At 50.9% G+C, this 61,295-nt stretch overlaps 6 protein-coding genes across 9 annotated transcripts; 4 read left to right on the forward strand and 2 right to left on the reverse strand.

The window, feature by feature from the left end:
• The first annotated feature begins 9,440 nt into the window (after positions 1-9,440).
• LOC131216606 (patched domain-containing protein 3) lies at positions 9,441-32,733 on the forward strand. Its single transcript, XM_058211139.1, has 8 exons — positions 9,441-9,571; positions 10,454-10,599; positions 13,128-13,345; positions 13,416-13,777; positions 13,849-14,012; positions 19,932-20,270; positions 30,481-31,007; positions 31,072-32,733. Exons 1-8 carry the CDS (start codon positions 9,441-9,443, stop codon positions 32,731-32,733), a joined length of 3,549 nt encoding a protein of 1,182 aa, XP_058067122.1.
• Positions 32,734-34,213: 1,480 nt separating this feature from the next.
• On the reverse strand, positions 34,214-40,483 carry LOC131215246 (telomere-associated protein RIF1). The gene is made up of 4 exons (XM_058209632.1): positions 39,654-40,483; positions 39,235-39,589; positions 38,988-39,166; positions 34,214-38,876 (listed from the first exon to the last, which is right to left on the reverse strand). The coding sequence occupies exons 1-4, from the start codon at positions 40,481-40,483 to the stop codon at positions 34,289-34,291; spliced, it is 5,952 nt and encodes a 1,983-aa protein (XP_058065615.1). The 3' UTR covers positions 34,214-34,288.
• A 987-nt stretch (positions 40,484-41,470) lies between these two features.
• LOC131212167 (ATP-dependent RNA helicase DDX42) lies at positions 41,471-44,291 on the forward strand. 2 transcript variants are annotated; one of them, XM_058205941.1, is made up of 4 exons: positions 41,471-41,857; positions 41,924-42,009; positions 42,139-42,307; positions 42,389-44,291. In XM_058205941.1, the coding sequence occupies exons 1-4, from the start codon at positions 41,550-41,552 to the stop codon at positions 44,238-44,240; spliced, it is 2,415 nt and encodes an 804-aa protein (XP_058061924.1). In that variant the 5' UTR covers positions 41,471-41,549; the 3' UTR covers positions 44,241-44,291. The 2 variants fall into 2 exon arrangements, with proteins under 2 accessions (XP_058061924.1, XP_058061916.1); XM_058205933.1 differs by having other exon boundaries at positions 41,924-42,005; positions 42,126-42,307.
• Positions 44,292-44,628: 337 nt separating this feature from the next.
• Positions 44,629-46,223, forward strand: LOC131216374 (histone PARylation factor 1-like). Its single transcript, XM_058210850.1, has 3 exons — positions 44,629-45,459; positions 45,522-46,017; positions 46,093-46,223. Exons 1-3 carry the CDS (start codon positions 44,660-44,662, stop codon positions 46,147-46,149), a joined length of 1,353 nt encoding a protein of 450 aa, XP_058066833.1. The 5' UTR covers positions 44,629-44,659; the 3' UTR covers positions 46,150-46,223.
• Positions 46,224-46,501: 278 nt separating this feature from the next.
• LOC131216268 (COP9 signalosome complex subunit 9) lies at positions 46,502-47,130 on the forward strand. Its single transcript, XM_058210718.1, has 3 exons — positions 46,502-46,803; positions 46,863-46,935; positions 47,016-47,130. The coding sequence occupies exons 1-3, from the start codon at positions 46,735-46,737 to the stop codon at positions 47,057-47,059; spliced, it is 186 nt and encodes a 61-aa protein (XP_058066701.1). The 5' UTR covers positions 46,502-46,734; the 3' UTR covers positions 47,060-47,130.
• A 270-nt stretch (positions 47,131-47,400) lies between these two features.
• Positions 47,401-59,811, reverse strand: LOC131206465 (transcription factor Dp). Of its 3 annotated transcripts, none has more exons than XM_058199025.1 (9): positions 59,347-59,811; positions 54,658-54,908; positions 51,738-51,810; positions 51,562-51,635; positions 50,449-51,428; positions 50,276-50,358; positions 50,111-50,194; positions 49,827-50,032; positions 47,401-48,687 (listed from the first exon to the last, which is right to left on the reverse strand). In XM_058199025.1, exons 1-8 carry the CDS (start codon positions 59,399-59,401, stop codon positions 49,860-49,862), a joined length of 1,773 nt encoding a protein of 590 aa, XP_058055008.1. In that variant the 5' UTR covers positions 59,402-59,811; the 3' UTR covers positions 47,401-48,687; positions 49,827-49,859. The 3 variants fall into 3 exon arrangements, with proteins under 3 accessions (XP_058055008.1, XP_058055007.1, XP_058055005.1); XM_058199024.1 differs by lacking the exon at positions 47,401-48,687 and adding an exon at positions 48,710-49,704; XM_058199022.1 differs by lacking the exon at positions 47,401-48,687 and having other exon boundaries at positions 48,710-50,032.
• Between the last annotated feature and the right edge of the window lie 1,484 nt (positions 59,812-61,295).

A 61,295-nucleotide genomic window follows, 5' to 3' on the forward strand; every position in this document is an offset into this window, starting at 1 on the left:
CATCCGTTTCGATTCCCAGAATCACGACGCAGCGTTTGATTCCATTTTGAATCTGTTCACAATCAAAAGACTTCAATTCCCAATCAAGCGACGAACCTTGCATTACGTCACTTGTCGGCTATCGGAATGTTCCGTATCAGTTCCGATTCCACGTTCGCTGCGTGTGCGTCTCCCCACAGGAAGTTACAATCCGATTCTAACCGATTTCCGAACGCAGCTAAACCTTGCCGACATCATCGAATTGACCACTTTCGCCTTGCAATCCGATCATAGGCGCAGTAAGTGGAGAATAATTACACGACGGTGTGCAGCGTTCTCGGGTGCCGGGTTCTTCCGCGTCATCACGATTCGACACATTTCCTGACCTACTAACGAGATGCCACGGGGCCTCATCACCACCAGGCTCGGGTGCTCAGCGACCTTGTCGCCATCGCGCTGCTTTCGCGGCCGTGCACACCAAACATTGCGGTGACATTGCGTATCTAATGAAACGTCTTGGGCCGTTGCGTAAGGCTTACAAAGCAGTTTCCTGACCGGCCATGCTACTTTGTAAGATTTTTTGGCCAACTTCCAAAGCGATCGACTCGCTAGTATTCTAGCGGGCCGTTTCGCCCTTTAATAACCTCGGAAAAATTCCAAAGCATAAACAACGCGCCAACAGTCGAGATCGAGGCCTTCCAGCGCGAAAAACGGAGTCGATGAGCTCGGACACCACTCGAATCGGAGGCGCGTTACGTCGGCTGGCAGTAGTAGCGGTACTTAACATACAAACACAAAAACCAGCAGCAGCATCACCGGCGAACGGTACCGGTCCTGGTATGGTGCTGGTAGAGGCGCACAACTTCTTAGGCGCGCGAAACCCAGCCTCTCGGGGTCTCGCTCCCGCACTCTAATTGAGACCGAGACCGAGTGTGTTATCTAATCATGTGCATAGATTTAATTATTTCACGAAACTCTGAAAAATTTGTTTTCTACCGAACCGGCCCCCACCGAGCCTGTCAGCCGGAGCCGGTTATCTAATGGTTCGCGAGCGCCGGACTCGGCTAACTAGCTAAACGGGGCCATGTCGACACACCGATCTCCGAAGCACCGTGAAACGTTTCGCTGGTCCAGGATCGGGATTCGAGCGGGTGACTGGAGCAGGAAATCAGCTTATGGCTCCCGGGAGCGGTGTGGCTCGCCCGAGACTAACTGGCCGTTAAATTTGGCAGACAGTAAGCCGCGGATCGCGAATTCGTCGGAAGATACCCGAGTTCGGTTTGGGTCTCGCTTGCGTTGAGTGGTGAGCCCGACACCGAACTGGAGATTCCCGGGCTCTGATCTAACCGAGATTACGCTACAACCCCCCGTGGGGTAACTTTGATCTTCGCTGACCCACTCGATCCGAACCGTACAATCAATGATACCTTTAAATGTTATTAAACAACAAACTATTAATGACTCTCTAGCGCGCTGGAATCCATCGGAATGTTGGGGAGCGCTGTAATGGCATCTAATCGTGGGGGCGCGAACTGGGCGCAAGACATTACACGAAATTATACACCTCGCTCGAGCTCTCACTTCCGTAGCTCGGAGACTCGGATCGGTTTGTGGCTCCGTCGGACGTTGCGCATGCGTGTTTGGAACGTTTGACCGGAAATCGAAGCTAAGCGAAAGTTTTGGTCGTAGGCGCGGTCCGGCCTTTGGGTCAGCCGCCAAGCAGATTATGATGATAGCGTGTGCGATCCCGAAGGTGGTCATTAATGTGTATTTTCTCCACCACGTTGCTTCACACCATGCTACGAATCGATAGCGAAAATTGCAATCCCCGGAGATTAGCCGGGTGGGTCCGATTTGTTCCGAGTTTCTCTTGTGTGCCTCGGGAGTGAAGCATTCCTCTCGCTGTTGAGTAATTCACGGACAGTGAATATTAAGATGTTACCGTCCGCAAGTGAGCGATAAAGCGGCTCGTTCCTGGATCCCCTGGGCAAGTAAAAGTATACGATCAATTAGCCGTGGAGGATCGCCGTCATATTTTTCGCCATATTTTGGACCATTTCACATCCAGTTAAGGCACCGAACTAGGGAGCTCACCACAGCGTATCGCACAACGGTTTGCCGGACTGCAACATGGCAGGTGAATGCACCGCAACGGGAGCTGCAATCCAGCAATCTTCTCCCGGCTTGGGAATCTCCCGGTTCCAAGTGGCCATTTCGTGGTTGCTACCACCAGCCAGCTCCACTAGGCTGGCTGGCAGTTATACAACCAACGCTAACCAGTTAATCAAGTGGCCACGGGGCCACCGTTTTTTGAGCCTGAGCAGCGCCATAAAACCGACACCTGCGCAGGTGTGTGGGCCGACTTACGAACCTGCGTCTTACGGTAGCGATTAGGAGTTGGTGATTAGGAGAAAGGTTACTCGCAGAGCAGCAACATTCAATTAGCAGCCCAGCGAGTGTGTGCGATCGATTCAAATTGGGTCGAGCCACGGCACGTTTGGTCGCTGATGCGGCGTAATTAACCGATCGGTCCCGGTGTACCGTTCGGGTCCGCTCCCGTTCCGGCGACTTACCGGATCGTGCCCAATTGGAAATACTTTCGTTTGATTGCAGCCACGTTTCCGTTTCTCTACTTTCCCGGTTCCCGGGTTCGATAATTCCACCATCCAGCAGTGAATAATGTTGTGCTCCTCCTGTTCGCTGATGTTGGTTATGTAAACAACGTTGACCCTGGGTGCGCCCGGGAAGGTCTCGGTGGCAGTAAAAGTAGTTTATGATGTCGACGCCCGATAAGGATAAAAACGGATGTTAACATTACTATTAGTTGCCTGGTAAAATACGATACGCCTTATTAGCCGGCGGTCGATAAGAAATGGGCGCGTGTGGGGGGGGGGGGGCACGGTGAAAGCAGCAAGTTCAAGGGAAGCATAACCGAAGCGAATAGTTTGTTGAATTAGCGGCAGCGGGCCGCGGGCCAACAATCGCGTTCCCATCCTTTCGAGATCGGTATCAGCGAGCGTGACCCCAGCGTGGTTCCGCTGAATGACAACAATTTGCTCCAAATATTCCCGGATGGGGGGAACAGAGGGTCGGTGTGGCTACTGGCGTGGCTACCGGAGCTGAGCTTTCTTTTCCACTCCGAGCCAGCACCGTAACCGAAGGCAATGGCCACTGGGGGGGCCCGAAAAGGGCTGCAAGGTCAATGTGATACGAAATCATGTAAATGGCGTGCTGGCGTTAAATTTATTAATTAATGCTCCGTCACTGGAATTGGTTCACCAAAAAGAAAATGGTGGGTTTCCTGAAACAATTTGGAGCGCGATTTCTGACCTCCTGAAAGCCATGTGCAAGCATCTTTTGCAAGAAAAGTAGTCAAACACAAGCGTAACGACTCCTTTTTCGGGCGTTAACGCTTTTCGGTTGGATGTCATTAAAAAGTACTTACTCGCCCGATGATGTGGAGGCTTAAGACACCGAGATCCGTCACGGACCTTCGAAACCGGACCGATAGCACATCAATCAATGGTAATGGGCTCGCTCGCTGACATTGCTCGCATACCGCGTCGGCGGGCTTCCTAATGAACTCGTCCCATCCCGGGAAAGGTTCAATGTGCTTCTAATGAATTTATGAATATTATTCTGGACTGGCCCGGATCGAGACGGATCGGTTTTCGGGATGGAAAAATTAATTATGGGATCGTCTGACGTAAACGACACTGACGAGCGTATTGTTTTTATTCCCCCATTCGAAAGGTTGTTAACCTTTTCATCAAGGCATCGTGCGAGCATATTTTAATCTAGAATGTGGAACGTTAAAAAATGGAATTTTCAACCAAATGATCGTCCACTATGGTGATCGGTGATCGGTGAAATGTGGATGAGTGATGATTTGGTCTGCTGCCGTTCTAACAGCGAAGAAGTGCCTTTCTCTTCCACGGCACCCTAACGTTCCCGGTCGGCTTGCCGGGGGAAATTACGGTTCTTCGGACCCTTTTCCAAGACGATCATCGATCACACCCAATGGAGGCCGATCGAGTGTGAGAAGTCCATCGACTCCCCAAATCGTGCCCATTTTACCATAATCAATGATAATGAGTGGTAATTGTTCGGCAGGCTCAATCGACTGCAAAGAAGTCACGAACTGACGGGCGACGGCCCTACAGGGTGCCCACCGCGACCCTTCTCTCTATTGAACTGCACGTGGCCTGGCCGTGGCGTAACAGGGCGTAAAATATCGCAGCCAACGCCAGAGAAAGGCATCAGGCTCCTGTGAAGCTGAACCATACATTACTAGCCGGTGTATTGGGTAGATGTGGCACACTCCAGCGGACGCTATCACTGCGCCGGCCCACTCGATGGTGGAAATAGGTCGACCTTCTTTCGCCGGGGCCTGTCGAGTCACGAGCCGGTAGTTTTCGAAGATAAGGTGTAGAGAAAACAGCAGGTGAACTACTCCTGCGGCCACCGATACCGGTTGCTTCCGAGGGAGCTGGAGACGCCAGCCGGAGTTTCTTCACACCGCGTGAATGTTTATTCATCGCCGACCAGTTTCCCACCCAACCTCAACTGGCTGCCGCTGCTGGTGCCAGTGCTGGTGACGACGACGACGAGCCCTATCGTCACGCTAACAATGACGCATTGGCTGCGAGATCGGCCACCAGACCTCAACCCGGCGGCAACCCGGCCCTTAGTGGCGGTAGTTAAGAAGCTCCCGCAGAATAGATCCATCACCGACGGCCCAGACCCCGCGGTCAGGTCTCTATCTGCAAACAATGCCACTTTTCTCAGGTTTATTTGTACACGGCGCGTATCGCGTTTCAACATGAAATTAACATGAAAAGTTTTCCTTAGAACTGCCCCAGCCCCAGCGGTTGGCAAACTAATCACCGGCCAAAACGCACCCGTAAATGAGATAACCGCCGACCGGCCGCCATTAATCGGCCGAGTCGTAAAATGCGAACGATCCACGAGGTCTTAAAATTATTATGTGCTAAATGTTGGGCGAAACTCGCGCGTTAGGGATAAGAATCTTGTGAGAGGGAATTGATAGAAACAGCTTTCATGTAGCTTGAATTTGGTAGAATCTGAATAGTTATAAGCTGGCACAATTAGACAGGAACCTACAGGATTCTTATGGCACAGCTTTTTTTTTTGTAAAGAGTTTTAGTACATGTAGAGCCTAGAATACAACGTTTCTTTTTGTACAGAATGCAATCGTTAATTGTTGAAATGGAGGTTACATATTACTCGAATATCTTCTGTGACAGGTTTGGAGATGGATTTTGATGGATTTCCGGAGATTGGTTCCGAAGTTCACGAAACTCCAAATCGTTTGGTACATGCCTGGAGCAGAAAAGAGCACGAACAATCTTTTATCTTTTATCCTTACCGATGATCCAAATGTAACCAAATGATCCCTTTGCTTTTAATGTTGTTTTACTAATCACTTGGTTAGTTAATGATAACTAAGAAGTAGTAAGGCGGTCTAACATTTCTCCTAATTTGTCCAGGGTGTTCCATCACAATCCACTTATTTAAATGTCGAATAACTTCGCTATTTGTCAATTGATTTTGACAAATGAACAAGATTTATTTGGGATACAGAATGCTGTTTATTGACATTTACCCAAAATACAATATCGATCAAATTACTGCCCCCATTACACACAAAAAAAGCAGCTGTTTTTGGGTTTGGGTTGGGTTTTTTACTGTATTTCACAATATTTCGGGCGTAATAGCAGCAAATTCCCCTGGTCAGTCAGAGCTTTCAGTTCTTCAATGGTCTTCGGTTGGTTGGCATGAACCTTAGTCTTCAAATAGCCCAACAGAAAGAAGTCAGAAGAAAGCTCGCACAGTTTTCACAGTTGAACGATTATTTTCAATGTAGATCGCTACAATTTCAGCTCACTGTTTTACCATAAATTGATCCATGCTTAAATTGGCATAGACTGAAATTTCAGAATCTGACTAATTTGATAAAATTGGTTGACAAATAGCGAAGTTATTAATCATTTAAATAGTTCGATCGTGATGGAAAACCCTGTATGTATTTTTCAGATTGTCCGTAGTAACATATTACAAAACGCATTAAAAATTACTACTTTCGTTATTATGTTCATAGACTAAAACATAACGAAACGAAAAGAGTTTTGAACTGATTGTTAAATGCTTTTAACACGTTATGGCCAATGTTCAGTTTTTTGACGATGAGAATTTTTTACTGAGAAATTGAGCAACGGCAATGTGTGAAGTTTTCCATGTTTTATTTCAGGTTAATGTTGCCCCACCAAATTTGTGAAAAAAAGTGTTAGCCTAAAATGTTATGTCCTTATTTATGGTCGCTTGACGGCACTGCTATTAGATATAATATTCACTGCACCAAATGCATGCGACTGGTGTGGCTCCAAATAGAGCATATTTAGTACAATACATTAACAAGCCCCATTATTGAGCAGTCTTATGTGTCTTTCGGCCGTTGGTGGTGCCCACTTTAACGACTGCTTTTACTTTCTCGCTCATAAATCACATAACCAGCACCGAAGGCCAATGATCTCTCGGAACGAAATGATTGAAGTAAAAAGAAGTTGAAGTTGGGAATGTAAAAAACACACATTTGCCCTAGACAAAAATCTGTACGTCGGTGGCTGAAAAGCCCGGCTGCTTCGGACTCGGATCGCTCTGGTACCGGTGTCGGGTTAGTAAGCATCAATTAGGACCACGCCAATTCGGTGCGTTGAAGAAGTTGAGAGTGCATACATCTTTCGTCTTTCCATTTGCAAACTCCCCATTATCAAGCGCACACCTGGAGTGATATGATAACACAAGAAACGACCCACAATGGGCGCCCACATACACATCAATTACACCGCGGGTGGCGTTTGTTTGTTCACCACCATCCCGGGGCGCTCCCCTCGAAAAAGGGCAACATCCGGCATTCCGGAGGCAAACACATGCTGCAGATGATTTGCTGTCCATCGAACTCCTGCGGCCAGCCAGGGGGTAAAGTATCAATCTTTATTGGCCACTCTCTCATTGGGGGGTGGCACTGGTTCCGTTGAAATCAAACATTAGCGCCGGCATTGCTTCGATGTTACTCAACAAAATGGATCTAACAGCAAGAAAAGGTAACATAACTAAGTTACGCAAGCCGCGCGCAGCACTGATGTGTGGTGATTTGCTTGGCGCAAGATGTTTGAACTTTCTAATGCAATGATAATCGGGCCGGGGCCCCAAAAGTGGCCCGGAGATGCGTGATAATGACGCGAAAAAACAAATAATTAAAAGCGCAAATCGCAATCAAATAACAACCTTTTTCCGACGAAGCGCTCTAATTGACCGGGGGAGAAAACACCACCCCGCATGTGACGGGTGAAGCGCAGCATAAATCATTGTGCCGGCCGTTAACCTTTCAGTGTCCACCGGCCGGCTCTCTCCCTGTCTCTGTCGCTGTTGCACTTTGCACCAACCGGCGTCGGGTGAATTTTCGCATCGAAAACCGGCTATCGATTTCCGATAGAAAGTGAATCGGATATGCTGATCGGCGTTTCCCGGATAGGTGGCAGCCAGGTATGTTGCTCCTATGGACACCACCTGCTGCTGGGTGGAAATAGGGTCGACGGCGAGCTTTCTCAGGCCCCCCTCCCGGGTTAACCGCAAAGGGTGACATGAGGTGAATTTAATCGCTACGTCGCGCGCGCGCGTAATTAAAGTATCTAACCACACGTGGTTTGCTCACATGACATTTAGCTTTCCCCCGTGGTGGTCAGATTATCTTCGGGGTCTCAATGTGGGTCAATGTCGATCTCAATCTGCTCGGCTTTATGCAATGCGCACCTTCGGCGTACGTGCGTTTTATGTGCGCGGTGCCGCAAACGTGGGCTTTTTCGGGGGCAACGTGGTTCAGGAGACACCCAATTGACGTCAAACATGAAGATTTTACGGGCTTTATTAAAATGGCAGTATGGCCATAGGAACATCCTCACTGCACAATGCAATGGTCGTGCGTGTTGCGAAATGTGTGAAGGTTAGTTACGCTTTAATTTTAGCTTTCTCTAAAAGGAATCAAATGTTTCGAGCAATGCGAAACAACATTCTCTGAGACGTGTTTTGATAGGCGATCCTAAACGCGGAAATTATTGAAAAATATAGAAAAAGAATTGAAATGGCAAACCAGAGTTTGGTAGTCCTTTAGTGTTCACTTTAGCGTTTGGCGGGTGGCTCTAGAATTATGTTTTTGATAGAAACAATAAACTTTTTTTTTGGCACCAAATGCACTCTAGAAAGCACGAAAAAAAATAAACGCTAAAGCATAATGTACTGAGTTGTTCAAAAAATTTGCGATACAATAACAAAGGGTGCTGCTACTAGCCTAAATTAATTTTGTTATGCTGGTACACTCTTCATACGAACGTAGTTAAAGTTTCATTTCAATCTGTCAATTCGTTTTTTTTTTCAAGCCTAAATGGCTGGTTATCGACGTGTCACGCCTCTTTTGCAATGGGAAAAATCAAATATCGTGGATTGATTGAATTTTTATTTTAAGGTTTAAGGTTTTTTAATGGTTAAAGGAAGGTTTAAAAGCAAAGTAAATTTATGAACGAATGTTGAAAGAGTATAATGACTCTTCGTCTTCAATTAGTACAGTGGTGTTCAATTCAATTCAATCACATCAAGGACGTCCAAAAACGGCAACAACACCTTAAATCGTAGAAAAATCGTGCGTGGATAGCGTTTTTCATCAAATGATAAGCTCACAACAGCTGGGGAATTCAAATCATAAAATAGGGAGCCGCTGGCCGTCAACTTCGAATAACTTCACTCAACGCTGGCATACTGGCGCGTTTGCCAAGGAGAAATGCAGTCATTAAATTCACATACATGACATGTGTAACGATTCTTCTTTGCAAACCCTGCCGACCCGACCGGCGCCACGGGTTGAACGGTAACGGGCGTTCCCCGACATGATCGCATTCAAATCAGCTTACGCCGCGGCCGTGTTGGTTCGCAGACGCACCCCGGTTTCGCTTTCGTTCGCGGAGAGTCAAAGAACTTTAACATAATCTGTTTACATGCAACGCGAGAGAGGAGAAAAGAAATGGAAAGTGTTTCGATTTGGTTCATTTACGTTCGGGTTCAGTATTTGATCGCCCTGGCTCCGTCTCTCTCTCTCGTTCTTTCTCACTCGGTTCCATTTGCCCTCTGTTTGCACGGGAAAATCCTGGCCACTTTCGCATAGTTAATGCTCGTCGTCCAGCTCGCGTCCGACACGCGAACCACGGTTGTTGCGGGATCGCCCCATTAGCCACTGGGGCCAGCAGGATTCGTGCCGAAGCCCGAGATGATGATTGATGAGTCCAATTAAATATGTTCACTCATTTACGGGCCCCATTTGCGTACCGTCGCCGCCATTTTCACCGCCGTTAGTTTCACGCCGTCCGCTTTTTCTTCCCTCTTTTTTCCAGATGACTTGCGGTATCTCGTGTGTGGACAATGCGTTAAACAAATCCTTCTACAAGCTCGGGTTCTTCATCGCCAAGCATCCGGGCTACTTTCTGATCGTGCCAGTCCTGCTGGCTCTGCTCTGCATGACCGGGTAAGTACGCCACCCGGGGCGGGGTAGGAATGCATCGGCGCGAAACAGGTCCCGGCAGGATTAGCATGGGGCGGGCACTCCTGCGCTGCACTCCGACGACGACTCCGGGTTTATTAATTAACCAATCAGAGCTGCTGCCACGGTGGTGGCCGAGTAGGTGACCAGAAGCCCACGCTGAAGCGACGGTGCCAGTTGCCGTGCGTAGTAGAGAGTAACCGACCCGGGGCTACCACGGGGGAAAGCGAGGCCTTTCTTTGCCCGGTGCGTAGGAACGGGGAAAATTTAATCAACGCTGAAGAGGTTCGTGGTCCGGTGTGACGGCGAATTTTCGGAGAAACTACTAAACAGCACCCGGTGTAACCATAAATATTTGGCCCACTTTCGATTTGATTTATCGTTTTTTGTCTGGCCGGCACTTCCAGGCCAGGTTCGTTTACGAGAAGCACAGACTATTCATCGTTTTCAATTGGTTGTAATTTTGGTAGAAATTTCCATTTAATAACCTCGCGTACTTCGTTTCCATAAAATGCAACGTTTTAGGTAGCCTTAGATCGGGAACCTTTTGACCGCAGGATTGTCGCGGGAAGCCACGTCACATCAAATAATTGCTTAACCTTTTCGGGCGAACTTTAATCCACCGGCGTAGAAGCGTTTTATTACTGCCGTGTGGCATTTGCCAATCGCGGGACGCGTTCTTACGGAGCGACCACAAACTTTACGATCGTTCATTAATCTGTGACATCTGCGTTTAAATTTAGCACCGCACGGGTGATTTTATGACCATTCGGAGCCCTGGCGGCCCTATTCCTGGAATTCCTGGGCCGGTCTGGCTATGGTGTGTTTCTAATGGTGTCGCTTCGCTCTCTCTCTCTCTCTTTACAGCTACCAACAGATCAAGTACGAAATCGATCCCGAGTATCTGTTCTCACCGATCAGCGGCGAGGGCAAAGCGGAACGTGCCATCGTCGAGAACTACTTCAAGGTCAACTATACGCACCGTTTCAACGTCGGCAGAATCACCAGACCGGGTAAGTTCGGATCATCGGTAGGGCCCCAGCTCTTGGGCCTTGGGCTTGGCCGATCACAAAGTGCCACTTTGTGATCTGGCAGACAAAGCAAATGACTCGGACGCTGGCTGCAGTACCGCCCTGCGTAACCGGATCGGGTGCACCAGTTTTCTTCATCACGCGCTGGGCCAACGATAGAACGGGCGCATGAGTAGGGCGCCTGCGACCCCTGCCGTAGCCTGTTGACTTGACTTTCTATTCCATTCACCGCGAGTGGCTTCAAAAACCGGCTTCATGTACCTCGGCCTGGGCAATTACAGCTGCTCCGAAAGCTTGCCGGGGCACACTGGCAACCGGACAGCTGTGTATTAACATAAACTGGCATTTTTCCTCACTCGACTCATTCGATGCGCGAGAAAATGCCCGCGATAGAGCCGTACGGTCGTACGGTCAAGGACACAAAGCACCCAGAACGACTGGCTGTTGGGTTCTTAGTGCCAGATAAACGATAACGATCCACGAACTGTCCGTCGGTCCGTCGTAGCTCGTGTTTCTGTGTACTTGAAGCAAAGGTTCGTCGCCTGGATGTTGATGTCTTTTGTTTTCATTATTCGGGTGTTCGGCTTCTATCGATAGCAAACGACCCAAAAGCGCAGTTCGCATGCAAGTATGCGTGTGGTACACACAACTATGGCCACTTTAATTCAGCAAACACACATGTGGATTCTCTAGGTTAACCGAGGGTACTAGTGTCCCGCCACCACCACGAACGCCGTAGCACGCGCAACCTTCACACACTCTGGGTGCCGGCCAACAACGACAACAACATTCAATCACGACCATACGCAACGCACACCCATAGCCGTTTATAGGCAGCGGCCAGGAATTGTTATCGGAAACTGTTGGCTATCGGCGATAACTAGCATCGCTACTTGCGGCGACTAAATTCGCACGCTCCCAATGAGCTTTCCGCATATGATGCACGTGCCACTCGGTGGCTGCCCCCTTTGAGCCATTGTTTAGTAGCCACCCATTTTTTTTTTCGGGCTCTGCGAAGAGTATTTTCGTACGATCGACCCCCAGGCAAGCGGCACGTGCGCGCCCTCGCGAGTGACGTAAATTGGAAAGGTGTAAAACATGATCGATCCCAACGATAGACGCCTCGTGGTAATTGAGGAATTATCGTTATCGCTATAAAAAAAATGCGGCAGATGAGATATCCTGCGGATCGAGCGGTCACCGCCACCGCACTGCGTTGGAGCGTGGCATTCCGCTTAAATCGGAGCGCATCGCATTGTTCGCGCCGCCAACGGTATTTAATTGCCTTCGGAGTGTACGGTAGCGCCGGTGCCGGGTAATCGATCACGTGTCCGGGGGCCGCATCTCCACGGGTGCTCGCATAATCGATCGGCCGTTTGATCGATAAACGTAACACCGATCGCGGCTCGCGCTGAAGCATGCATTTCTATCCCGCTTTCGACATTCGTTTGTCCAATTTGCGCTCAAATTGATTCAATTTCTATTTGTTCTGCGAGCGAAAGTGTTGCGGAGCATAAGGCGCTGTTGATCGTAAGCAATTTTTATAATCACTTGTTTTAACTTAAATATTGAAGAACGGAACCACAAGAGAGGATAAACATATGACGAATGATTCGGTAATAGATTAAGATCATTATGTAACTCATTGGGAGGAACAGCAGGTGTATTCTATATTCTAATATTCCCTGTTGGAAACAAAAGACATCAACGCCCGGCGTAAAGCAACGAACCCGACATTTGATACGATTTCGGTATCAAAGACGTCAGTTTGCACTTTTAACATTTGAATTGCTGATAATAGGCCTCAATCCGCTCTAACAGATAGTGGAACAGATCATTAAGTGCTGCAAATGGCGTCAAAAGATTCCTTACCACGGTCGGCCTAGTTTCCTGTGGCCCGCTCAAGAGCATACGCACCAAGTACTTCAGGGCAATTAAGCACCGGTGACCTTCAATAACGGTTCACCTTCCGTATGGTTCTTTTTATTAACCGGCTGCACTGCTTCCTAATTAAAACCTAGCCCGGCTCGATGATTGCACTCGGAGTTCCGTTATAGATCACAGATAATGGCACTTGGCAGACCCCGTGTCAATTAAGAAATGAAAAGAATTGACCATGGCGACGGGTCCATGGTGCATTCTAATATCCCTGTCCCTTGTGCGTGCGATGATGCAGCATTTCTGTTAAGCAATCACACCATTGACCTCATCTATTTTTAGTTCAGCTTTCAATCAACGGTTCACGAACCGCGAAAACCTCATTATCCTTGCCACTATGGCCGCCCGAAAACTACATTCCAAGCCACCAAAGCGATGGATTTTTGGCCAACCGCTCGATCTCGATCGCATCCTTGAGCGGAGTGCGAGTGAACGGGACCAGGCCCCCGTGCGAAACTGTGAACGCGTAAACGGGCGCGTAAAATTGACCAAACCTTGCCTTAACCTTACCTAACCCAAAACATAATCGAAGTTCCGAGCTCACGGTACGCGTTTCGGTCTCTCACACGCAGGACGCTTCGGTCGGGTGATTGTGGTCTCGAAGGACGAACACAACAAGAACCTCCTGCGACGCGATGTGTGGCAGGAGCTGCGCCTGCTGGACGGCATCATCCAGAACGCAACGGCCCATTTCGAGGGCGAAACGTTCACGTACCGCGAGGCGTGCGCCCGGTGGGAGAACGAGTGCTTCGCGAACGATATTCTCAACCTGGATAAGATCATCGACGAGGTACGATCCCCCTTCCCGCACACGCAGATTTACACGCAATTAACCCACCGCTCCTCTGCTCCTCCTGTAGGTTGAGGCCGGCGAACTGAATCTCACCTTCCCGGTAATGTTTAACCCGGTAACGTGGGATGCGCACGTGTTTCCCGTGTTCTTCGGCGGCACGCAGGTGTCGGAGGACAACATCATCATCTCGGTGCCGTCGCTCCATCTGGTGTACTTCGTGACGGCGGACTCGAAGCGCCAGGATGGTCGCGGGGCCGCCTGGGAGGAAGCGTTCCTCGACGCGGTCGGCTACGCCGAGGACAACGGGCTGTTCCAGTACATCTCCGTCGCACGGTTCGCCTCGCGCACCCTCGACCACGAGCTGGAGCGCAACACGCGGACCGTCGTGCCGTACTTTGGCTCCACCTTCCTGCTGATGATCCTGTTTAGGTACGTTAGGCACGATTAGCAGACGCGGCAGCCTGATACTAACGCCGTTCCTTCCTTTCCCCACCCAACAGCGTGGTGACGTGCATGATGGGCGACGTGGTCCGCTCGAAGCCCTGGCTCGGCCTGATGGGCAACGTGTCGGCCGTGATGGCGACATGCGCCGCCTTCGGACTCGCCATGTACCTGGGGATCGAGTTCATCGGAATCAACCTGGCGGCACCGTTTCTAATGATTGGTAAGTGTCCGTGTTACCTCACCTACTCTAATTGCGCTCGGGCGTCACGGCGTGTGCGTGTTGATCGCTGTCCTCCGCACACACTCGACAGCGGAGGATTGGGACGATCGTAGATCATCGGCGAAAGATCTGGCAGCGAGCGTACGCAATACGCTGGCTCCACAGGCTACATAGGCTCGCGTTGAGGAATCTCCGGGCGCACGAAAACAGACCTAGAGACTCATGAACAGGGTCACCGGTTGGTGGACTTCTTCGCCGCGATTGCACGATTATGGTGATACGACCATGGCCAGCGCCTCACCCCGGACCGCACCGGTCTTGGGGACCCTCGCCAAACAATGCACGAACAATGTATCTTTACGACACTCGGGTTCGTCGCTTGCTGCCGAGTGCAGTTCTTCGATTGTGTCGCTGACGATGGTGCGGCCACCGTGCGTTTGTGGCTAGAATATTAATTGCCGCCTTAGCCGCAGGTTCAGGGCAGCGGCATCGGCGGTCAACATTCCCGAATGAGGATGGCACCGCCCGGAGACTTAGTCACCGGTGCTGCCGCTTCCTGCCGCGGGTGTTGATGGTTTAATTGAGTGAAGGTAATTGTTCGATGGCCCCCACGGATCGCGCCCGCTGACCGAACAAAGTACTTCCTCTTTTCTCGCTCTCTTTCTGTCTCCCTCTTTGTTGTGTCGGTAAACAGGAAAGTTTAAAAATAAATCTCCGGTGCGTTGCTTAAACAGGAATTTTCACCTCAACTTAACGCGGCAGTTCAACGACTGGCAGCCGACTCGAAATGATATCATTAGGCTCGCCGGTGGTGTTGGGTAACGATCGCGTCTCATAACGATCACATTTTCACACTCGATCTGCAAACTGCATATCAATCATTCGGAGCTCCTCACGGAAGTGCCTCGGAAGTGCTCGCTCGGGTTCACGAACCTCTCCGGGTGTCCGGGAAATGGAGAAAATTGGATAAATATTTCATTTGGTCGCTTTTTTTGCGATGCCTTCCGAAACAGCATTATCATACGGTAGAAGCATATGACACAACACGCACGTGGCGTGCAAGTCTCCGAGGGTGGCCCCCGTTCGGGGACGGTCAAGACAATACGTAGGCCCCGGCCCCAGAAGAGTGAGCCGATCGGTAGTGGTAGTGAAATGAACCGAAGTGAAGCAAATCATCATGCGCGAATTAGCCGACCCGAGCGAGAAGCATAAGTTGCATAACGCAATAGTTGCGAGTTGCGAGTTGGGAAAGCAAAATCTCTGTGTATGTGCACAGCATATTTCCAAACATTGGCCGCCGTTTGCTTGCGCCAAACGGCGCCCCAAACGGTAAGTGCACCACCGAGAGGGAGCGAAAATGTACACGATGCGAGGGAAAAGCAATAGAAAGATGTCGATCGAGCAAGAGCAGTCATGCGAGCGGGCATGCAATATTGGGTGGCGGGCGGTCGGTTCAACAATCAACATGACCGCTGCACTCAATTGCCGGCAATTTACGGTGCCCGAGCGGCCACCGGTGGGCGGTGGACCAACAACAATCGTGCAATCGGACCAATAGATCACACATAGCTGAATGGGCTGGGCTGAACGGCAGAAAGAAAGTCGCTAGAAAATGGACATTGACGCACCGCTGTGCGCGACCCCGGAATTGAGAGCGTCTTGGATCGCATAATGCCGATCTCTCTCTCTCTCTCTCTCTCTCCCGGGTTCGAAACAATTCGATTTTATTTTGTTGTTTCGATGTCACAACACTGACATCGACCGATCGTGTCATCGGCACAGTAAAACTGTGATTCGTTCGGGGTGCGTAATGCCCGGCTGCGATCCAGACCCGGCCCCGGACCGAAGAAGTTTTCTGCAACTCTGTTTTGTTGTGGCGGCGGTTTGATTGGCCATCGGGGTCGGTGAATGATGCCGAAAATTACGATCGTCGGCCATCATCGCGTCGCTCGCGTGATTTATGTCCAGTTAAGGCCAGTTGGTCGCGCGCATAGTTCTTCTTGCGCGGTTCGAGGGTATTTGGGTCACGGAATACGAAAGCAGCATTATCGCGCACCCTAGATACGTACTGTTGGTCAGCCTGATTTTCACTTCCTGGCTTAGGTAAACAAGTTTAGAACGTCTAACAGACTAACAGGTGACGATAAACGCACTTTAATTTGTTTTAAAATAATTAAAAAATATAGGCGCAGATCTTGCAGCATTCGCAGCATAGCATAGTATGTTGGCTCTAATGCAAGTTTTATTTTTAAAATTCCACTTTTGGGCGAAACAAGGTTATTTCTCGAACAAGCCGGCATACGTTACGGCCGCTATTCTCTTTCGAACGACGGCCATCTATTTTGCCGTGACAACCTTCAGTTATTATAGCTTTCTCGCCCGATTGTTTGATTTGCTTCCGAATTATTGAAATGTCGCCTGTAGGTCCAACTTTAAGGTTGCCTAAAGAGTAATCCATTATTTTTTGGAAAGATGTCTTTTGTGATCGATATTTCGAGAAGCATCGATCGTAACGTTTCAAGTTTAGACTAATTTTAAAGCTGATACTTCAGCGCTTTTACTATTTTTGTTTGTTCCTTTCGTTTGTGAGTTAAAGAGTGTTAACAATGGAAATCTAAAAAGGAGACAATTCGGTACATTATACAGTTTTTCTTTGAAAAAGGCCAAAATTCAAGCTAGGCCGCTGAAATTGTGCACGGTGTATGTGGTGTCAATAGTGTAACAGCTAGTTACGTGCAATTTTATTTTCGTCAAACCAGTTCTGTTATTTTTTTCTGTTAATAATGCACCTCTGACAGGCAGACTCGTCGTCGAAAAGATCGATAAAACCACAGAAATAATCAAAGTTGATCGGAATGTTAGTAATCAGAGCATAGACCAGGAGTTAGAGATTAACCATCAAACAACTTAAGATGTTTCCATTTCTCGTTAACAATCAACGTTAACAAAAGAAGTGGAGGATTGAATTTCCATCTACGCATTTTGGCCAATCGGAATAAAATCGAACCATTTCTTCAACGGATTGTGCCTGGGGATAAGAAATGGTACACATAAGATAATACTGTCTGAAGACGATCGTGGTCTAAGCTTGGGGACTTTTTTGTGCGTTCCAAACCTCATGAGTGATGAAAAATTGAGTTCAAGAGAAGATTGTGAAAATAGATTGCTAGAGTTTTTCGCCAATAACGACCAACACTTGGCAATAAATTATACAACAAGACGGTGCATATTTAATGCAAATCGGACCTTCAGAAACATCTTAAATAATGTTTTGAAGTTCACGCTCTTTGAGATGGAATGCTCAATGTGATCATGTTATTCGAAGAGACAATTGATTCCTCAAAATCAGTATTTGGGGAACCCGTACTCCGGTACGTCAGATACTCGAATTTGCGAGCATCGAAAGAAGGTTTTTCTCAAGGTCGCATTCACGGTTCCGTCCTCGAATAGTTTTACCCGTGCGGTCTACTATCAAAGATCACCTTGTCAGCTTGATCATCATCACCGGTGAGCGGTTGTTTGTGTCTCGTTTGGTCCGTGCGCAAACAATAAAGAAACTACATAAAAGAGAGCCGGGGAGTTTCCAAAATCGGGACGTGCCCTAGTTCCAAGTGTCGTAATCACCTCGATCGCTAAAATTTAAATGCACATCACACCCTGCGCACACACAAGGAACGTCTTCAGGCCAGGCGGACAACCTTCAGTGGGTAGTAAACGCCATCAATACCCACACAGCGCCGTCGTAAGACCTGGTCCGCTACACACGCATACTCCTGCTGGGTCTGTTTATCGATAACGCCGCCACGGTTTGAAGGTTACTGTTAACTCCACCATCCGCGGAACGATTAACTGCATCCCATAAGGTTGCCCTGAATTGGCGCAGCCGGCCGCCATCATGGTCTGATTGGCTTCCGCATGAAATGGTAGTTCGATGGAGGTTCCGCCGAGTTTCCGGTTGCTGTTCACTGTCCCCCGTCGCTGGCCCCGATGGTCTGTGTGTATGTGTGGTGAGGTGCAAGCCAGTTACTCTGGGCCATCCCGCGAGTGGTCAGTGAATGAGGTTGAGGTTGTAATAGGCGGCGTGAAATATGGCTCGTAACATCGGCGGCCCAGTAAGACGATCACGATTCGCCTGGGTTCGGAACCCAAAACCCCAAAGAGCTTAACCTGCATCCCTGGGTCTTTCGCAAGAACGCGCTCATGAACGGTCTTGGGGGACAATTTTCTATGTCTACGTTTCGCAAGTCCTCATAGCCCACGGTACACTGGGCCAGTGACCGGTAATTATTGATCGTGCGTCTGGCGATCGAGAACCTCCGGAAATATTCCGGCCCCGCAATCGGCCTCCAATTTCAACGGGGAGCCATTAGCCACGGGGCGACTAGCTGAATCAGCTGCCAAACGCAGCTGATTCAGGCAGGACGAGAACAAGAACGGTGGGGTGGTGGTGAAATGTTGCCCGGAGGGGCTGCCACATCCGATCGGCGGCCGGTGTTGAGAGGTGTTGTGAATGTTTTCGGCCGCCGACCGGTTTCAACCGCCCCTCGGTCACGTAGTGCACCGCGTGGTGTGGCGAACACACATGGCTACTACGTGGCTACGGCCACCGGAGATTACGTCATTGCCCTCCGAAATCCCTTTAAGGGTGGAGTGTGTAAGCCGCGTAAGGGCTCTTGCGGCTACGGTATCAACCCCTGGCCACTAATCAATTCATCGGAGCCATTTCTGCGATGCTGCCGCCGTTATCCGTTACTAACTCCGATCGCTGGTCTTCTAACATCAAGTACCTAGGGCTGATGCTGGACAATAAACTTAACTACCGACCACACTTAGAAATGACTTAGAAAAAACTAGACATACTCATCAAACCATTAATTTCAAAGTAAACTAGTTGTTAAGATGTTGTTAGTTATTAGTTATCAATATCTCGTGGAGTATCGATCGTACAGTACAGTTTCAAGTTTAGGCTCGTTTTGAAATTGATACTTTACAATTTAAAAAATGTTTTATTGTTTTTCGTTCGTTCCATACGTTTGTAAGTTACAGGGTGTTAACAAAACAACCCTATTTGTACAAAAAAAACATTATGGCTCGAATTTCCAACTGTAAACATTTGGCCAAACGGAACGAAATCGACCCATTCCTTTAACGGATGGGTACGGGGGATGAGGAATAGGATACATACGGCAATACTGTGTAAAAACGATCGTGGTCTAAGCATGCTGTAGCAGCTTAACCTGTGGTCAAACCAGGACTCACGGCCAGGAAGGTTTTACCGGGTATATGGTGGGACTTGAAAGGAACCGAATTCAGATCTCTAATGTCAATAACTCAACCGTTCGAAGCAAGCAATTGACCAGAACCGACCAGAATCGGCCAACGGAAGCGGTTTTGTGTTCCATCAGGAAAGCGAAATGTCACACACGTTTTTAGTGACTCGTCGGAATGTCCGGGAGCTTGATTAGAAAGTTTTAATGCATCCATCATGATGCATTTCTCGAGTTTTTCGTCAATAACGACTAAGCCTTTTACAAAAGAGGCATTATGAAGGTATTTTTAAAAAGGCAACAAATTTTCCAACAAATCGGTGAATATTTAACGCAAATTGGACCATTGAAATCCTGTTAAATATAGTTTTGGTTTTCACCCAAAAATAATGGATTTCGGTTTAGCCAACCTAATACAATTTAAATAATTTAATTTGATTTTGCTAATCAGGACATGTCTTAATACTGGGAGGCAAAATAGTAGTAGTAATATAATTTAAATAGATTTAATTCGACACATTTTCGCTTCAATCATTGTGTTACGTTAGCCAAATAGCTGCAATCTCAAAGTGGAATATCTCTGTGCTCTTATGTAATCATGCATTTGTGTCTAATAAATTTAATTTAAAAAACCTGATTCTCTTCTCGGCAGGTATCGGTATCGACGACACGTTTGTGATGCTGGCCGCCTGGCGGCGCACGTCGGTGAAACTGTCGACCCCGGAGCGCATGGGCCACATGATGTCCGAGGCGGCCGTGTCCATCACCATCACCTCGCTCACCGACATGATCTCGTTCTGGATCGGCATCCTGAGCCCGTTCCCGTCGGTGCAGATCTTCTGCGCGTACAGCGGGTTCGCCGTCTGCTTCACCTTCCTCTGGCACATCACGTTCTTCGCCGGCTGCATGGCCGTGTCCGGGCACTGCGAGGCCAAGAATCTGCACGCCACCTTCGGATACAAGGTTCTGCCGGAATCGGTTGCTATCAAAGGTAGGTGACACCGCCAACGGGCCAACTCACGTGGAACTGGCTGTTCCAACTTGCGCTCGGTCGGGATACTCGAAATCAATGCCCCGGCGACGGTGGGACTTCCTACAGCGAGATACGGAACAACCGCCCATTATCTGGCCCAGGGCACGAACCGTCGGCACGCAGGGCGAACACGCGAACCGGCGGGGGGCAACGGTTAACTCCCGGCCGCTGATGCGCTTCCGACGCCAGATTGCAACCTCGCGTGTGAACCTAATCCGATTAGGTCACACTAGCCCACTTCCCGCTTGCCAGGAGGTGTCAAGATTATTGTCACTGTCGGCCGGATTTCTGGAAGCAGCCCAGCAGCCTCGCCAATGTAGAGTTTCCGACCCCGATCTAGCGCTGGCCAAGTAACTGTTGTTCCTCGGCGACCTCTCGGCCATGTGAGCGCCGCTAACGGGACTCGCCGGACACCTCGGATACGGATCGCACGGTGGCCCACGCAAAATTTCTTTTTATCAATTTATATACCGAACCAATTTATTGTCATCATCATCGTCAGGTCGTACACGGCGCGTAGCGGACGCAACGCCTTACGGCCTCGCCCTCGGCGCGTTGCGGCGTTTTTCCCTAAATCATGAATCAAGTTTGAATGGCCAAACACGCCCTCCGTGCTCAAGGGCCTCGAGGCGGGAGAGAGCTGCGGCCGTTGAAAGGCGGTGCACCGTGCACCGTGCATAAATCGTCAGAGGTCTCGCGGCTCGGCATTAGAATAGACCGGTGGTGCCGGCGGAACGCGGCCGTTCTATTAGATGACCGTGTCCACATCAATTAGATGGCCGGTTAATGATCCGACCACATTGCACAAGTCCGTCCCACGCGGCGTGGCCAGCGTTTCGCGTCTTGGCGGCAGGACGGCAGAGAGATGACAGGCATTAGGAGGGCGCCTCCGGCTCCTGGGGGGGCGAAGATTTGTTGGCCCGATACTAACAGGCCAAACGCCGAGCCGAGCGGGCTCGGTGGCTTCCCTCCCACAGGAATGTGTGCGCGGCCCTTTTACCGTTTGCGGCACCGAGCAGGGCCTGGGCGTTTCCTTTATTAAGTGAGTACCTTGCGGTGCGGGGCCTCGAGCCGCGGATCAAGTGAAGCCCTCCGTTTCGGAGAGTTATCGGAGAATTTTAAACTAAGTTATGTTCGTCCGATCCTCCCGAGCCGGGGCCGGGGCCATTTCAGGGGGGCTGGAGGGATTGGCATAGGGGTGCGCTGACGCGAGATGAGGTGTTACATTGTAGCGCACCGTTTGGGATCGTTGGTTGGATCAAGGGTTCCACTCAAACGGATTCTACTACCTTCCGCTATTGATCGCTCGCGGCATGTCTCTATCTGTTGAGGTGATCTTATCCGAATCAGTCCGAGCTCTGTGACGGTTCTAAATCGACGATTCCAATTGACCTAGTATATGCATTAGCTAATGGAGCTTTTCGGACATGCGATAAGCTTTTCGGCAAGCAACGCGGTAGGACATCAAATCTTTCCAACTACGATCTATTGATTATCAACGCATCGTAAAATATTGAAATAATTTATTTGAGAAACAACTGGTTTGGTTTCTTAACGGAATGCTTTGTATGATTGCCGCTTTACAGTAGCATAAACCGTAGACTTTGGGTTAAAACTTTTAACCAAGTAGTGTTTTCTTAAGATGAACCAATCCCTTCCAATCCTTCCTAATTTATCACACTATCGCCTTGTTTTTGCCTCCATTTTCTTGCCACTAAATTATTATTTCCTCTATTCTGGGTCGATTCGCTTTTTAAATTTATAAAACTTACGACACGCTAGTTGCATTATTTATTTTAAAGAGAGCTTTATTTCTTCCATGTGTAAACTTGTGTAAACTCTATCTGCCTTTGGTTTACGTTGGTTGCCGTTATATCAATCTTATTGAGATGCACCTTATTTGTTCCAAAAGTATCGATAATTTACGACCGTAAGCAAAACCTTCATATTCGACGAAACTTAGCTTTTCGTCGTTCACATCTTCTTGGGCCTCTGAGAACACTTTAACCACCGATAAACGCTGCTTTGGGCCAAAATAGCTTCACCCCAAGCCCCACAGTCCACATTCGGAATGCGTCAGCGCATTTAATTTGGGTTTTAACACAAAATTTGATACAGATTCTTTGCCATCCATTTCTTGGAGCAGAGAAAAATCAACGATGAGCAAACACACTGACCATTCAAAATGGCTTTTCGGCATTCGGCAGAAATTTAATTTAAATTTAAAAAGCCCTCGTATTTTCGTTTAAAGTGCCCTGAAATAACTAACACAGTCCCTGGAGGCCCGAATGTTGAGTAGGAGCACGATAGGACCTCTAACGAGCGCGAAGAAACAATAGAAACGGACGCAGAATCCCTGAAAGCGCGCTCATTGACACCGAGTACGCTGTCGAATAACCTTTCGTAAAGAAAGTCGCATCAGCTTGAGGATCACCCAAAACCCTCGAAGCCTCCGAGATCTCGAAGCTCATCCCAATTGTGTGAGACGCTTTGGCTTCACAAAAGCAATCAGCCACAAGTGGGAGCTCCTTCGTAATCTTCCGTGCATTGTCACCGTGCTCGGCCCCACGACTTTTCGGGGCTTTATTGTTTGCCATGGAATTTCCAACGCATGACCCACTCATAAAAGTACGCGTGCCCGCGCACGCAGCATCCTTCTCCAGGTTATGTCACTCTTCGGGTTCACCGACGTCGAAAGTAACGGTCAGTAGCATCGAGGCAACCTGCTGTGCCACCGTTTTGCTCATGCGACTCCAGTGATGAGCCCCTGTCTCTGTCTTCACACAAATCGGGTTGCTTTTCGGGGGGGCCAAGTTACGTAACCGACACTCCAAAGTGAAGTTCTGCGATCGATCGATCGGCTCGATCGATGCCTTCGAGTTGGATGGGAGGAGGCCCAGGCTTCGCCCAGCTCATTAAGTCTAGCCTTTAATTAAAAGGCCCGACAGGTGTGACGAAGTTCCAACGAAGCCGGGACCTTGTACGTGACAATGAAAGAGTTGCCATCTCAACGCGCTCTCTCTCTCTCTCTCGATGGCCTTTCGCAATTCTGGTGGCCCAATTCTCCAAAGCTGTCTGGAAGAGCCATTCTTAAAAGTCGCACCCAAACCCCAGTCGCGAGACCCCAGGCTCCGATCCCGAGGACTATCTGTAACTTTCACTTTATTCGCCCAAAATTTCGGACACGATCGCTCTCTCAAGGCTGGCAAGCAGGTCTTGCTCGGTCCGACTCGACCGCTCGTGGAACGGGTTTGCAACTTGCAATTGCAGTCCCGCTGCATCGCAGGCCATTCCCGCAGGGTCTAACCGAATCCCCGATGCCGTATTTTATCGCCAGCACCCGTTCAAGCATTATTTATAGGCCGACCGTTTTCTCCGGCGTCTCCAAGATCCATGGCAAGCACCGGGCCGGGCCGCGCCGGGCCGGGACAGGCTGAGATATATTAAAATGCACATTAAAAAACATCATCAGCTGGGTGTAGCGTGGCGTGCAGCACTCCACTGCCCTCGATTTCGCCGCGCCACGGATCGTTGATCGCCCGGCTGGCGGCCGCATCCCTGCCCGATCAAGCCTGCCCGTGTGTGCGTGGGCACCAATTTGAGGTCAGTAAACTTCGCTACCTTAGTTCGCTGAGCCGTGCACTACCGAGAGCGTGCACTAGTCCTTGTGCCGCCCGAAAGCAGGTGTCCGTTAGCAGCCAGCCCGGACCGGACAGGTTAGGAGATCCGTTAGCGAAAGGTCGTCGGCTCGGCCCGGTCGGCATGAGGAAGTACTGCCGCGGCTGGTTCACCTTTCGCTCGCTACCCAGAACATCCAAGGTGATTAGGATGCGGTAACAGAACTCGGTCAAACGAGAGCAATTCCTGCTGTGATCGCTCACTCACCATCATCCATCATCTGCTGGATGTGCTGAGTCGGAGTGCGGACCATTCTAGAACCTCTCGAGACTCCCGAGCTCTCTCTCTGTCTCTAGACTTTGGTGCGCTTAACACGCCACGACACCGGCACCGTTATCGCTCATCATCAGGCCCAGCGAACGAACCGCGAGCCAACGGAAACGAGTCATTAGAGTGAATAAATCTGATTATTTACAAGGCGATACGAGACGCGTTCGGGCGACATATCGCAGCCGTAGAAGCTCCGAAATGTTTTTCTTCTTTCACAACCCGAACGCTGATCAGTGAGATCAGCAGGTCCACGAGACACGATCAAATTGGAGATGATACGGACTACAGCGGTCTACGGTCGGTCGGAGTCGGCTAAAAACAGAATCCTACACCCGGACACCGCACGCCGCACTGTAATAATCCAATAAACGATATAATTAGCTTTAAACGGACGATCGCGAGAGCACGAACCGGCCGTCTGATACGATCACGGAAGTGTTACACTTGTGCTACGGGCACGCGCCTCTCTCTTCCCACTTGGGAACGCAACTCCTGGAAAGTGGAGGCGATGAAGATATTGACGATCGCACTGAGTAATCAAGAATTTGCTCCATGGCGATCGCATCTGGCACATGAGTTGACAGAAAAGTGGATTGTGATCAAGAATTGAGCTTTTGCTCTTCACTGCGCGTTGACACCAGCGTACTCGGATCATAGGATCCACCTAATAGGTCTGCCCCCAGACATTGGCCTAAATCCAGTAAACACAACCTAATGGCGGGGGTTATTGAGTTGTGCCGCGCTTTTATCAAATGAACTGTGGCACGTGGCATAAGACCCCTCTAACGTTTACCCCACCAGGAGTTATGAAACCATAGCTAAGCGCATACTTTCCTCAGCATCAGCGTCTTGAAAGCCTCTGCGTAGGCTCAAGACCCAACTCAAGCTCGGGAATCCCGACGATCAGGCGCATGATCACCATGGGAATGGTCGAATGGAGGAAATGGTCAGTCGGACCAGCCGGTGAGAGGAACAAACATATGTTGCCGACGAATGTCACTGCAGCCATGCCACGGTCACCGATCGCGCAAAAAACAACAAAACGATCGATCACTGCGCGGCGTGGTCCTGTCCAGGGCCTATATCCAGCCGACGACGACTACGGGAACGGTTTGCGGACCGTGGGGTGTTGAAATTGCTCGACGTTATGTCACTGTGACGACGCCGGGTTTGAGCGCACGAAGATGTAACACAGCCACAGCCAGCCAGCCAAGAAGAGGCGCAGAGGAGCCAACAATGAACCGGCCTCATCCTGGATGTGTTTTTTTTGTTTTCACTTTCACGCCCGCTGTTTGTCGACCACTAGGTCAAGTATGATTTTCGGGGTAGGGGTCGCGCACACCACGAGAGCGAGTGTCCAGATAACGGAGTAAAGTACGCAACTCTTAATTTCTTACCTCCGTAAGAGCGCCCGGGCCCAACCCAAATCGGGCGGTCGTTACAGGGTCGACTCTTGTGTAACGTTGTAGTTGTAAATTAATCGAATCGATCATTCAATTTGTTGGAACAATCCGCCCAACTTACCCAATCCGCCGGCGCAGCCAGCCAGGCGAAAGGGCCGTTTCGGCAGGTGGTCACTGGACCATTTACCGGCTCATCAGTGCCGGTGCGTTTCGGCGTCCGAATGGGTAATTTACGGGCGATTATGCGTATTATGCCGGGCAGCTACCGTCGGGGCAGTCTCTAACGCTACGCCAGCGAAAAGGGAAACCGATGTTCGGACGAGTGTCATTTTGCGGGCAACAGCGTGACGGCGTGGTGGCTGCAAGTGATTCTCGATTCGGTTAAAATGACAAATCGGCCGGTTACGATCGGACTCACGTTGGTGGTAAGAATGGTTGCAGTGAGCATTGAATAAGTAGCTTCCCGTTGCGTTGCTTTCCGTTTCCGTGTTTAGCTTGTTACTCTATGCTGGAAGTAAATGGTAAATACGGCACAGGAATTTTATCGATTGCCCAGGAAACTCAAGAGGTCGATCTTATTCATACGATTCCATTGATCATCATGTTTATCTAATTTGGTGACATAAATACTTGGGTTTCGAAATTGTGCTCTTTTCCTAGAAGTAGTATGTAGTGAAGTTTAAATATTTAAATCAATGATTGTTCTTTAGCTCCTGACCTACGTTCTGATTTCTAAAATGCCGATCAACTTTGATTATTTCTGGGATCTTATCGACATTTTCGATGACGCCAGCTTTTAGAGTATCGGCACCATAAACACCATGCAAAATTTTATCGGCCTTGCTTGAATTTTCCCCTTTTTCAAAATTGTAAAATTAATCGTAAAAAATCTCTTTCTAAAAAAAATGTAAAATTTCTCTTAGTTGACTTCCATTGTTCACACCCTGTAACTCACACACGAATGGAACAAACAATAAACGGTGAAAGCATTTTTTCACGCATAAAGTATTAGCTTTAAAACGACCCTAAACTTGAAACTGTATGATTGATACTTCACGAGATATCGATCACTAAAGCTATCTACCGAGAAAATAATGGATTTCTTTTTCCCCAACCTAATATAATCTGAAAGACTAAATTCTACAGAAAATTAGGCATTACTACATCATAATGGAAAACTTTTCATTATTTGAATTAGTGACTTATTGAATATTGAACTGTCCAAGCGAGTTCTAAGCTTAAAAACTAATGACTGAAACGCTTAGGAGCAATCACGCCAACATAAATACGTTCCCATAAATAATTATCGTGTCAGAAGTTAAGTGCCCCACTTTTTACAAATCACCTTCATTAGAAACGCACAAAGGATTCATTCTTACTCTAGGGTCTGGTTTGCTTAGAAACATTGGCACCAACTGCATGAGAGACCCCCGATGCGATAAGCAAAACCACTTTCTTCAGAAATCTCTCGAATCAACGAGACTCGGCCGGCCCGGTGATTAAACCAACACATGCCCAAGAGTGGATTAATCCGCGGTGCACAGCACCGCCCCGTGTGCCACACGCGGTCACATTTAATGCGCGCCAATAATGGCCAACGGCACCGTTACATAAGGTTCTACCCAGCCCCAAAACTAAGCCTCCAAATCGGTCTTTGATTTTCTGCACCACCCCTCCGACGCTCCGACGACAGGTTGATAGCCCCCGGACCGGACCGGACCGGACCGGACCGGACCGGACGGGTGGACCAATAGACGAGAGACGACCATTGCGGTGGGGCATTCGACATTACATCATTCTATGTTCTGCGTGCCTGCCAGAGGTTCGGGTTTGCAAAGCAGCAGCGGCCAGTTACGCGAACTGGTTCGCCCGACGGACCGGTGGAGTCGATGCTCAGCTAACCGGCCTCTGCTGGCGAACAGAACTGCGTGCACTGGGCGTTGGGCCACACGCTGGCAGGCAACTGGCAAGGTGCAGTTGCAACGTGTGCCGAGTGGCCCAAGACATTGAGGACATCGTTCGGGGCGGGTAGAGCACCGACAGCCGTTTGACGACATCAGCCACTGGCGTGTACTAGAATCCGCTGCTTGCCTGGCCGGACCCCGGGAGCGAAGAAGCCACCGGCCCCGTGCACGTGCCGTTTCGCCATTCGGCTGGTGGGGCAAGCCGTTTCTGTCACCGGCTCCAAGCCTTGCTTTGCGACTTGCCCTATGGCCACGGCCGACTTGGCCGACAAAAAACACATTCGGCTCCGTAATTATGGGCACCACCGAATGGGAACGGACATGGCCGTGAAGAAGCGACCGGGCCGGACCGGGTAACCTACCGGGCTACCGCGCTTCCTGAGCTCTCCCCGGGGGGACATTACACGCGACCCAATCGTAACGAATCCCAAACACAACCGTGTACGGTGACATCCATCTTTCGTGAAGGCGCCTCTCGCCTCTCGGTGGTAAATCCCATTCTCCAGGCCGACAAGCGAGTTATGATCTAACCGGGCACTATCGCGCAATCGCGGATACATATTCGGACAGTTGCGGCGCGGATTGCGTAAGTGTTGCGGCCACCCTTTTTTGGTCCTATGTTGCTGCTTGCTCTGCTTCCGCTCACTCAACGGCGGCTGGAGAGTTGTCGGAAGGCTGATGTCGTCGGGGACATTCTCCTAATTCCACGCGGCCCTTCCGTCGATTGAGTAATAGCTAGTGGCCGAAGAACGCCGCCTAGTCCGAATTCTTCAGATCCGCTTCCGATTCCCGTGTAAACGAAAGGCCGGAGAAGGTCACGCGGTGCATCACCCCCCGGGGGCAGAGTTGGAGAGACAGTTGAAATCGAATTTCGTGCTGGCCAGCGAACCGGTCGCACGAAGAAAGCGAAACTCCTCGAGAAAAGCATAGGTCGACACGCGAATCGGTTGCGGTCGAAAGGCCAATCAGATAGATAGCTCCGAGGTCCGCTCCGTGGGCCGATGGGAAAGCGTGTAGTGCACCATCTGCCAGCCAGCCATTGTACCTGCAAGCACATGAAATATTAATGATCGGCTTTCTAGCCAGCGCTCCTCCGGTAATTAGGTGACCTTTCGGGTTTTTGGTGGGTGAACACAACTGGCCACCCGAGTAACTGTGTATAGTGGTTACGGTTCGCCAGACCCAACCAGGAGACCAGTTAGCGGTTGTCTAGTTGGCAACCTGAGCAATTACTCACCGGCCTCGTCCTGCTGCGCAATTCCGGACTGGGACAACAACCATCGAACGTGGCGAACGGCTCCATGGTAGCTTACGGTGTCCATTACCACGCCACGGAACACGCTTTTGGTCGTTTCATTGACATCGTCGGCCTGCAGCATTCATTGATCCAGTTGGCCACGAGAGAGTACGGCACTAAATACCGTTTCTGCGCAGCGGCATGCAGGAAATTGTCAACATCGCCGCGCGCAAAATGGTACCGGTAGTGGTCGGGTCCGGTCTTGTTGGATGATGTTAACCGGACTGCCTCGAAACCGGGACCGGGCGAGCATCGGGGGCCGGATGGTGAGTCCGGCACATTTGGCACGCAGCACTGCTCCGTGTGTGGATGGACTCCGCGGTCCGCGGCTTGATTATGGGCTGATTTTAGAAATCGTGAGAGAAGCCAACGCCTGCCAGTTTCTTCCCGATGGCGCTAAGCGTTTCCGGGCGACGAGAGGCGGACGAACTGATCAGAAGCAAACGCGAACTCTCGATCTGCTGTGGCCATATCGTCTCGACTACGGCAAGATGGGCACGTATCGGACGGTATCGGCACAAATCAAATCAAGTCTAAAACTTTGTTCCGCTACTTCCGCTGCTTTCGCCGCTTCGCCGTTCCGTAAGGTTATTATGGCCCGTATCGCCATGTTTCGGCCCTCCGCGGGCTATGGAAACGGAAAAGTGAAAACGACGAACCTGACACGCACGCGACCGATGTTCATCTTTGATCGACGCAAAAACGCCCGAGGCGTCAAAAAGTGGCCTGAGTGGAAGCATTGACCTGCCCGTGCCGTGGTCCCGAAAATGACATTCTACAAAGTCCACGGCCCACGGCTCCTGCAATTCGATTGGGATATCTCAGCTGACAGTCGACGTGGCCCGCGACGCAAACGAAAGTGTGTCACTTGTGTGACGACGACGACCGGCGGTGGTTTGCGGTTGACGAGAGTTTCGCTTTTCGATGCCTGTCCCGGCATTTCGAATTTCTTCTCGTTCCCAGTGGCGAATGAAGGGGTGGCGTTCCGACACGCGCCCCACCAACGAATGGCACATTCCAACGAAAAGCGAACGCGAATATGCGAAGGTGCCAATGTCCGTTTCGTTCAATGTTCCATTCCATCACTGGGAGATGTTTCGATGTTCTTATTCCAGCACCGGAAGATTTGGTACCGGACTGGCTCGCGTGATGTCCGGAGGTCCTTTGCAGGTCTTTAGCTACATAAGAGCCCAGCTCGCCGAACCTAAAACGATAGTAACTTAATCTGCGGTCTAACAAAAAACGGCGCTAATTATGGAAGTTGAACAGGTGTGTAGCAAAACATCTTTAGCGCGTGGAAAAAGTGGACGGTAATTAATGAAACCGCAGAAACCTTTTTGACCCGCCAACCCGGGCACAGTGACTCGTGGGTCGCGCTTTGGGCAGAGCATAGTGTTGAGGTGGCTTAAGAATACGAAACGGATGACACAAAAAACTGGGGCACCCGTGGAACTGACGAAAGGGGCGCTACTACTCCAAACTGGTCAACAACGTTAATGGCCGACCGTCGCGTGCCGATCTAGCGCGTCTCTGAAACGTCTCCTGTTTCGTTGCAGAAAAACGATCATGGCTGTATCGGAAGCTGAACACGGGCGGAATCAATCGGGACGACCCGGACAACCCGATCGACAACCGGGAGCACGCACTGATGGCGTTCTTCCGCGACCGTGTGGCGCGCGTGCTGAACAAGGGCTGGACGAAGGCGATCATTCTGCTGATCTTCGCGGCGTACCTCGGCGGGGCCTGCTTCGGGCTGACGAAGATCAAGGAGGGCCTGGAGCGCCGCAAGCTCTCGAAGGCCGACTCGTACTCGGTGAAGTTCTTCGACCTGGAGGACGACTACTACCGCGAGTTCCCGTACCGGATACAGGTGATCGTGACCGGGGACCTCAACTACTCCGATCCGCACACGCAGATGCAGATCGAGGAACTGATGCAGTCACTCGAGAACACGTCCTACGTGACGTCACCGCTCTACAGCGAGTCCTGGCTGCGTTCGTTCGTGTCGTACGTGGACCGGAACAACGACTACCTTAACTTCACGCTGGACAGTGAGCAAAGCTTTATCGACGCGCTACGAGAGGTGAGTGAGGGGCAAGGGTCACGTTTCCTTACCTGCAATGCTAACGATCGTCCCAATCTTGCAGATTTGGCTCTTTCCGGCGAATCCATTCTCGCTAGACGTCAAGTTCGACGAGGACCATACGAAGATACTGGCGTCCCGGTTCATGATCCAGGCGGTCAACATTACCGACACGAACCACGAGAAGGAGATGGTGAGGGACCTGCGGCAGATCTGCAAGGAGTCGCCGCTGAACGCGACCGTCTTCCACCCGTACTTTGTGTTCTTCGACCAGTTCGAGCTCGTCCGGCCGACCTCCATCCAGTCGATGATCGTCGGGGCGCTCATCATGATGCTGATCTCGTTCATCTTCATCCCGAACATCCTCTGCTCGCTCTGGGTCGCGTTCTCGATCGTCTCGATCGAGCTCGGTGTGGCCGGCTACATGGCGCTGTGGGACGTGAACCTGGACTCGATCTCGATGATCAACCTGATTATGTGCATCGGGTTCTCGGTCGACTTTACGGCGCACATCTGCTACACGTACATGTCGTCGAAGGCGCGCACACCGGACGAGCGGGTTAGCGAGGCCCTGTACAGTCTCGGCATGCCGATTCTGCAGGGCAGTACCAGCACGATCCTGGGCGTGATCGCGCTGCTGCTCGCCGACAGCTACATCTTCCTGGTGTTCTTCAAGATGGTGTTCCTGGTGATCTTCTTCGGTGCGATGCACGGGCTGTTCCTGTTGCCGGTGCTGCTGTCGCTGTTTGGGCCCGGATCGTGCGAATCGCACTACCTGCCGGACGACGATCACAAGCTGTCGGCGGTCGAGAAGTCGTACCCGCACCCGTACTGCATCTCGCACCCGCAGCTCGCGCTGACCGGGGCCTTCGGTAGCAAGAACTTCCTCGGTGCCCCGTACAAGGCGTACGGCGAGGACAAGGACCTGGGCATCGGGACGTCGGGCGAGGATTCGAGCGAAAGCTCCAGCAGCAAGTCCCAGCGTCGGCAGGCGCTCGAGGACGAGAACACGCGGCGCCGGTACGAGGAGGGGTGGCGCCGCTCGTCCCACAACCTAACCGGCCCGAGCCAGTTCCAGCCCATGCTCGATCTGTACGGCCAGGAAGCGCTGTGGACGAAGACGACCGGCAAGGTGGTCCCGCTGAAGGTCGCGAACGGACGCTACGGCTACGACGACATGCTGCTCAACATGGCGCAGGGTCAAACGAGCACGGCCAAGAAGCAGCGCGCGACCGAGTTCGAGGTTGACCGCGGGGTCGAAGAGCGACGCGATCGCCGGAAGTCCGAAACGGAGGAGCGCTACAAGTCGCGCTACGAGTCCGACAACCGGACGTTCGAGGACGACGAAATGCTGGACGACACGGAGTACCAGCACACGAACAGCCGTTACTACGTCTACGACACCAGCCACGTGAAGCGTCTGGCGGCCCCTGGCGGCGGCGAAAGTGGTGGCCACGCACCCGGCAGCGGCACCATCGGCGAGCCGCACACCAGTGGCACCACCAACCAGCGGCGAAAGTTTTCGGACGAAAGCGACAAGCGGCGCCGGCACAGCGACGAAAGACGGCCGAGGAAGTTCTCGCCGCCCGAGGGCATCTACAAGCAGAACCCGCACCGCTCGTCCTCCCAGCACAACCTCTACTACCCCCGGCAGCCGCCGCAGCGGACCGCCTCCCAGAGCAGCCTACACCAGCTGCGACACATGGGCGACATGAGATTTCCCTGAGGAACCGCACGGGGACTGCGCTGATTCTCCGTGGCCGCCGCCTCGGGCGAACGTAGGGCTTGTATAGGATGCGCGTGACGTTTCTGCGTGTGTTTGTGTTTGTGTGCATGTGTGTGAAAGTATTAAGCCAAGTACATGGAGCGAGCGCATGCGTTTAGTATCTTAATATATGTATATCCTATCAGTGGCGGGAGTGGCCGCGATTAGCTTTAGGGTCACATAGTTGTCGTCACTTCTTCGGTGGGCGCCCCACAGGACACCTCATCCACCCTTTCACCCTCTCCGCATCATTCCGCTACGAGAACCTCACTCAACCATTCACCACGTAAACGTAACGTAAAATGTAGCTTAGTGTAACGAGCTGGCACAGTTAGTATCCCTAATTAAGGTATGTTTTTAGTTTCTCTTAAACGCAATTAGCTCGCTATCGTACGACGGCTATACAGGGTGGTGCTGTTGAGCACGGGGGGGGAACACAATAATGTTTGATTTGATTTGTAAAAATGTGTAACTTCCGACGCTATCCTCATGCTCACCGGCAGTTCCGTGTGCTTGTGGCTCGCTGCCTATGGCTTCAGCACAGGCTTCTGCTCCCGACACTGAACTATCTCCCAAAAAGGACAACAGGAAGGACTAGTAATAATGTATAGTCGAGCAGCATTAGACTTGATAAAACGGCGGCGATGTATAAACATGTTAAACGGAGCCAGGTGGATATTACGGTAAACGGATCGAAGGGCTAGGATACCTAATGAGCGTAAACACCTCAACCTTCTGCTGTGCGAAGCGCGTGCTACCTAATGCACTTCTCTTTTTACTTTACGCGCAAGGATGGGACTTCCTGGGGTTAGCTTAAGATATTTTCTTTTACGACGAATCTGGACGAATCGAACTGATTGGCGCGAGGCATATAGGCGCGCTGTTGTGGTTCTTTGTGGACCCACGGCTTGCACCGGCTCCCGGCTTATAGGAGTGAATAAAATAATCTTACCGAACCGTTTCTTTCACCAATCTTCCTTCGCACTGCTCACTCCGAACTCGACAACTGCTACAAGGATTAAATGCGTATATTTTATCGATAGCTAGAACCTACTCGGTGCCCCGGACCCTTTGCTTCTCTATATGGCTTGCATCGCGGGCACTCAGTGCAATGCAATTTCAGTCCGCAGACGTTGTGTCGTCGATCGTCGATCGTTTTTGTAGGTGGCTGTAGTTAAATGTTTGGCCGACGAAATGATGAGAACAATACGAACGGACGCGGGAATATAAAATAAATATTGACAAAGAAAAATATACTCGACGCAAGTTAACGACGCAATGATTTATGGTGGGAGATATAAAAACTAATTCCTAAACAAACTTGAGATGTGATTAGACACTAATTTTGAACTTTTCTCATCAGTGATTAGTCGAGCCGCAATAAAATGGCGCCATTTCATGAAAGGTTGCGATACTATCCAACTAATGTACGTGTGTTTGTGTAGAGTGACCGGTAGGTAAAATCAGACAAGGGATTCTACAATGGTAGACCCATGCACGAACCACGTTCGGGGCACTATAGCGCGTTCGACCGTTTAAAGTAGTCTTCGATCAGGGCCATCATTTCGAGACGCTCTTTACGTGCAACTAACTGGCGCAAGAATCGCTCCCGGATCTGAGCCACCGTCGTCTGCCCGTCGGGCGAGACGATGTCGGGCACAGTGGACAGACCCTCGAACATGCTCTGCACCAACCGCAAACGCTCCGTATCCACCATCGGCTCCGAGCCGCTGCCACAGGCGGGCTGGCGCAGGCTTTTGAAGATATGGTCCAACATGGCGGTCGCTGACACGCGCTCGCACACCATGGCACTGAAGTTCTCCTGTATGGCGTGGTCCAAAAACTCGGCCGAGTAGCGCTCCGACAGCTCGCCCAGCACGGTGTGAAGCGTTTTCTGATCCTTTGCCATGGCCACCGATAGCTCGCGGGTTAGGGTGCGAACCGGTGCTTGGCCGTTCGCCACATAGCGCGCAACCATCTCGTCCAGAGTGTAACGCTGCAGAACGTGCTGAAGCAGGGCTTCTTCCGATGCAAAATTCAAACTGCTGTCCACCGCTGTGGCTGTACCGTTCGTTTCACCGGATGCGACTGTGGACGGTGTTTCTTTCCCTGCCGGTGGTGGCGGTTTTTGAGGCGCTGCCGAGTTCGGCTCCGCTGACGTGCCCTCGCCCAATGTCGTGTTTGTCGGCGACACCGACAACGGTGCGATCGACGCATCCGTGCCGTCGTGAATGATGAACTGCGAATCGTCCAACGACTCGGGTGACGATGTTAGCTCCTCGTCTTCCTCCTCTTCGTCCCCGGCTGCTCGCTGCCCATCGCACGGATCGAAGGTCGGCTCGATGCCCTCGATCTCCGATTGCTGCTGCTGACCGCCGGCACCGGCTTGCCTTCGAGTGAATCTTTCCAACTCCGAAATGCTGTCCCAACGGCTCTTGCGGCGCATCATAAACTTGGCCTTGTCGGCAGGCGATATGGCGTGGGTCAGCTGCAGACAACGGCTAATCGACGGTGACCGGCACTCCTCATCGTGGCGAATGTATTCCTTTGTCAGCGATACGGGCGGATCGTGGAAGCTGACGCGCTTCCGTTTGTAAGCCGGCGACTCCCCGTCGTCGACACTGTCCTCGAGAATGTTGTGACGGCGCTTCAGTATACTGACCGCGGGCGAAGCTTGCGGTGACGGTAGCACCTTCGAAAAGACCAAATACTTCTTTCTATTAGCCATCCCGTCGTCGTCCGGCAGTGGCATTGTGCCCGTGTCCGGTGACGCGGTACCTTCCTGCGTTACCGACGTGGCGCTCGCCACGGCCGCCCGTTTTCGCATCGTCGCACGGTCAGCCGAGTAGGCCGACGATTGACCCGCAGTGGGCGTGGAAGAGCGCTGTGGCGGTGTGTTGCAGCCTGGCGAAAGATCATTTTGGTGTCCGCGGATCAAACTGATGAAGTGCGCCCCGCGCCCTCCCAAAACGGAGAGGGCCGTGGACGGGCTGCGCAGTGTCGATCCACTGGCGGCCATTGGGTGTTGCTGGTTGCGAGTCCTCAACCCTCCAGTGTTAGATGGTGCTCCGCCGGCAGCGGACATCGAGGAGCCCTGGGGGATTGCTTTCGATCGTCTCGACATTAGGGCAGAGACGTGCACGGAAGCGGCGCTAGCAGTCGGTTCCCGCTCCTTGTCCATGACGCTACTCGGAGCACGTCGATCCGCGCTCGTCGAGCCCGCAAGAACACCATCCTCTGCTGGACCCCTCGCCGATGAACTCTTCTCGTCCGGTATCGGCGAAATATTCAGTGTGCTGTTAAGCAAATCCGCAGCCCGTTCCTCGGCATTCTCTAGGTCGGGAGAGGACACGATGGTGCAGTTTTGTGACCGGTTCATGGGCTCCATCGTTTCATCCAGGTTCTTTATCGGTGATAGTGCCTCCGGCTCTCGAAGCTCACCATCCACAGCCGGTTGCTTACAGACGGATGAAGAAACTTTCGCTGTATCTGTTGCCCCCTCAGGCACCATCATCACCGAGTTGATGGGGCCAGAGAGAGTTTTCTTCGCGTTCGCTAGTAGGGCATTATTTATTGGCTCAACCATAACGACCGGGCTGGTAGGGGACATCTTCTTCGGGCTGGAAACAGCAGCAGCTATGATACTGGCCATTGAGCTACAGGACGCTTGTTTTGCGCCGTCCGCAACCCGTGGTTTGAATGGCGATGTCGAAAGGCTTCTGGGTCTCTTGGACAGGTTATGGTTCACATCACTTCCCTTTGACGGGCTGCCCGTACGGGCGATAGTGGCGTCCTTCTCATCTACACTCAACCGAGTCACTCGCCGTGTGGGACTTAAAGTCTCCTTAGCCAGCACCGGCTCGGAACTGTTCGACCGATGTCTTGGACTGTGTGGATGCGTTGCTTGCCTGATTGTTTCCTCTTTCCGTTCTTCGTCCAGTGAGGATCGTGTGACACGTTTCGGGCTTCGATTTGTCTTTAGTTCTCGTTCCGGTTCGGGAGGCACGTTTTTCGAGGCACTGGTTTCTGGTCTTGAACTGAGCATCATTGTGTCATCCTTTGCATCAGCTATGACCGCAGGCTGCTCGCTCAAACCGGATGTCTGCTCCTGATTAACTATCGGTGGTTCGTTTGCGCGATCTTTTGACGGCGTCTTTTCAATTTCCATTGGTTCACTTTGAGACGATGTGGATGGTGGATTAGTCGGCACATCATCTACCTTTTTTCCGGATGGTTTCGTATCGGCCCCTGGCGTAGGCTCGCCAGTGGATCTACTAAGTCTGGAGCGGCGCCGTCCTGACAGCTTCCGTCCTAAAGCACTCTGGGAATTTTCAGCCCCCTGAGAAGATTCAACGATGTTTTCGTCTTCAGTGGTCGAGTCACCACCACTGCCATTACTGCCTAGGTTTTCAAAGTTCAAATTCTTCCTCGACGTCCGCGTGATCCTCTGGTTGGTGCCAACTATTCCAGCGGCAGCAACTTTCGATGCCGAAGCAATTTCGCTTGTGGTTACTACCGCAGTTCGTTTCAACTTCTTCTCACTTTCTACCTTACGCTTGGGATCGGTGCTTTTACGGCGAGATTCCCTTGCATCCGGCAACTCTGAGCGTCGCGTTCGCGGCATGCTCATCACATCGAGGCTCTTCCCAGCCACCGTGTCGATACGCAGCTGCTTTAAGACGTTCCGGGTACGTTCCTTCGTCTGGTCCGAACTAACTTTTTGTTCCGTACTTTCACTTTCGGAGCCTGTCGGCTCATCGTTGACGCTGGCTCGATCACTCAGCATGTTGGCATAGTTGTTCTCCTTGTCCGGCTTCTTTCCATTGGTGTTTTCGCTCGTTGATACGATGGAATCATTCTTGCCGTTCGACGGTTCGTTCTTCTCGGCCGTACTCAACCGCGTGCTTTTTCCGTCCTCCAACGGGGCTGTAGCATTCGTACTGTCTGCGCTGGCAGTTACAACAGTCGCGGCCAATGTTCGTTCCGGTGGCTTGGAGGCAAGTGTTCTGCTCGGTGTCCACGGTTTGATGATGGAATTGTCCTGTGACTGGCTCATATCATTGTACAGTGCCGGAATGTCGGTGCGCTTCTCCTTCATCTTTTCCAGCTGATGCTCGGTCAATTGTTCCGGTTTAAATCTCCAGTTCGACTCGATAACGACAAATTCATCACGATCCGCTTTGGGCTTCGCTGATTTCTCTGCCGATTCTCTGATGTCGCTGTCACAAAGTTGGATACACTTTTTAATGTCTGCCTCCTTCCAGTTACGACGCACCGTCGACGGCAGCTGGAGCATATTCGACAACATCAGTTTGCAGTTCCAGCGCACCTCGTTCGGTTGGCGCTTCAGTTCACTCATCATCGCCGAAGAAATCATCTTTCCTGCCAGAACATTCAATATTCGCTTGATCTCGATCACAGCGAACCCATGCTCGTTGGCTACCATCTCGGCAACCGTGGTTCGAAGAGGCATGCTCACCGACAACAGTGCCTTGTGGCTCATCCGTCCCAGCAACTCCCGGAAGCTGCGTGCCATCGTATCGAGGCGATCCAGGCTCGCCTTGTACGCCAACGCCTTCCGAGTGAGATCTTTGAACAGCTCAATGACTTTGAGTGGCGGCCTTGCCGGATCGAAGTCGCCTGTTACGGAGTCGATAACGTGGCATAAGAAAGCGGCTACCACTCCCAGGTTGAAAGAATACTTTGCGACCGTCATAGCTTTAATCGTTTCACAGAAGCTGTTGGCGAAATCGCACGTCGTGACGTCGCTCTGCGCGATCGGTTGGTACACCGCAAGCCATTTTGTCTGCACCTTTTCCGTCAGCACCAGCTGATCAAATTCCAACGGGTACAATAAAAAGTTCATCACGACCGTCCGATGGGCATCGAATCCCTTCGGATCATCTCGGATACGCTCGATCAGATAATCTGCAAGGTAAAGGTAGATCTGTGTACGGATCTCCCGGAACTCCGCATTCTGCGAGTGATTGATCTCGGCCGCATTGCACATATATTGGACCGTTTTCTGCAGCATCTCCCAGTAACCCTGCTGTTGGGTGTAGCGTTGCAAGTCGAACACATGTTCGACGATTTGTTTGGATTTGCTACACGAAGAAACGCGGGAAAAAAGAGTGAAGTTTAGAGTTGACTTTAGCACGGCACCGCCAAAAGATACGCCATTCTTAGGCAGCGTACGAAGCGGAACTTCAATTTACCTCTCAGGGCACGGTAAGTCTGGGTGCAGAACGGCAGCCATTATGCACTTGTAGTTCAGCATTAACTGCTCCGGTGAGTCGTAGCCAACGGTGACGGTAAGGAGCTCACTCTGGGCCACTATCAGTAACGTTTCATACAGTAGCTCCCGTAAGGCCAAATCTTCGTCCTGCTTTATACACTATATTAACGGAAAAGGTTGGTTTTAAATTTTCTGTAAGGCATAAATGGAGCACCTATTCAGCTTACCAAATTGACCAGTGCGATCATATCCTCCTTAAACCACAGAAGCAACTCCCATTTCGAGTCAAAGTTTACGGCGCGGCTCAGCAAATTCCGCCACAGACACCGGTTCAGCTCCAGATAGTCGAGATGCGTCATCTGCGCCAAAAGAACCGTACATTCGGTGCACGAATCGATCAGCAGCTTCGCTTTGGTGGTGAACAGTTGCGCGGAGATAGACATTCCTTGCTCGGAGCAACAAAACGGTAACGCTGACACACCGTTGCCACTCTTCAGCATCAGTAATTGTTTGGTCACTTCCGGTGCCGGGCCGAGCAGATTTATCAACGCAATAGCAGAGAGCTGTTTGACCGATTGGTAGCTAAAGAAACAGCACATTTTTGCGTTAATCACATTGGTTTGATCGCCGAGAAACGCACACTTACGTTTTGCCTGGAGCTCCCATTTCCTTGAATGATTCATCGAAATAGTAGCACAGGGGCGTTTTGAAAGTTGGACCGAAGCAGAAGTAAATGAACGGCTCGAAGATCGTGTCGACGCAGGTGTCCAAATGATCGCGTAACTGCGTCAACAAAAACCACCAGATATCGAACTTCTTTAGCGCAATCAGTTCCGTTTTAGATTTGGAGCTTTTGAGCGGAATGCAGATCAACCGCATGCGCTTCGGAAAGTTGATCTGTCGGTGCCTAGCGAACACTTCCACCAACAGTCGCCAGCAGTCGAATGCCTGCTCGCGGATGGAAAACTCCGTCGCTCGGAATCCGGCCTCCACGATCGAGAGAAAAATGTTGATGATGGTGGAACCTTGGCAGACATCGCGGTGCAGGAGCCGTACCAGGATCGACCAGATCCGGTGCCAATCGGGGTCGTTTTCGTTGCGCGCCTTATCCAGCAACGATGTGTACTGAGTACTTACGATCGCCCGGAGCGTCGGCCACGCCGGAATCTCGATGGTGTCAATTGTTTCGAAGTACGGCATCGCTGCCTCGAACGTGTCGATCGCCAGCCGTTTGATGGGGATGGATTTTTGTTGAAACATTAGGCGGCCTACTCCCTCGATCCAAAGCTTCAGCTCGGCCACGCCGATCGTTGCGCTCGCAGTGGTGCCATTCCTGATGGAATCTACCGGGAAGGCACGGAATAATTTCTCCAACTCTCCCAATATGTGATTCAACGATTCGTATTCGTCGTTTTTCAGTGCCTCACGGAGCACCTCATACATTGCCGGCCCGGGAGGATTCCATGATGCCGTCATCTTATTGCTGCCCATACGTATCGGGAAATGCTACACAAAGGAAAAACATGGTTGCATATTAAACATTCGTGAACAGCAGGCCATCAATCGTTGTCGACATTCCAGAGCCGACCGAATTCCTGCAACGGTCCCAAGCTGGACACAAGCGAGAAGCCAATACTTACCACCTTTTATGTGTCCCGTTCTCGCAAGCAACAGTGCGCTTCAGTTGTTGCTCAGTCCGATCAACGCACGCCAGTCGGGCAAATAAGGCAACAAATAGCTGTGTTCCAGCTGAGTCTTTCGTCGAAGTAAAATTCCTCGTTGAGGTGCTTCGTGTAAATCACAACTACGCTATCACACCACACCGTTTCGTGATTTATTTCGGTACCGATAAAGGCGACATTTGGGAGGCACACGCAACATCACTAAATCTTCTGTTTACACACGTAAAACAACTTCCCAATTCCCCTAGTACTTTCTAATTCAAACACATGCTGTTCCGCTGTTTGCTTCGTTAAATCGATACGCTTACAAGAATCCTAAGACGCTGATTGCAGTTAAAACACCTACCGAGGCAGAGCAAAACACAATGGCCAAGTACGTGGGGCATAAATACAGCCTCCTTTGGCGCGAAATAAATGTCAATGTTGGGAAAATTCCTCAATGGTCCGGTGGAAATGCTATGCAGTATGTTTCCGTTGTTAAAAAAATCATCGTTTGCTTTCGTAAATAATTGGAAAAGGTGTTTGGTAAATTATAAGAAAAATAGATTTTCAAGATTTATGAATAATTTGTTATTGAAGTACGCCACTCCAGCGAAACAATTTGAAATGTATTGAACGCAAATCGTACAAGGAGATTTTCACACCGAGAAAGGATTCGCTCAGTTTGGCACCACTGGCATCGCTGCTGTCAAAGCTTTGCAGGAGTGAAAAAAAGCCGTCAATCGATTTGCTTTCAAAACACCGTCGCTATTTAGTAAAATATTTTCTTTCAGTGATTTGATATTCTGAAAGTGAACCCATCAAGCGACGAGGGATTCCTTTTGAGCCGTGTGACTGTCGGTCACGAATCGCAGCCCACCATGAATCGGAATCGCGGAAACTTTAGCTTTCAGATGCGCCGTCCTGGCCACCAGCGTCCCAATCAGCAACAGCAGCAGCCTCAGCAGCAATCACAAGACCCGAAAGACCAGAACCGCAGTTATTCGCTAAATGCCGTTCCACCACCGAGTTCACTGTGCGGCAGATCGACTGGCGTGCCACCGCCAAAGTCGTACAATCAGGGTCCGGGTATATCGAAGCATGGTTACCACACGATCGAATCCATGTACCAATACTCCAATCCGTCCCAATATACCGTTGGTAAACGGCGCGGCCGGACCGAGGATGAGTAAGTTTTCATCGACAAAGTTCGGCTTTCTGGCTACGATTAATACGCTCTACAATTTATGTGCAGATACTTCGACGAGGAGGATGAACCGGCCGGCCAGCTGGAGTACATTCCGGCTCCCGGATCGCCGTCCGCGGGCGAATCGAGCGTAAGTCTAGGGGCTCCACTCTACTCTTCCACATAAAACAAACGTTCCCCAATACCTTCCCTCATGGTTGCGAGCAAAAGAAATGTGCTTGTGTGTGTGTGTTTTGGACCCATCACGTAGGACCAAAAGAAAGGATCTTCGGACGACGAGGAAGATGAGGAGGATCCGCTGGACGCGTTCATGGCCGGCATTGAAGAGCAGGTGAAGATGGAGAAGAAGAAAATTCCTCAACCGAACGTGGACCCCAAGAAGGGGACCAGGGGCGACATAGACGATGAGGACGACGAGGAAAGTTACTATCGGTAAGCGAAGTCGGTGCGATAGCCGTGCGGTCCGGTGCACTCGGAATTGAGAACCGTTTCGTGTGTCTCCCATTCTGGCAGGTACATGCAAGAAAACCCCAACGCAGGAGTGATGGATGAAGGATCCGACGCGGAACTCGAGTACGACGAGGATGGCAATCCCATACCACCACCAAAGCGGCGTGAAATCGATCCGCTTCCCGCAATCGACCACTCGGACATTGAGTACGGGAAGTTTGAGAAAAATTTCTACATCCCCCACGAGGATATCGTGGGTCTGTCGCACGCGAAGGTCCAAGAGCTGCGACACACGCTTGGCGTGAAGGTAAGCGGCCCATTACCGCCACACCCGGTAACCAGCTTTGCCCATTTCGGCTTCGACGAGTCGCTTATGAAAGCGATCCGCAAATCGGAGTACAGCCAGCCAACGCCGATTCAGGCCCAAGCGATCCCAGCGGCACTCGGTGGGCGCGACATCATTGGTATCGCAAAAACGGGAAGTGGTAAAACTGCCGCCTTCCTGTGGCCAATGCTGGTGCACATTATGGATCAGCGAGAGCTCGGCCCGGGCGACGGTCCGATCGGGTTAATACTGGCTCCGACCCGCGAACTGTCGCTACAAATCTACGGGGAGGCGAAAAAGTTCGGCAAAGTGTACAACATCAGTGTGTGCTGCTGCTACGGTGGCGGCTCCAAATGGGAGCAGAGCAAAGCACTCGAGCAGGGCGCGGAAATTGTGGTCGCGACCCCGGGACGCATGATCGACATGGTGAAACTGAAAGCCACCAACCTGCGACGCGTCACCTACCTCGTGTTGGACGAGGCGGACAAGATGTTCAACATGGGCTTCGAGCCACAGGTTCGCTCGATCTGCAACCACATCCGCCCCGACCGGCAGACGCTGCTCTTCAGTGCGACGTTCAAGAAGCGCGTGGAAAAGCTGGCCCGCGACGTGCTGACCGATCCTGTGCGCATCATACACGGCGATCTGGGTGAAGCGAACGCGGACGTTACGCAACGCATCTTGTTGCTGCCGAATGTGCAGGCGAAGTGGACCTGGCTGCTGGCGAACCTGGTTCAGATGCTATCCGAGGGAAGCGTGTTGGTGTTCGTGACGAAGAAAGCGGACGCTGAACAAGTGGCGAGCAGCTTACGGTTAAAGGAGAACGACGTAGTGCTGTTGCACGGTGATATGGACCAATCGGAACGTAACTCCGTGATCACGCGCTTCAAGCGAAGGGAAGTGGACATCATGGTGGCCACAGACGTGGCCGCCCGGGGTCTGGACATTCCGCACATTCGCACGGTGGTCAACTACGATATTGCACGCGACATCGACACGCACACGCACCGAATCGGTCGCACGGGCAGAGCGGGCGAGAAAGGCACGGCATATACGCTGATCACGGAGAAGGACAAAGAGTTCTCCGGTCATCTGGTGCGCAACCTGGAGGGTGCCAATCAGGAGGTGCCCGAAGAACTGCTCAAGCTGGCCATGCAAAGCTCGTGGTTTCGCAACAGCCGGTTCAAGGAGAACAACAAGGGCAAGAACTTGAACGTGGGAGGAGCAGGATTGGGTTTCCGGCAGCGTCCAGTACACCGCGGGCCTCTCAGTCGCCCTAATGGGCAGCCGGGAGTAGGAGCAGCGGGAGGTGCGGCACCCGATTCTTCGGGACCGGTTCCAGGCTCGTCCAAAGGACCGGCGACGGATCGGCTGTCGGCGATGCGGGAAACGTTCCGTGCACACTACAACGCACAGTTCAAGGCTTCCACCGACCGCACCTGGGAGAACACTGTCCCCGAAGGAGGTGTGTTTGTGAAACCTACGCTTCCTGGTTTCGAAGAGCAGGATAACAGTGAACCCGGACAACCGTCATTCGAAGAGGCCAACGATGACTCGGGTCCGCGTAAAAAACGAAGCCGATGGAACTAGAGCAGGAAAATGATAGTTCTTACGATTAAAGCGCAAACTAAACTGCATGTTTTAAATCTAACAACGTAATAAAAACATCAATTCCTTCCCGATGAAATCTGTGTTTGCGTTAAGCGGTGCTAAATTAGGGATATCATTTGCTAACCTCTTTAAGGTCAAATTCAAAATGGTCACTTTGTACTTTAACATTGTCGATCATGTCTAATGTTTCTCAATGAATAACTTTATGTCGTATTCTAACCCGGTTAAGGCTTTAATTGGTTTGAAATTTTTTAGATGCGAACGATTTTTTGACCTCCTCGCTCTAGTAATTATCCCATAGTTTGCAGTTAGAAACGTAGCTGCTGTGCCAGCTGTCAAGAGCATCGAGGCAGCCCGTTTTCGTGTTTGTTCTTGAAAGTGGCGCGTTGTTTGTGAAAATGGATAAGCCCGACTGCAAATACGGTGCCGACTGTTATCAGAAAAATCCGGCGCATAAGGAAAAATATGCGCATCCGCCTAAGCAAGGGGCGGTCGAGGACGGTGAACAACCAACCACATCCGAGCGACCACCGGCCGAAGGTGAGGATGGCGGCAACAACAGTGGATCCACAAAACGGTTGTTCAACGAAGAGCAGCTCGACGAGGACCTGAAGCGCTGCAAACGTCCGCCGACACCGGAGAAGGACGACAATAATGCGGAAGAAGCGGAAAGTGGCCGACAATACCACGGCTTGGCGCGGCAGCGCCACAAACTGCCGGAAGTTCCGATGGATGTCGGCATGATGAGCGATTTGTATGATCCTCAGATCGAGTATTCGAAGCGGGCCGAGTACAAAGAGCTGTGCGAAGATCCGAAAGAGTTTATCAGGCACAAGTTTCTAGTCGCGATGCCAGCGTGCTTCGACGCGCTGTGGGAGTTTTGTGTGGCCGAACAGCCCAACGGCAAGCCGGAGGATGTTTTCGACAAGGTTGGCCTACGGCTGGTGGGCCCTTTTGATGTGTTGGCGGGAAAGTTCAAAGATGTGAAGATTCACGAACCCGGTGATTATCTGCGCCATTGGCGATTCTACTTCGACCCTCCCGAGTTCCAGACGGTATTGGTGAAGAAGGGTAGCGGCCTGCACTACGGGTACTGGCGCGATGAGCCAGACAATACCGATGGACTGGTGGCGTGTAACGACGTCGACAAGGGATGCGAGTTCAAAATCATTGGCCAGAACGTGTTCGATGCTATCATGTAAGAGCTGCGTTCTACAAGATGCACTTGATCGTCTGGTTAACGAACCTTTTCTCTTTCAGCCATTTTCTGAACGAAAACGCCACCGTTACTCCATTCAATAAGGGGCAAATCGGTAACCTAAAGAAGCGCATTTCAGAGTGGACGACCGCGAAAGGCATTCCGTTGCAGGGTGGCGACAAAATAAAGGCTCGCGACAAACTGGTCGTGTGCAAAACGTTTCACAAGGCCGGGCTAGTCGTACCTTACGACAGAAAGCGCGACTTGGGCTATCGCCCACTGCTGGAAAGTGATGCCAACCTGCGCAAGATGCTCACGAAGTTCAACAACATTGACCGGGCAAAGGAGAAGGCAAAATTTCAAGACCTCATGATGGAACTGCAAGCGTTGATAACGGCTGCCAACATCGCGGTAGACGAGTGTGACTTTGGTACGGCGCTGGAACTAGCGCTGGACCTTTTCTGTCACGGCACAACTAATTTGCACGAAGTGATGAAACCCTTGTTCTTCACCGGCTATTCGATGTTGAAACGTCCACAATACATCGCCATCATAAAGGTAAGTCTCATCATAACGACCGTTCCACGGATTTTAATACGCAGCACCTGGTAACACACGATCTTCATCTTTCAGTCCCACCTCGATAACCGACGACAAGGATTAAATTTAGATTTACTGTCGAAAGAATAAGTTAGAAGAGGTGAAGGTGATTTTCCGTTCAATGCACATTTTTTACTTTTGTCGATCCTTGGACGGATTAAATTTCGCCGTGTTGAATCGAATTAATAAAATATTTTTTGGAAGGCAATTAGTTGTGCTGTACGATCCCGAAAATAGGTTTTGCTGCAAGGGCGCGCGTGCCACAGGAAAGCGCGCCAATTCCGTGCCTGGTAGCGAAGCGCGCGAGCGGGCGCGAGGCGAGAGCGTTGTTTACGAAACGATCGGGACGAGCAAAACCAAAACAAACGCTCGCTAGCGCAAACAGCTGTCAAAGCAGCGCTCGTCTGTCTCTGTTGTTGCGTTTGTCGTCTCTGTTTGGCCCTCGGGCGCAACTTACCTGTCAAGTGGTCGAGACTCGAAGCGCACACAATAACATTGCGCCGCGTGAACCGAGGACCAAGGTTGGAGAAGAAACCCAGATTTGGCCGTACAATTTTTACGCTTTTCGCCGGATCCACTGCCAACCAGGTGCCACTGACTCTTGCGGTGAGGCAGCAGAAGTGTTTGGGCAAAGTTACTACTAACGGCGCAACTACGGGCGATCAAAGCAGCAACATGAAACCGAACGTAGTGGCGGATGAAATGTTTCCCGAAGGTCCTGGCCCTTTCATGGACTTGGAAGAGGTGAGTTTCGTGCATCGTGCAGCTCTGTGCTCGATACAATCGTTCTTTCCTACCCCTAGGCCGGGGGATCCACAGGGCTGCTGATGGATTTAGCTGCCAACGAGAAGGACGTTCACGCCGACTTTTTCAACGGTAAGCCTTGCTGTGGATCTATGGCGAAACCTCTTTACGATATGCCTCGGTAATGGTAATGTTTCGTTCTTGTACCGCAGATTTTGAAGATCTCTTCGACGAAGATGAGGATGCACAGGTGTAACGTTAGGGGCGTTCCTTAGTAATCGTTACATTGCGCACTAAAACGAAAATAAACAAGATGTGGCGAATGTATTTTATTGTTTCTTTTTCTAATGACGATTCTTGGTAAAAATCAATATCACAATTCCACTTAACGGGCATCGAGCCCCGATCTATTTGTAATGGAAGAAACAAGAGCTAAGCATCATATACCAAGATTAGATTTCAAATTACACGTGTTACACGAACATGATTCTGATTCGCTGACCATTGCTCAAAGCATTTCTTCACTTCGGATGACACGGAATAGCATTCGTCAAACAATTAGGGGTTTACAATTAGTTCGGCCATATCTTCGGCCGCAAAGTTTTATTGGTTTACAAAAGTAAAATTTAAAATTCTTAAATCATCAGAACATATTATCGATATTCATTTCCTTTCGGAAGTTTTATCTGCCCCACCTGGGACACTTTCTGCCAATCATGTGGCGCGGCTTATATTGCATGTCAGGAGCACACATACAGTTTAACCTTGACCTGCTATTAGACACTTTCCGGGTACAAAATTGAATCGCTTTCCAGTTATTAAGCACACGGACGAGCAGCAACGGAAGGAGAGACTGGCTTGACTTAGGAAAATCAATTCAACAAAGCTCATTGGCTATTATTAATCAATATATTCACGTTCAACAAGTGCAATGAGAGGTTGGACATGGAATTTAAGTATGCAATATGCAGTTTGTGTACGACGCTACATTCACTCATGCAATGTGCTTTGCGACCTTCGCCGGAGTTTGGCGGCACGCTCGGTTCCAATTGCCTTCGCATGCCCCTCAGTTTCTAGTTGCAACCGCAGTTACTTGTTACCGGAAAAATGATATCCACTAGGATTGACGCGCCTCGCTAAAGTCCTACCAAGAAGGATGAAAAATATGTACAACCTCTGCGTGTTCACAATCTCCAAATTGAACTTGGGTTATTGCAGCAACTACGAAAACCCAAATATGGACCTCAACAACTTCTTGCTACCTGTTTCAAATTGAACGTCATAAGTGTTGCGTTTGTACAAACCTCCGTCAGTTTTCCAGGTTGCCCGCCCAGCTGCCCGCACTATCTGCAGCTTGCTCGTAAGAAGCAAACCTGTGTTACGCCTCCAAGAGTAATCAGTAAATAATCCAGCTGCGACTGGCTTTTGGTGATCATTTACACTTACTATTTACACTGTCTATTATGCAATTACTTGTGTGTAAGCATTCCTGATCAAATGGTGTGTATCAAATGAGCTTGGTTTAGTGGCGAGCATGAATTCTTTTGTGTTCATCGTGCGCGCACCCATCATGCTACGGCATTACACTACATGCGTAAGAGGAGCTCAACTGAAACTCCGATCTTAAGTTTACTTTCTACTTATAACATAAGCTTACATCTACCGCAACGAACGCTCATCCACCCTGCCAAAAGCTGCATGGCCCCACGTGGTGCAGATTTTCGCGCTTCGGAAAGAGCATCATGTGTTAGCATATTTCATTTCCCTGATTTTTTAATCAGAAGTTTACTTCTTTGTTTGTTTGCCTTCTGATTTTGTTTGTGGTAGGTTCGGTTCCAAAAATTACAGTTCCTCTAACAACCTTCCAATGCGAAATGCTCCTGCCTATCGTAATGGAAAAAAACCAAAAAAATTGTATCGTAAAAATATGTGCAACACACGTAACCGTAAGCGATGAGCAGAAAAAAAACTAACGAACAAAAAACACACCTAAGCTTCTTATAAGTAATGATCGAGCGCAGTTTTAGTAGTTGCAACATAACAAATAATCCTGAAATCTCAACGAGATGCGCGCGTTTACGGTAGCGTCCACGCGGTCACTGAACCGGAAGAACACGACATTTCCCAACCTAAAAATGGACCATCTATGACACGTTGGCGTTTAATGGGATTCATATGCTCTGGTGTTTTCTCGAAGACGGGGGTTCGGGAACACAAAGAAACACATTTGCACCGAAGCTGACGCGAGCAGAGAGCGCGCATCGCGGCTCATCTATATTTCTGTTCCCTTAGCTCACAACTAGCTTACTGTCGTGCTCTGTCGACGCCGCCGTAAGCTCACACAGGATCGATAGTAACATTCATTACGAAAGTAAAATTTAACTGTTTTCTGTACTTTCTGGTGCATTCGTAAAATGGCTACCTAAATTATGTGCTTTCCTCTACCGTGGGTGCGGAGAACGCGAATTGCTGTTGATCTAGCTTCTTTCCATTGCGCGTACACTTTGTATCTATTCCCAGCAATTTCTACAACTTGTCCACCACCTTCCTTGAGCGGCATCATTTTTTCTCCGGTTGTAGCACGTTAATCGATTTCTCCTGGGCCTAGGCGTAGCACCCACAACACGCGGCTCAGTGTCTGTATGTACAATCATACTAATCGCTTGCGGCTTTGCACTTCCCTTGCTGATACGCGTCACTTGCGCACGTACCATACCGTATGCTCCCGCACAACACAAACTACCAAATGAACAGGGCGAGAAACAAAAGTTAAACCCAGACACTGTTGGGCCGCCGATCGCAGAGCAAATTGGGAAGGAATCGTCTCGCTAGCGTAAACGGAAAGGATGCAGCAGGTATGCTGTACCGAGTTGATAATCGAGGCCCAAGAGGATAGGTAAGCTGAGTGCGTAGATGGAAATAAAAAACAAACAAAAGTAGATGGCCACAACCACGTCTTGTCCTCCGCCAACTGTACTCCCTTGCCTCCCTATCGCTCCGTTAAACGTGCCCGTTTCTCTCACTTTCGGTTCTCTCTGACCACCAAAGGGATAGAATTAATCATCTTCGTCATCCTCGAATTTCATGTCATCGTCCAGCATGTCGTTTGTGTTGTCGTGGTATCCCAGCATGTCCTGGGTAGATAAACTGTCATCGTTGTCCTGCCCGTTGTAGATCGAGCTCATCTCCCAGTTCTCACCGTCCTCCTCATCCAGCCCGAGTCCATATTCTGTTGACGGCGAGAAGAAAACGAACGGCATAAACTCAAAAGAACCGCGCCTGGGTGGGAAACTCAAATTAATCTTACTTTCAATGTACTTCGCGACCGATTGCGGAACCATGGATTTGATTTCTTTCAAATCCGCCTCCGAGCACTGTCCGCTTTCCAAACCTGAAAATGGAGTGTTTTGTGAAGCACAGTTTCGAGCACAACGAACGCGCCCCTGGCAGCACCAGGCGCGATGCAACATACCTAGCGACAGACCCATGCGTTTCAAAATTTCCAGATCATCGTGGATCTCGAAGGTGTCTTCGAATTTAAACGAATACTCGGATCTGCAAAAGGAAATGCGAAGTGAGAGCATGTAGGTGTTTGGTCGCTGCGTCATGAAAGATCGGCAGTAGCTACACGGTGCGCGTTCTTACTTATCGTTAGTCATGTTACAATTGATGTTGGTCTTGCGGTCGGTGTTTACGACGATAAATGGCAACTGAACGGCCGCGCTGTGGTTCGGTACCAAGCCCCGCTCCTCGTTCGCCTGGTTTCGAGCGATCAGCGACTTGAGGGCGACGTGCTGCTGCACCAGATCGCGGAACTGCTGCTGCTTCTCTTCGATGCGCCGCCGGGCCTTCTCGTTTTCCTTCTCCAGATCGTCGTACTCCGTGATGCTGGTGCTGGTCGGTAATCCGTGCCAGCGGATTTCCTTTTTCTCCTTAGAAATGATCTTCATGGCCATCAGCACGTTGAGCGCATCGTACACGCGTCGCCGAATGTTCTTCTGATCGTACGTGGCCGGATCGGCAACCGGACTATTGTTGTTTTGCGTCTCCTCTGCCACCAGCTCGTTCGCTACCTCGTTGTACGTGGTCGTGCCCTTGGCCTGCACTTTCTCGCAAACTTTCATCGAGAAGTGGCGCAGGCCCCGCCCGGCTTTGTCCGTCTTTCGGCGTCGTGAAGGCGTATTATGTATCGTTTGACGCGGGAAAGCCTTTTTGCTGTACGAATGTTGCTGCACCTGATGAGGCGGTAGAGGTTGGTCACTAACCGTCTTCTGGTACACGGCGGATTTCTTCGGTCCCACTACTTTGACCGGTGGTGATGCCTTGGCAATGTCATCAGTTTCGTCCCCAGCGTCACCACCAACAATGGAACTGCCGCCGATGATCACTCGATTACCGACACCGACCGATGTCATCATCGGTGCTCCGGTACTGTAGGAAGTCCCGAAGGACGATTGTGACATCGCCGCCGAGGTGGATGGGATAGCGATCGTGGTTCCGTTGTTGCCAACCGTTGACGAGGAACTGGTCGAGGCGACACCCTGCAGGTTTGTTAAGTTTGCGGGGGCAGCAAACGTCAGGTTGCGGCTTGCGGACTGCGGGGAGGACGCCGAAATTACCTTATACTAAAACAGGAGGAGAAGGAACACACGATAGAGTGTGAACACTGCAGTTACCACCTGGAAATCTTGTATCGATAACTGTGGCGCTGTCGGTACATCGGTACCAGGGGCACACATTCGGGTAGTAGACACTCACCAGTTTGGGCGAAACATGGACCACTGTTTTACCATTGACGGTCTTCTGAGTTGACGATTGAGGAAGAATCAATTCTGTCGAACGAAGTTGGACAAATTAAACGTTAAACAAATATTTTTAAAAAAGGATGACATTAAAGGCTTCCAACAAGATTATGTTGGTCGCCGTCGACGTACTATGCTTGGGAACGGTGATCAACTTCTTGGCGACTCCCGGGGGCAGCTTTCGCATCATCGGCATCGTAAAGCTCTGAAAACGTATGTGTAGAAAACCAATGGATAAATATAACATGAATAATGAAAACCCCGAAACCACCATACAATTCGTAGTATCCGTTCGGCGAGCAATGAAGTGATGATCACCATGGCCGACTAGGACGTGACAAGTGACGTGACCCAACGTATCTAGCGCGTGTAGAATAATGTCATATTTGGCTGTCAATTGGCGATCTTTTAGACTTTGGCTCAACCGCGCTTATTTTGTGTGTGGAAACAGGTTGTGAAACTTTCAATTATGCTGCGCGATCCGTACCATCATTTCAGCCTTAACATATGGGGGGGTCGGTCTGACGACGCTGACCTTAGGGCGCTTGTCGGCGGTGGATGGGTTCTCCATGGGGTTCTTAAAGGATGCAAAAGGGACGATGCAAAAGGGATTGAAGTGGTACACTCGAGGACACAAGTTCGGTGGCTTGCGCAGACCACTCGGCCGGCCCTCTTAGCATAACGAGCGCACGCACTGGTCACCGATGCGGGTCTGTGGGCTCACTCTCCCTGGTGGATGGCCAGGAAACAGGGAAGTGATGTGCATTTGCATATGTGTGAGTGCGCATGGGAGCTTCAATGTCGAAAGACGCGCAGTAACGCCGTAAAACGCGCTCTTGACATATTCAGCGACCTGCAAAGGAGGACCAACAGGAAAGGGCTCTTTTTGGGCGCGGTTAGGAAACCTTCATCACTGCGAATTAGGTGAACTACATGTGAAGCTGTGTGCGTGCGTGTCTCTTCACAGGGCCGACCAAAGTCACCGCGCATCGCCAACGTTCCGATTCCATTCGCATGTCTGATCCTTGTAATTGGCGTGCCCATATTTTGATGGGCTACACCACAGCACATCTAGCGCCCCGTTATTGTCCACAGTCCAGTAGGTCGGATTCGGACCGATCTATGCTGATATTGTGTATGTTTTGCTTGCATCTCACGCTCTGCTGGCTTTACGGGGCACATCATGCCACTCCTCTGTCACTGGAGAGAGGAGATGCGCGCCACAAACACTGAGGCACCCCGCTCGGATACGTATGACTAGAGCACAACAAAACCAACTGACGGGCGGCACTCTCTTCCTGACCTCCGCCCGGTTGCCGCTGGTGGCTGGCTGGCTACGACCAGCCAACAAAAATCGCGGACAGAAAGCCAGCCAACCGGACTCTGCGCCACTAGCACAACTAGTGAAACAGTAAGACAAGTTAGAAAAAATAAATACGGTCGCCGGAAGCACTTTTAAACGCATCCGAAGAACATCGAGCCTGCCCGACCGTGTCGTCGCTGCTGTTGCTGGCGCGCAACGCGTTGTCCTAACCCTTTAAATGCCCTTTAAAATGGAAATTCCTGAACGTAACACCGGATGATGATCCCGTGAAGCGTGATATTTTATTTTCTGGATACATTAGGCGCCGGACACGATACGCTCGATGGTGGTGGTGGGTGTTGTAACGAACCGGCGGCGGGGTGGAATCGATCGCTATGAGCAGAGGTCCGGGGGCTGGGTTCTTCACCACTACACGCATAAAACGGGCGCGCACGTCCAACACAATCATTATTTCCGTGTGTTTTGTCTCCGCGAGTGGCGTGGTGCGCGGTGCGGCGCTTGGTTTGGGGCCAAGGAAATCATTACGAACACATCATTCGAAATTGATTTGAATACGGTTTACGGCAAGCTGGTTCCGGAGTACGTGAATTTCCAATCCCGATGCGCGATTGCGATTAGTACGGGGGTTGGAGTCCCAAAGGGGACGTTTTCGTTGACGAAACACTCAAAGCACTGCCAAAGAAGATTGAAAATTGATCAACATAAAGTTATCCAGGCAGGACTTCCCTGGGTCTCATCAGGGAGTTTAGAAAAAAGAATAACCCAACTAGAATGGGATGCAAGGCAAACGATCCTCGAATACTCATCTGAACCCGTTCTAGATAACAAACAACAAGCGCCGTACGGAACGAGGCTCGCGTCAAGTGTGGATCGTTGAAATCGACGACACCTCTTCCCATGGGGTAGGGTGCTGCTCCCAACCAAAACATTACTGGTGCGCTGTCGCCGATGATTTTTTTCTGTAGACCCACCCCTGAGGCGGCTAGTGGCGGCCAGTTATGCATTACTGCTTGCGCACGGTAAGCAGACACAGGGCCAAGCGCGATCGTTTAGTACCGCGCTATGAACGGGTTTATAAAATGGCGAGGCTACTGCAGAAGCAGCTACGTTACCTACTCTTCCATCAAACCCACAACCTTCGCACGGCACGTGAAAACACAAGCTAACGACGCGACACGGGACAATTTTAAGCTTCCGCGAGGGAATCTTGGCAGCAGGAATCTTGTTGTGGTCGTGCCCGTCGTCGTCGGCCGCGACCTGTTTTGTTGTGGCACAAGTAATTAATTGATTGAAAATCGTTCGGCCCTAAGTTGGTGGCATAAACTCCAGACCGGAGAAGATCATTGATATGCGTGTGGTGATGGTCGGCGTGCAGCAACAACCCAGCGACCGGGAATTCGTGTGGCGACGACCGGAATATGCTGGGAGCGCGCTGTAGATTTGCGCTTTATTTAGCAACATCAAGTTGCACACTTTTGGTCTTGTTGTGGATCTGTGACCTCCCCATTTTCGCACTCTCTCTGTCTATCAGACCACTCGCTTTTGGCAAATTTGTCATTTCATTGCAAAGGCAAAAACACAGTGAACCACTTCCGTAAAATAACCTCCCGGTTTGGCGATGAACAACCTCATATGATGATTTCTTTAAATGATTCACTCTTCGCTTTTGGTGACGATGAAACGGAAATTTGGTCGCCCTCTTTCGTGTGATCGTAACTCGCAGCTTACCTGGCCACCGATAACGGCGGAAGCGGTAGGGACGTTGGTGCTGGTTGTCGCCGAGACGGCTGCGAGCCCACCGCCAGCGACCACTGTTCCACCCATCAGGTTCATCGTGTCCTGGCCGTGAACGGCGGTGCCGGTAGTGGTGCCGCTCAAGTCCTTCGTGACGATCGTCTTTACCGCCGTAACACTGGTGGCAGGCAGCGTAGTCCGGGTGCCGGTGGCCGTGTTCAGTACATGGAAAATATGTTGCTGGCCTACGTGGAACGAACGGAAAAGAGGAAAAAATTGCATAAAACAAATGTGTATCTTGATCGTCGAGGGTTAATCCATGCCGTACGCTTTGGGGTCGTGATGCGTAAAAGTGAACCCGCGGTGCGCGGATGTCGAACACCATGCCGATTCTGGGTTGATTTAGAATAACGAAAACAACGACGGCGAAGGTCATGCCTGTAATTAGGTTAATCGGAAGCAGCATTCGACGACGCTCAAACTAATTCGTAGCCATGTGCCTAAAGCTATAGAGGGCACGGTACTTGCGAGGAGAAAGTGATCAAAATTAGAGCCTGATGTCACCTGGAGTCTGTTTTGGAATAAAATCTCAATTCAATTGTTCCGATTATCTAGTGTGGGATTAAGTATCCTATTGAAGTAATCTAAATTAGGAGCAAAACTTTGTGAGCCGTTGCAGTTTGTACACAAAGCCCAAAACCACCATAATCGTGTGATCATGTTTTGCTCTACTTCCAGCTCGAAAACCAGACACAAAACATGATTTTCACGGCTTATCTTGCGGATGCACCGCATGTGGTGGCGCAGCCATAGCAAACCCACCGACGGAACATGGCGCGAAATTGAAATGAAAGAGAAAAACACGGAGGGAACAATCAGAAGCACCGCCGACGACGGGCAGACGACGATAACGACGGTCACGGCGCGACAAGCGCGGCACACGGATGTGTAATGGGCACCGGAAAGTGAATGAAATGTGCAACGATGGGGTAAACATGTGCATTTTACTGCCATTGCACCGAAACACATCCATCCATCCATCCGACGACGCTATCGCTTTTCGGCCGCTTCCGAATGCGCACACACCACAGCAGAGAGGCTGCTCCTTCGGTCGGTCGGTGGGGTCTTATTAAAAGGGGGCGCAGTCAGTGTATAAACCCGTATCAAACACTTTTGTGTACAGTTAGTGCTACGGGACTGCATTGATGATTTCCGGTGCTCCGGTGGAGGACGCGTTCGGTAGCATAATTTCGGTCACCAAAGGGGCGGTAGCCACCAGACAACAGGCCGGCATTATGTTATGCCTATGCCATCGAGTGGGACAACCATCAAGCGTTCACAGTTGATGACAAATTTTCACCGGAATGTTGTCCGTAAGGACGGCCACAGTGTTGAGTAGAAAGTAACCAGAGAACCAGCCGTAACCCGGGTTCGAGCCGTGGGAACAGCCTGAATTCTTCAATGGACCATCCTGCTCTCAATGAGGATCACAATTAATGTACATTTAATTAGATCTAAGTTCAACCCTAGGCTCTCTTGGAAGTTGCCCCGAGAAGTGTAAACATTCCGCAAAGCCGGTCATGCACATCGGCAACCGCACATGAAGTCAATGCGAAGGATATGGCCGACCGAGTGCCCATTGAGCGCTGTGCGCCTCCAGCCGTTACCGACCAGGTCCTCGAAGGGCCGCGGCCCAGCGCGCGGCACGACACAACTTATCATTCTTTTGCATTCGCGTGGTGCTTTCGCTCTCTCGGTTCTCCTGCGTGCGTGGTTCGTCCTCCTTTCGGGATTCCTCCTTTTTTAATATTTGAAGCTCCTCCGCCGCACGCCATCGCCAGCCGTCCACTTGGTGCTCCGGTGGTGGTGGTGGTGTCGCCTTCAATCTTTCCCTTGGTCCACACGCGCATGGTGTTGGCAGGGTGGCGGCGGCAGCTATGTTTGACGAAGGGGCCGGTCCCGCTGCGCGCGGTTGCGTTGGTTAGCTTAATTCTCACACAAACGCTCGTTTGGTCGTTTGTTTCGCTCTTGCCGCTTGCTTCCCTACCGCCTGGGCCGCGTGTTGTGTTGATGGTGGCACCGGCAAGAGCATATCTCCAACGCATACCTTTTCTCTACCGGGCCGCGTACCTTCGACGATCTCGGGAGCTTCGCGCGCCATCCATCGGCCAGCCAGCGTTTTCGACGGCGCGGCGTGGTATGCGTTCTACTGCCGTTTGCTCTGATTCGGGGCCCCCGATGATGTTCTTATGCTTTCTACATCCTATCTCTCTCTCTCCTTTTCTCTTTCTGCTGCAGATCTGCTTTACAGTCTCGCCTCGTCCAGTGGCCAACCCGTCCGGCGTGGTGTTTTCTATCGACACATCTTGGCCCTCTCACTCCCTCCGGATACTGCTGCTCTTCTTCTGGGCCATTTTTCTGAGGGTTTCCTGTTTGCACGTATCATCACCACACACCGTGGCGCGCTGTGTGTCTCCTGGTTGGCCACCTTCGCACCACACCGCCAAAAATCCGTGCCAGCCAGGAAAATGTGCTTGGCAGTGCATGCAAGCGTCCCTCCTCCACTTGTTCGTGTGTGTTCATTGAATAATGTGCGTTATTTTATTATGTTCTTCCTTTGCTTTTCGGAAACTGTCGCACGCCGCCCGCCGCCCGCCGCAGGGCACAGTTATTAATTTATTCCATTGCACTCATCTTCATATTTTGTGGGCTGTTGATATTCTGGACGCCAAACCAATCCTTTCAACCCTCTTCCCCCACAGCATTCCATCGATATTTCAAGGGCTTCGTTCCGACTGCGTGTGGGGCGTAGTGCTGGTCGGGAAGCAATTTTGGTTCACTTTTGGGTTGGTCGGCCCACGGTACTAACCCTACTGTGTCCGGCATTTCTTATATAGACGTGTCGCAAAATCGTCAAGAAGGATTGCTTGGATACCTTGCTGTCGTCAGTTCAATCACTGGTCGGTTACTCAATTTTGTAGGTCAAAGCACTCGTCGCTTAGTTACAGTGACTTACAATCTGATTCGGGTATCAATCAAAACAATCCAATCGAGGCGTAAGTAGCGTGACTTCACTAACCAGACTACTTCATCTCCACCAAAGCGACCAAAAAAAAACACGGTGACGACACCCCCAGACCGACGATATGCGCTGTTTACTTCGCTTTCCTCGAAACGCCCGTATAGGCCGGGTCGCAGGTCCAAAACCGAGCGGCGAACGAAAAACCGAACTGTCAGCAGGGTAATGTGTGCCACATAATAAAGAAGCAAACCAAAGTCAGCATCGCGCGCGGCCACTGTTATCGTCATCACAAATACGCACATACGAATTAGGGGCTCGCGAGCCGCGCCACCCGATTTATTATGGGAAGGTGCTAGAAGACAAAAAAGAAACAACACCAAAAATATATCCTCAGCAGCAGCTCCGCCGTAAATCCCATCGCAAGCTCACGCTGACCGCTCTCCGGCGACCCTGGATTGTGGGGGTGGGGTAGCAGGCGCGATAGGAAAACTGAACGGGATACAGGCGCCATTCGCGATTTTGCGTCACCACTGCGCAGAGGAAACTCGCCGCTGTGCTGCAGCACGCCACATCTCACGCGAGGCTCGTCAAATCCATGATGTGTTTTGCCTATCGAACACCGCCCACCCCCGTCCGGGCGCCTCATACCGCTCTCACTTCCGCGCCGCGCCACGGGACGGACGGATACCGTTTCAGCGGCTTCGTTCATCTAAACTAGTTTCGGCGGCTCTCGCTTCCGGGTGCGGCCGACCCCCGACGTTCCGACGGTGTCTCATCCGGTGTGCTGTCCCAGGGCGTAGAATGAAAGTGAAATTTTGTGGCTCTTCCGTACGACCCACCCACACACGCGCACAGGAGAAGGATCGAAACGGTGTCCGTCTGGTTCGTGAATGACTAGCAAATGTAGTGCATTTCGTTGCCCGAGTGCCGTCCAGTGTGCAATCATCGCTGTTTGTACGTTTTTTCTTCATAATTATTGTGCTCCTTTACGCCTGTTTTCCATACAGCAGCACCGCAATCGAGCTCACCAATGGCCCATCACTACGGCTTCGCAACGCCTCCTGCGATTCGTTATCAATTTATCACACTTGCCATCGGGTGGGCTGCCGCTACCGGCGGCTCTAATTTTGCGCTCTCCCCCCTACATTTCGCTTCGATCATCAAACTCTAATCGCAGGTTGCACCACCGCTGCAAAGTGCGTGCTGGGCGAGCCGGAACCCAAGAAGCGCAGCAGCTTGCAGGGCACTTCCGGGAGGCACTTTCTTTTTCCAGCACCGCACCCCCACTCCCAAACCGAGAATGGCCCCGGGAACTGCCGGGAGAACGAAGGCCCGGCGCGAGCGATAGGTTCAAGGCCATTACGTTAGATACGTGAAAACGGCGTTAGATGGCGCCGGTCGGCCGTTTCATGCCCGCTACTGCTGCTGCTCTGTAAACCTCCACCACCACCGACCACCACGAGGCGAGGCAAAAGTGTTTCCGAAACGGCGGCGGGTGTTGCCAAAGGCACGGTGCACGGACCCCTCCATTCTCTCTCCCTGATATTGCGCCGCGCGCCTCGAAGCCCCGGCCGTGGCCAGTGGGTCCCGTGGCCCGACGGTTTTAAGGCCGCTTGCACTTGCAGCGAGCGCTAACTTGGTCACTACCTGTGAAAACTCACCTTGTTTCGTCGTATCCTGGATGACGAAGTTAACCGGTTTGGTGTGGTGCGCCATTCTGTGACCCAAGGGGTCCCTCCTGTGCGAAGCCTGGCGGACCGTGGAAAAAGTACGCTTTTATTGTCCGTGCACTGCACTAAGCACCCCAGCGTCCCACGCCAACCACCCTAGGCAGCGCCGTGGCCGGTAAGTTCGTTTTTCCGCTAAAATTTTCTCCCCTCAAATATGCGCTTCGACGGCGTTCGACATCGACACTTCAAAATGGCGATCCGCACCACGGTCTCGCTCGGCGCACTGCGGGCCGTCGTTTGTCCGGCGTCTGGAGGCGGGCAGCCACGCACGATTATTGTCAATTTAACGCCACTAAAAAGAGGAGGCACGGGGCCATCGAACGTCGGTTTCCCGAGGCCAATCCCGATTCCCGGTCGCCGGCTAGGACGCCACAAAGATTCACCTTTTTATGCAAAAATGTCCGCACAACGATGCCAGCGGTACCGACTTCGGTGAGGTTCGGCGGGTCTTTTACTGTTTCAGTGTCGATGTTTCCCGTCGCGTTTTCGGCCGTCTTTGGCGGACTGCGTGCGAACGATGGGCCCGGGAGGGTGTGGAGTGTGGAGATGTTCGAAAATGGACCCGCGTTTGTTGACAGCTGCCAAGCGACGCCGCTGACAGCTCGGGGCCGTTTTGCTGCACGGCGCCCGTGGAACTGGCGCGCTTTGGTTTGTTCTGCCACTCCGTACGGGATGGGCCATTGCAGCAAAACTCGTCCAGCACCGTAAGGCAAAGTCATCAATAAATACCGAACGCAATTAAATGGTCTCGAATGCAAAGCATCAGCGCCTGAGAGAGAAACTAGCGATGAAAAAGGGCAGTTCTTCAATTTGTTAATGTAAATTAAATTATTCGCCATAAAGGCCACAAGTTTCAGTCGAAACTATTATTGAATCTTGCATCATTCATATCCTTTGAAATATTGTGCGCCAACCAACAGCAATAACAAATTGAGAAAGTATTCTGGAAATGATTGCGAACCCCGCGAATCGGCAATTGCTTTTACTAATTCCGTGTCGTAATCTTCCGTCCTTATATACGCTCAGTCAAACACGAAACAGTACAACAAACAAGGAGAATGGTCGATCACTTTAACGGACATTAAAATCTGTCCCCGAAACTATACCCTTAACGTGTTTGCTGCCAAAATGTTTAGTGTTTTTCAAAAAGTACAACGTTTCGTGATTGATTTGCGCAATTGGCGGCTTCCGACATACCTAAAAATAGATGAAAATCGCGAGATTGTCACCAACGATAATAGAGCACCGCGAACGATTATTTGACCGAAACCAGTTAGAGGTGGCTCTATCAACTCGCGATTTTTTTTATAAATTTCATTAACAAGTTTCGCAGTTTTTGGCTTCATCTGGGCGCCGTGCAGCAAAAGGATTCGGCGCTCGTTTTCGAAGTTTGCTCCATCGACGAGTTGGACCGCGAAATGGTTCGTTTCGAAAGCAGCAGCCAGTTTGACAGTTGCGAGGTGCTTTTTCTGTGCTACTGTCAAAACAGGGCAGAAAAGTTTGTTGAAAGAATCGCTTGAAGGTTCGTTCGCCTTCGCGGCCGATCGAATGTTTCGATAGAGTGGCGAGTGGCCAGGAGCAGGTTCCGTGCGGGTGTACTGTGTCGACGTACCGGGCGAGCGGCTCACTAGCTCCGGAGGACACCAGTGTTGGCCAGATCTCCCGGCCCGGCAGCCGCATGCGATGGATGACGATCTGATCGAATACGGGCCGACCATTCCGGACAATGTGCTGGAGCTAATTTTCTCCTACCTGAAGCTGCAGGATCTGCGGAACTGTGCCCTGGTGTGCAAAAGCTGGTATCGGTTCTTGTGCGATGAGAACAACGAGGTGTGGAGGGCACAGTGTCTACAGAAGGTGCCACCGGAGGCGTTTAAAAA

The sequence above is a fragment of the Anopheles bellator genome, chromosome 1 (assembly GCF_943735745.2).
Source record: "Anopheles bellator chromosome 1, idAnoBellAS_SP24_06.2, whole genome shotgun sequence".
Classification (NCBI taxonomy): domain Eukaryota; kingdom Metazoa; phylum Arthropoda; class Insecta; order Diptera; family Culicidae; genus Anopheles; species Anopheles bellator.

Excerpts from the sequence above, each read along its gene's own strand:
- LOC131216606 (XM_058211139.1), top strand. The coding sequence starts at position 9,441 with ATGACTTGCGGTATCTCGTGTGTGGACAATGCGTTAAACAAATCCTTC. Across the intron at positions 14,013-19,931 it reads GGCACCGTTTCTAATGATTG|GTATCGGTATCGACGACACG; the intron begins GTAAGTGTCCGT and ends TCTTCTCGGCAG. Across the intron at positions 31,008-31,071 it reads TTATCGACGCGCTACGAGAG|ATTTGGCTCTTTCCGGCGAA; the intron begins GTGAGTGAGGGG and ends CCAATCTTGCAG.
- LOC131215246 (XM_058209632.1), bottom strand. The coding sequence starts at position 40,483 with ATGACGGCATCATGGAATCCTCCCGGGCCGGCAATGTATGAGGTGCTC. Across the intron at positions 39,167-39,234 it reads TGATCGCACTGGTCAATTTG|TGTATAAAGCAGGACGAAGA; the intron begins GTAAGCTGAATA and ends CCGTTAATATAG. Across the intron at positions 38,877-38,987 it reads GACTTACCGTGCCCTGAGAG|CAAATCCAAACAAATCGTCG; the intron begins GTAAATTGAAGT and ends TTCTTCGTGTAG.
- LOC131212167 (XM_058205933.1), top strand. The coding sequence starts at position 41,550 with ATGAATCGGAATCGCGGAAACTTTAGCTTTCAGATGCGCCGTCCTGGC. Across the intron at positions 41,858-41,923 it reads CGCGGCCGGACCGAGGATGA|ATACTTCGACGAGGAGGATG; the intron begins GTAAGTTTTCAT and ends ATTTATGTGCAG. Across the intron at positions 42,308-42,388 it reads GACGAGGAAAGTTACTATCG|GTACATGCAAGAAAACCCCA; the intron begins GTAAGCGAAGTC and ends CCATTCTGGCAG.
- LOC131216374 (XM_058210850.1), top strand. The coding sequence starts at position 44,660 with ATGGATAAGCCCGACTGCAAATACGGTGCCGACTGTTATCAGAAAAAT. Across the intron at positions 45,460-45,521 it reads AACGTGTTCGATGCTATCAT|CCATTTTCTGAACGAAAACG; the intron begins GTAAGAGCTGCG and ends TTTCTCTTTCAG. Across the intron at positions 46,018-46,092 it reads AATACATCGCCATCATAAAG|TCCCACCTCGATAACCGACG; the intron begins GTAAGTCTCATC and ends TTCATCTTTCAG.
- LOC131216268 (XM_058210718.1), top strand. The coding sequence starts at position 46,735 with ATGAAACCGAACGTAGTGGCGGATGAAATGTTTCCCGAAGGTCCTGGC. Across the intron at positions 46,804-46,862 it reads CTTTCATGGACTTGGAAGAG|GCCGGGGGATCCACAGGGCT; the intron begins GTGAGTTTCGTG and ends TCCTACCCCTAG. Across the intron at positions 46,936-47,015 it reads TCACGCCGACTTTTTCAACG|ATTTTGAAGATCTCTTCGAC; the intron begins GTAAGCCTTGCT and ends CTTGTACCGCAG.
- LOC131206465 (XM_058199025.1), bottom strand. The coding sequence starts at position 59,401 with ATGGCGCACCACACCAAACCGGTTAACTTCGTCATCCAGGATACGACG. Across the intron at positions 51,429-51,561 it reads TCCATGTTTCGCCCAAACTG|TATAAGGTAATTTCGGCGTC; the intron begins GTGAGTGTCTAC and ends CTCCTGTTTTAG. Across the intron at positions 50,033-50,110 it reads GGTCGCGAAGTACATTGAAA|AATATGGACTCGGGCTGGAT; the intron begins GTAAGATTAATT and ends CGCCGTCAACAG.